Source organism: Sarcophilus harrisii, chromosome 2, assembly GCF_902635505.1.
Source record: "Sarcophilus harrisii chromosome 2, mSarHar1.11, whole genome shotgun sequence".
NCBI lineage: Eukaryota > Metazoa > Chordata > Mammalia > Dasyuromorphia > Dasyuridae > Sarcophilus > Sarcophilus harrisii.
Genome location: NC_045427.1, coordinates 110,075,227 through 110,147,315, shown reverse-complemented (window position 1 = coordinate 110,147,315; position 72,089 = coordinate 110,075,227).

Genomic DNA, 72,089 nt, shown 5'->3' with positions numbered 1-72,089 from the left:
ATTGAACATTCAAATCAAATGTTTATAAAAATGAAAAATAATGTAAATAATTGAACAAATATTTGTTGTATTCATTGGACTACCACTATAAGAAAATTTACAATTTTTCCTTAATTATATTACAGAGTTAATAACACACTACTCAAACTTCTGTAGGTTAATTTTTAGAACTTTAAAAAGAGAAATAAAATTCATCTAAAATAAAGCCTAGAAACTTAAAGGAAATAATGGGAAAGATAGGAAGGAAGAAGACTTGTGCTTTCATACTACAAACTATATTGTAAAGCAGTAATCATCAAATCTCTTTTGACATTTCTGTATTCTTTCATGATTCAACTCAAATGCTTTAAGAAGTCTTCCTGGTCCTCTGAGCCTTTTGAGTCTTTCCTGGCTATCTTACTTTTCTACTCTCTGATGTGTATTACATATGTACCTATTTATTTAAATCGTCTACTATCTGATATGTATTACATAGGTACCTATTTATTTAAATTGTCTTACTCATTAGTACCTAAATTCTTTGAGGTGCCCCAGAGACAATTTTTTTAATTGCTGTTTTATTTTGTATCTTGAGGACTTAGCCCTATATCTGTTGGCACATAGTATATGCTTAATAATTATTTGATGATTGATTTGGTACTGTTTTTAAAAATAAAAAAGCATATCAGAAGAATAGACAAACAAGAAATCAGAAAAAAAAAATTGACCTTGGCAGCCTTGCTTTTGATAAACCCCAAAACATAAATAACTTGGGGAAAATACTTTCTATTCAACAAGAAAATGTTAGAAAACTTGAAAAGCTGTTTGATAGAAAATAGGCTTATAGAATATTTCACATGATAATACAAGAGGTGATATCATAAAAATCAGAGAAAAATGGAAGACCAAAAGATGAATTCTTAAATAAAGGAGATAGAGAAAATCATGAAAAGGAAAATGGACAATTTTGACTACATAAAACGTATGTAAATAAAATGAGTTTAAGAAAATCATGTTTAAGAAGGGAAACAGTTGGGAAAAAATCTTATATCACATATATCTGAAAAAATCTAATACATTAGATATAGAAAATTGAAACAGACATGTAAAACTAAGAATGAATGCTTCCCCAAGAAATAGGTGGTCAAAGGAATAAACACAGACTTTTCCAAACAAGAATGGTTAATTTTCAACAACATAAAAGACTGTTCCAAGTCACTGATGGGACGGTGGAATGAGATCAGGAGATTTGTGATCAATTGAGTCTCTTCCCCTCCCCTAATCTATTTAATGAAATTATAATATAGTAATGTTCTGAGAATGGGCACAATTAAGGTACAATTTGCTCCCCTTAAGCTCTGAATGGTAGGATATCTTTTTTTTTTTTTTTTTTTTAATTTAATAGCCTTTTATTTACAGGATATATACATGGGTAACTTTACAGCATTAACAATTGCCAAACCTCTTGTTCCAATTTTTCACCTCTTACCCCCCCCACCCCCTCCCCTAAATGGCAGGATGACCAGTAGATGTTAAATATATTAAAATAATGGTAGGATATCTTAAGCACAGTCGTATTAATAGATTGAAAAGGGTTCAGAACTGAGAATGGCTATTCCCATATATCAGTTTCACATCTTGAAGAACTGGTATAAAGGCAGTATAAGGAAATATTGCCACATTTTAGCAAGGATAAAGAAGTTCATCAGTGAATCTAATCTCCAGATCTCTGGTAACTTTCAAAAGCAAGTTCTGAGATGTGGGTCATCTCTAACAGCTAGGAAGATAGATAGCCAAGGAGGAATAAGAACCCAGCTTTTGAGGGGTAAATGCTTTTCCCATGTCTTTTCCCATGGTGTGATTCTTCCAGAGTTTAGCAACAAAAAGGGATTTCTCTCCATTCCGACACCACCCCCATTCCCATCTCCCACCCCTACTGTGGGGGTAAAGAGATCTTGTAATAGAGCAACTCACCCAGTAGGGGGTGTTATGGCTAAAAGAAAGAGTCTACTCATAGGTCAAAGTTGAACTAATTAGATTAATAGGCTGAGGGAAATGCCCTATTTAGACTATAGGGTGTGATCACTTTTTCCAATAACATTGTGGGAGAGTATGAGTATTTGTGGGAAAGTTTGCCCAGGGTTAATGTAGGAGAAATTTCACAGCTATTGTTCATTTCATATATATTTCAGAAAAACCCTTTGCTTTGAAATAATTATGTGTTCTGGCTTATTGTTGAAGGTAATCACATGGTTGGGGGCTCATTTATGAGCTGCAGTTTTAAGAATGTAGGGAAAAAATTTGTAATCATGCAAGAAAATTCCTGAAACTAGTAACACATTTTGACCCACAGGATATATCCTTAAAGATGCACAAGACGAGCCTCAGAATAACAGAATAGATAGCAATACCTTCTATGATAACAAAAAACAAACACACAGATAACTGGAAATAAGAACCCATCTACAAAATAGGTACCCACAATGGCTCAACAGATTGTGGAATAGAATATCATTATATCAGAAGGAACATTAAATAAGAAATGAGGAATCTAGAGAGACATGGAAGTTTTATATGAAATGAAACATTGCAAAGTAAGTAGAATCAGAAAAAAAGAATCATATGCATATTTAAGCACATACACATATATTTACATGTGTATACTCTGTACACATGATGAATACAATACAATAAATGAAAATAACACTAAAATAAAGCTGAATATTGTATAATGAATATAGGTCCTAGAGAACATATGACATGCATTTTACTCATTTTTGGGGGAGAGATGGGGGAAAATAGGTTCAGAGTGTTACATATACTGTCACAGTTGACCTTAACAGTTTTTCTTCCTGCCTCTCTCTTCCTTTCTTTCCTTCCTTCCTGCCTCCCTCATTCTCTCTCTCTTTGTCTCTTTCCTTGTCTCTCTTTGTCTCTCTCTCTCTCTCCCTGCCTCTGTCTCTTCCCCCACCCCACCCCTCTCTCTCTGTCTCTTTCTCTTTCTCTCTTTCCCTCCCTCTGTATCTTTTTGTCCTCCCTTCCTCTCTCTTTCCTTCTCTTCCTTTCTCTCCCTCTCTCCCTCTCTCCCTTCTTCCCTTCCTCTGCCTCAAGACAAGAATATAACTAAACCAAACAGGACAAATTTCTTCTCTTGAATATCTTCCAGGGGTAAAAACTTAGTAAATATCTTTAGTCATCTATCTTCATTTTTTATCATTCTAGAGATGAACTTCTTCCCTCACATGCAACATTTTCTTTAACAAGTGCAATATTGATGTGTTTGCTAGACAAATGGTACCAAGAAATTTTTTGACTGTAATTTTAAATGGATTCATCTACATAGCAGCATAATCAGGAGGGCCCAAGAGTATCTATTATCCTGATTGTGTAACTGGATGAACTAAACTCTAAATTATAGTGAGATAAGAGACGATTCTCTTTGCTAACTGTGTGATTCAGCTTACATGGGACAGCTAAATGACGTACTGGATATAGCCCACTTAAAACCTCTGTCTCATTTTCATTTGTAAAATGGGGACAATAATTGTACTTACCTCTCAGGTTTATTGTGAGAATTAAATCATGTAATTCAAAGTATTTAGCATATAGCAGGTTCTTTACAAATATTTGTTATCCATCTGTCTATCTGTCTCTGTCAATCTGTCGAATGTTTCCCAAACTCAACATCTCATCTCTCATGTCTATATTTTCTCTTTGTCTCTGTGGTTCCATATCTCTCTCTCTCTCTCTCTCTCTCTCTCTCTCTCTCTCTCTCTCTCTCTCTCTCTCTCTCTCTCTCTATCTCTCTCTCTCTCTATCCCTCACTATTTTTCTTTCTCTCTCTGTCTCTTATTCTCTTTTTCTGATATTTCATTTAAAGTTTATGTGTCCCATTTACCAGAAGAAGCTCCTTTACCTTTCATTTTTGTCTTTTTAACTCTAGTGACTTAGTGCAGTGTTTTGTCCAAGATAGGTGTTAAAGTTTGTTAAATTTGAATTAAATTGAATTCTTTGAATTATTGGGTAATTGTATAGAGAAAAAATAACCTCTAAAAGGAAATGATTTATTCATTGGGTCCTGAAATGTTCTGATAGAAATTCCAGATAAATTCTGATAGAAATATTTACTGATGATATGATAGTTTAACCCAGAAAATCCTAGGGAATCAGCAAAGCTACCAATTTAGAAAATAGTTACAACAAACTATGGTATGTGAATATCATAGAAGAGTCTAAAATGATATGTGTGACAAATACAGAGAAATAAAAATGATTTATATGAACTGATGCAGAAGGAAGGGAAGGGAAGGGGATTTCATTTTTACCTGTTCATGAGTCTATGCTAGTTGTATTCCATTGATGAGTTATTTATAAAATGTAAGAAATACATTGACAATTTCTGCTACTCCACTTATTTAGAATTTTATTCATATTTTACTTCAGTGTTATAATTTTGGAAATATTATGCTACTGTAATGATAACAAAACTCATTTTTGTAATTATTTAAAATGTACAAAGGGTTTTGTTTCAACAATTCTGTGAGGAAAATAGTGAAAATCTTATTTCCACTTTCCAGGTGAGAAAAGGATCAGATATATTACATGACTTGGCTATAATGACACAATTAAAAACTGTCAGATCTAGCAATATTTGCATCTTCTTACTCAATACCAAATCCTTTCCCCCTTTATTGTGCTGCCCCTATACTAAATAAACAGAAAAACACAGAAAAATAAGTAGGAAACATCTCATTGAAATGTTTTATAACAAGGACTTGCATTTCAAATGAGAACACAGACTGTACAAGTCAGTATATTTACCTTCTTTTATCTTCCCCCAGAACAGACACAAGCACACTTTATTATTGGTCCAAAAATAATCTGTAAAGTGAAACAACAAATAAGGGATAGTTTGTTCTTTGTACATGGATTATTAGTTTAACAATGTTACAAAATTATATTGATTAGAGTAATTTTATGCAGGTATGTCCATACTCAAAAAGAAATGTAGTAAATCACTATGGAATTCAGATGCCATTGCTAGTTATAAGTAACCTGGAAACTCATTGTGCTAAATAAAATCTCCTCAACTTAAATCCCAAAATTGAACTCATTTTTTTCTACTGTCTGTTAACATGATTATGAAATCAGGAAGTACAAAATGAGAAAAATGACCTCAAGAAAATGAGATGTGAGTAATCAATGTCAACACAGTAAAAAAGAATTAAGCAAGAGAGGTCAGGTTTTGACAATCAGTCGCTGTTTCTGAAGATGCTTCATCTAAGTATTAGTTGTATATTATTCTGCCATACAATATGAGGCCCCTTTCAGTCCCCTTTTGTCTAAGTGGCATGCAATGGATTTTTCCTATATTTAAATGTGTCTTTTGATTAAGCATTTGTGAATATGATAAATGCTTCCTTAACGTCCAGATACTGTATTTCTCCTATAAGCAGCTTCCCCCCTGAAGAAACTGAGGCACATAGAGGAATTGTTTGGCTAAATTAAATAATTTCTTGATTCATAGTCCAATATTCTTGCTGCCATTGCAGTGTGTTTTGAAATCTGGGGAAAGAATGGGGAAGGAAAAGCCAGAGGAAAACAAGGAAGCATGGGAAAGAAAAAAAGGGAATAGATGGAAAAAGAAATGAAGGCTGTTAATTATTTCTTATAGCAGCTTCTCTTTGGGCACAAAATTATTGAGAGGTAGCCACTAATAAAATATGAAAAGAGGAAAAAAGGAGGAGGGATAAGGGGAAAGATCCATAGGCTATTTTGGGGGAATCTAATGCTCCTTAGCAAAAAGAGAATCAGAATATTTCTCTGTCTTACCTCCAATATGGCTTCTATAGTTATTGACAAATGAGGCTTTTTAATCACCAAACTAAGATCCTTGATTCTTTACTGACAACAAAAGAGAGTCCTTAACTGCATACACAAATCGTTTTGAATTGGTGATGTTTCTAATTGAATTGTTATAGATAACTGTTTGATCAAGATATGAAATGAACTGCTAAATGCACTAAATGAATCAGCAACATTTTCTTAAATTAAAGCTACTTTCAGAACTCTAGCCCAGCCATAAGAAAATTCCAAAGCCTCCTGGAGACATATGTAAACTTGTCTTTTCACATAGAATATGAATTCAGCATATGCATCAATCCAAATTTAGAGAGGTCAATGACAATCTATAGGATTGTCAAGGGGGGAAAAAGCTAAGCAGGACTTCCAAGTGGCTGCTCTCTCTAGGAAAAGCAATGAGGCGGATGGAAATGGTGGTAAAAGGGTTGGTTTTTTGCTGTCAGAGAAAAAAAATCCAGATCAAGGGATAGAATATCGTGACTGCTATGTACAGAGTTGTGCAAAATACCCTGAGCCCAGTGAACAGGAACTAATGACAGATGAATGTGCACGAGTAACCAAACACACAGAGAGAAAATACTATCCTGAGGAGAGGAATAGAAGCACTGCTCAGGATACATAAAAAATGAGGCTTTATTAGAAAACTTAAAAACAAAACAAAATAAAAGCAAAATGAACACGAATGTAAAAGCCAGGGGGCAAATTCTCTTTGCTTAACTGCTCAAGAGGAGTTCCTTTTCATGTTCATCTAAAGTATAAAAGCCTGGCAAACACAGTTTTGGATGTGTTCCATGGTACTCAAATCTCATTTTTTAGTGATTCTCAAGGTTGAGTGTTAGCTAGAATAAGGGTGAGATGCTGGCCAGTTTTGCAAAACTAGAAAACAAAGCTTATCCCTTGATGCTGAAGAGATCTTTAAATGGGGTTGGGGTGTGTGTGTATGTGTGTGTGTGTGTGTGTGTGTGTGTGTGTGTGTGTCTATGCAGATCTTTGTGTGTAGGGAGAGTGCTAATCTAGATTACATTATTTCCCAATGTGCCTTCCTTCTAAAACATTCCCAAACTTGATCTGTACCCCAAACATGATAGAAGAGAGGGGAGGGGTTAATTAGCAGCATAAATATTAGAGCTATGTCAGTGTTCTGAATGCAAATCACATAAACACCATAACCTAAGTACTAAGCAAGCCACACTGCATCAAGATGCACAGATGTGCAGAAGTATGTAAACTACTTCCTCTATTTCTGGAAGCTAAAGAAGTTCTTATTTGTAAAACACTCTTTCTTAACTGCCCTGCTTTTATCACAGTCTCTGTATTTCAATGGATGTTTGTCTTAGAACAGAAACAAAATTTTGGCTAATTGTTTGTTGCTATTAGTGTGAAATGCCAAATTGATCTTTCTATTTCAAAGGTCATGATAGAGAATTCACAAGGTCTAATTATTCAAAAGTAAAAATCTCAGGATAGCTATTAGACTATCTATCCCTATTCCCACTTAAAAGGGTGATCAAGCTAGAGATAGAGGCTTGAACTCTGATTTTAGTAGAAAAGGAAATTTCCAGGTGAGAAAATTTACTGTCAATGCAGTTTGGCACCTACTCTGCAACTGATTGTCTTAGAAAGTTTCTTAGGAGAATGAGGAGTTAAATGAAGTGTGCAGGATTACATGGTCAGTGTGTATTACAAAGTGTAACTTGAAACCATACCACATTGTCTCAATTGTCACTTTACTTTGGTAAGGATCTCTAGAAGTCTTTCTTTTTTTGCTTAACAAATTTTTATTTATTTCATTAAATATTTCCCAATTACATGTAATTTTTTTAAAAATATTTTTAAATTTTGTCTAAAGTGAGAATTTTTATTATAAATTTCTCTGATTACATGTAAAAACAATTTTTAATGTTTTGTTTTTGAGTTCCAAATTCTTTCCCTCTTCTCCTCCTCCTTAAGAAAGCAAGCAATTTTATATAGATTATACATGTGCAGTCATGCTAAACCTATTTCCATATTAGTCATATTGCAAAAGAAGACACAGACTAAAAATATAAAACAAAACAAAATAAGAAAAATAAATAAAAGAGAAAATTATGCTTCAAACTGTGTTCATACTCCTATATGCTCTCTGGAGATAGCATTTTTCATCATGGGATCCTTTGGAATTGTGTTGGATCATTGTCTTGAACAAAGTAATTCATTCTTTCATAATTAGTCATCCTTTCATTACTGTCTTTCTTTTATACAATGTTCTTCTGGTTCTGCTCACTTCACTTCGCATCATTTCATATGTTTTCCCAGATTTTTCTGAAACCATTCTGTTCATTATTTCTTATAGCATAATAGTATTCCATCACAATCATATACAACAACTTGTTCATCTACACCACAATTGATAAACATTCCTTCAATTTCTAATTCTTTGCCCCACAAAAAGAACTAATATTCATTTTTTAAAACAAGTTCAATTCCAGATTCCCTCCCTCCTGCCCCTTCCTTGTCCCTAGTGAAGGCAAGTAATATGATGTCAATTATACATGTGACATCATACAAAGCACATTTCTATACTAGCCTTTTTACACAAGAAAACATACAAAAACCCCAAGAAAAATAAAATTAGAAAAAGTATGCTTCAATATGCACTTGGAGTCTCTCTCTCTCTCTCTCTCTCTCTCTCTCTTTCTCTCTCTCTCTCTCTCGTATTTAAGTCCCCTAATAATGATTATAACTGATATGTATAACATTTTACCTGAAATATATTATTTTAGCCTCAAAACAGCCTTTTAGTATAGGTACTAAAGGTATTTTGACAACTATTCAACAGATGGTGAAACTAAAACTCAAAGAGATTTAGTAACTCAGTCATAGACATACAGTGTCTATGTAAAACTCAAGCTAATGTCCGATATTCTATCTCCTCCACCATACATCCTTTCTTTAATGTATTGTTCTCCCTCACTAGAACACATACTTCTTGAGGGCAGAGCTTATGTTACTCAATGGCTGTATTTGTCACATACAATGTCACACAAAACTACTGGAATTATAGTAGACACTTAATAAATCATTTATCTATTTGTCTAAATACTAATTTTAATTTCCTGGATCCCTTTACATTTAGGTCGGTAAACCAGTTTGTGGATTAGTCAGTCAATAAAGATTTATCAAGTGCCTCCTTTTGTTGGGCACAGTCCTAAAAGCTGGGGATACAAAGAAAGACAAAAGACAGTTCGTATACTAAATTAGAAATAGCTAAAAGAGGGGAAGCACTACAGTTTAGAGGGGTCAGAAAGATCTTTCATATACAATGTGGGATTTTAGTTAGGACTTGAAGGAAGCCAGGGGAACTTGGCTTTGTCTCATTTTTGATTGTCATGTCTGCTTTTAGATATTCCATTTTTTATCAGTATTCCTTCTTTCTCACAAAAGATGGCCAAAGAAGGAAAAATAATTCAATGAAATTCAAAGGAATTAACTAATAATAAAAGATTTGATAAGAGACTTTAATACATACCTGATATTAGGTTTTTTAAAACAACTGTAAAATTTATGTACCTTTTCTAGTCTTCTTCCCAACTAGCACTACTAATTCCATGTTCATCTAGATTTATTTAACAGGAAAAGTATAATATGAGTTTTATTTCTAGAGGTATATGCCAACTGTAAGTCAAATCATTTGAGGAAGTTATACAGCTTCTAGAAAATGGGGGACTGGAAAATGACAACCAATGATGTAATAGTAGCAGTAATATATCAGTAACAGTCCCTATAAGCAAAAAAAAGAGAAAAGAATAATTAATTGGTGCTTAACACATCTGGCACATAATAGGTACTTTAAAAATCCTTGTTGACAACATTCCCTATCCCCAAATCATTCCTAATTTCTGTCTCAGACTTACTAGTTATGTGACTCTGGGCAAGATACTTTACTTCCATTTGCCTCAGTTTCTTCTATAAAATGTGTTTTTTTTTCTGAGAATCAAGTGAGATAATAATTATCAAATGCTTAGTACACTGTCTGGCGCATAGTAAATGCTCTATAAATATTTATCATCATCATCATCTCCATCATCATTTCCATCGCCTAATCTTCTCTCCCCAAACTATTTTTGAATGGTGAATAAAATGACAAATTTTCTATCCAAATATAACAGTGAGAAGAATTATGATTCAGCAGCACAAAAGATCAGCAAAGTCTCTCACTTTTCCTTTCCTCTCTCTGTTTTTTAGTAACTAAGAGCATTTACATGAAAATAGAATCTCTGGTACTTGGAAGTTCATCTGTCTCTTCTGCTGAAATTACAGTTCTCCGTTTGTGACATCATACCTGTTTCCATGGCAATTAACTTTTAAACAGAGCACCAAGACCACAACTGAAGGATGAGCAGTAGGAGCAGATGAATTCCTAAGAAACAAAGGTCCTGTCTTCATGTAAATATCCCTAGTAATAAAACCAGTGAAACATAAATATAAAACATCAAGTAAAGAACATACATAATCACTTCACTAAGTGACTTTTTGCATTTTCAAGACTGTAAGTCTTCCAAAACAATGGGAGGGGACTTAGGAGATAAAATTAGAAAGAATATTTATATTTTCCTCTGCTATTACTGTACCCAAATCTAGTTTCCCTTTCCTTCATAGTTATCTGCTCTTGGAGTATGGAGCAATTTCACCAACTAAAAGGTGACTCTCTCATTAGAAGGAAGCAGGTAAACAGACAAAGGAAAAATTGTTTTCTTCTCTGACACTCTAGCACAGAGGTTTTCTCATACCAATAAATCTTTTCAATTTATAAATTAATAGATATAAATATAATATACTTATAGAGATACATAAATATATAAATCATCTATCATTCAACTTAACACTGTTGAGAAAGTAGTTTTACTCATTTTTTCTCTGTATTTGAAATCAGAGTAAAATCAATCCCTCTACATGTCTAAATCTTGAAAGTTTTCTCTTTCTCCAGTACCTAGTTCAACTGATGCTATCTCCATGAAATCTTCCCTCATCCCCTCATCTGAAAGTTATCTCTCTCCTCCAGTTCATTTAAAATTTTGTCTAGGTTTTTTTCTTTGCTCTTGTTACTGTCTCCTAACTTATATACTTTGATCTACACATTAGTTTATAAACCCTTTGATAGAAGAGATAGGATACTTTGCACCTAATAGACACTTACTACATGCTTATTGAATTTAATTATTCACATGGAATTCCTTTTACACAATTAATGTGGACCAATGACTTGAAATCAAATTCTAAGTTTTCAAGAGTATCCATCAAACCATTACTGTCTTCTCCTCACCATGCTTAGATCTAGTTTTACCACCCAGGTTACCCAACAGTTTTTTTTTTACCATCTTTACCCTAGTCTAGGCATCTGATAGTATCACATTTCTTTAAAATTATGGGGCATACGGGCAGAGTACCAGCCCTGAACTCAGGAGGACCTGAGTTCAAATTTGTCCTCAGGCACAACACTTCCTAGCTGTGTGACCCTGGGCAAATCACTTAACCCCAATTGCCTCAGCAAAAATAAATAAATAAAAATAAAAATTATGGAATATAGAGCTTTAGACCAACTACCCCCTACTGAAATTATTGGTGGTTGTTTATATAGTTACCATTATAGAAAATGTGGTCTACAATAATAAATGTAAAAAAAAATTAAAGCAAGTTTCTCTATTGGAATATTATTGTTTTCTGGGAAATGATGAGCAGGAGGTTCTCAGGAAAAAAAAAAAAAAACTCTGAAAATCTTCCATGAACAAAGTGAAATATACTGTATACAAAGTAATAGCAATGTTCTGTGTTGACCATCTGTAGATTACTTTGTTATTCTCAGTAGTACAATCATCCAATTCTATTCTGAAGAATTTATATTGAAAAATCTTATCTATACCCATAAAAAGGAACTGATCAAGTGTGAATACAGATTGAATCATTCTATATTTCTCTTGATCTCTCTCTTTATTTTTAACTTAGTTTTTCTTGAGGGTTTTATTTTCATTAGAGTGGGAGATCTATGCTTTCTTTCACAACTTGTCTTTTATGGAAATGTTTTACATAACTTCACATGTGGTTTTTTAATTGGATAAGGGAGAGTACCTAGAACTCAAAAATCTTAAAAACAAATGAAAAGAATTTGAATATAACTGGGGAAAATATTAAATAAATAAAATTAGAATTAAGAATGTGCTCTAGCTGGACCTCAGGGTTGCAATTGTCTCTAGGCCAAATAGGGGATCACTTGACTGCTTCCTTTGAGTCTTCTTTACATTTATAATTTACTACCTGCAAATGATAGAATCTAAAGTTGAACAGAATCCAACTTCCCACCCCATGTGGCAATCTTTTTTCCAGTTCTTGTAGATGTTCAACACCAAGTTCATTATTTCATAAGTTGTACTGTTCCACTATTATATGGCTCAAGTTTTAAAAAAATTATTCTTATGTTGACATGAAATCTGCCTCCCTGAATTTTCTGTTCACATAGTCCTGCTTCTGTCCTTTGAAACAATATAGAACCCGCTTATCTCCTCTTCTTCATGAAAAGATGTTCATAAGGGTAAGAATTGTATCTTATTTTAGTCCCACTTTGCACCTAACACAGATCTCTCACACATCAGGAACATGATGAAAGTTTGTAAAAATGCTTCAAATATTTAAAATTATCTTCATCAAACATCGTCCTCATCTTTTCTCTTTTAGGTTTAACATCTCTGCTTCTTTTAATTTTTTTCCTTGTATCATATTCTTTTTCTTCATTCTGGCCACCCTTCTCTGATATGTCTAATTTCTCAGTGTCATTGCTAAAAATTCTTCAAATGCAGCCTAACCATTGCAGAACAATTGGATTATTACTTAGATTAATGTTTCTTCCTTGTCTAATTAGTTATCCTTTAATCCACGTATATCTTTTGCCTCAAAGTAGAATATAAATTTCTATTGGCCAGGGACTGCCCTGTTCTTTGTTTTTTTCCAAAACTGCCCAGGAATATATATTTTATATAGTAGATACTCAACACATGCTCAGCAAACCTCCTCCATAAAGATTTCCTTCATGCCAGTAACAACTTATAACTTACAGGCATCATCTAGCACAAAATAATACAAGATAAGAACCTATTTGTAAACATCATATCATCTTATTAGCCTATGAATTCCATGAGATCAAAAGCTATGTTTGAGCTTAATTTCATTTCTCCCTTTATGTTTACCATAATGTTGCAGACACAAGAAGCACTTAATAAATGTTAATTGAATTGTTTCTTGCTGAATACAAAGTCAGTAGCTCCATCTCCGAAGGAATCATTATTATTTCATCCTTCTTCAGGCCCTTGCTTGTGACGTAATTAATAGATTCAACTTAAGGAGTCATGGCTAACAATCTGAGAGCTTCTTCCAATAGACCATCTACATCAAGGAGTGCACAGGTGGAAAGAAGAGATGGCAATGAATTATAGTCAGTAGGTACCATAGTGCTGGGATTTTGACATTATAAAGATTGGTGCATACCAATAATGTGCCTTACAAATATATGATGTTCCAAATAACAGGGTAATAGGATCATGGATTTAAACTTGAAGGTCCTTAGAAAACAACTAATACAAATCTCTCATTTGTCTGATCAAGGTCACACAACTTGTACATTTATGAGGCAGGAACTAAAGTTAGGACTGCCTAGCTTCGAGATTGATCTCTTGTGCTTAGTATCATAATTCCTAACCAATGATCTGAACCATATCCCTTCTTTATTCCTTTTAAATATTTCAAGACTAGTCCATGGTTTCAAATATCAATTGTGAAATAAGTTCTGTGTTCATTTTTATATTATTATCCTCTTGTAATGGCAACAAATCTCAATTTTCTCTCCTGGGTATTTCTGAGACAAAAATTTTACAGTGGTAAATGAGATTCTCAAGTCTTAGAGGAAAGCAGAGCAGTTTCTAAGTTTGCTCAAATAGGCTTTTTGGGATGAGGAAATATATGTTAAACTTTTCAATTTGCAGATACATTTTATTGTCATCTCTGGGGAGATGTACTTGACACCAAAATCGTAGCAGTGGGCCTCAAACTTTTGTTCTCAATATCTTTATCCTATTAAAAATGATTGAGGATTTATCCAAAGAGTTTTTGTTTATGTGGTTTATAGTTATAGATATTGATCACATTAAAAATAAAAATTAATTATGAATTTGTAGACTCTCTGAAAGGATTTCAGAGATTCCCAGGATGCTCTGGACCAGACTTTGAGAACTACTGTCGTAGGCAGTACTTGATGAATTCAAACACTGTTCACTTCTCCTTTCTCTAGGCACACTCCAAGGTGAGGATGGTCTATTGGAAGGAGCTGTCAGGTTTTCTATTCCTCCAACTTTTGACTCCTGGGTTCACTAAAAAATGTTTAACAAATTCATGATCCTGAATAACTGCAGAAGAACAGGAACTTATCTAATACAATGTCACTGAAGACTGAAACTGTTTTTTTTAGTCCTTGTACTTCCAGCACCCGGTTCAGTCCTTCCCTGGGCTGATTTGATTCACTGTAATCACTGCAAATCCACAAGACCCTTCCTATTTATATGTCATTAAATATTTGCTGATATATGACCACTACTTCATGCTAAAGTCTAATATATGCTATATCTTCCAATCTAGATTTTCTGAAATCTCACATGTCATACCATTCAAGCCAATAAGAGTGAACAGACTTGTTTTAATCACATATTTATATTTAAAATATTTGGCTTTGGGTTACTCATGATGAGGGAGTCAGGAGAGCAGAGAAAGACAATGCCTAAGAACATCTTTTTGAGAGTCCAACAAAACAGAATTATTTCCTTGCCCATGCAGGACCATTGCCTTTTGAAATACTGACATGTTTTCCTGAGTCGCCTGGGCATTGTGACACTTTTTTTTAAAAATATCAAACCCAGAGGTAATCATTTTCCATGAAAATGAGTCCAGTATTTTTTTATGTCTATCCTCATTAACTAAAATGTAACAAGTGCAGATTGTTTTTACTTGCATAAGAGTTCAACTTTCTTCTCTATGTAGAAATGTTTTTTTCCATTATGTCAAGATGTAGGACAAAGAATCAGGGATAGAGTATCAAGAGCTTTGAAAGAATATAATATGGAAACCACCCATTCCAACCAAAATAGTTTAAATACACTTTGGAACACATATAGTTATTATTCCTTTTTCTGTAAAGTGAAAAATGGGTGCATAGCTAGATTATTATGTTTGATCTGTGTGAAGCAGCAAAAGATATAAAAGGCACAGCAAAGTACAGTGGAACAAGTTGGTTCTAGAATCAGAAGACCTCAGTTCAAATCCCACCTTTGACCCTTACTATCTATATAACTTTAGGCAGCCTCCTTGAGTCTCAGGATTTCTTCATTTGTAAAAGTAAGGAAGAGGACTTGATTTCTCTGAGGTCTTTTCCAAATTGAGAGATATAATCCTGTATCCAAGGTTAGTGGTGTTAAATTCAAATAGAAATGGATCCCTGCTGGTCATATATTGACTTAGATAATCACAAATTAACACTATCCAATGTATTCAATTTTTATTCATTTTGTTAAAAATTTCCTAATTACATTCTAATTAAAGTGAAGCCAAGCTTGGAGTTTTTGAGGCCACCAAAGCCAGCAGGCTAGAAGTTTCTGCCCCAAATAGCCAACCAGAGACCAGAAACATGGGAATAGCCAGTCAGATGAGATAAGACAAAGGTAAAGGTGCATGTAGTTATTGAAGGTCAGAGAAGTTAGCAAATAGGGAATCTGTTCCAGGCAGGCAGGATAATTTAGTCTATGTAGTACAAGCAATCAGAGCAATGAAAGCTAAGTTTGACCTGGCTCAGCCAGAAACTTTCCGTATTCTCCCTCCTAATGACACATATGGCCGTACTTGAATGTGTGCATAAGAACTGGTAAGTGATTTCAGCTAGTTGGTAAATGGGATGAGATCTTGGTAGATGTAGACACATTGTAAGATAAGATAAAATGGTATTATGGGCTATCATGGGATGATTTAGAGATTGTTATTCAGCTCTAGTTTCTGACAAAACCAGCCTTTTCTCTCCACTATAGAACATAAATATAAAAACTGACAAATAGTCAATCAAAGTCACTCTGGTCTATTTTGGGACTCAATTTTTTTCTGAAGACTGAAAAGCTCCAAAAGTCACAAAGAATATAGATTTAGAGATGACGGGGACCCTAGAGGTCATCTTGTTCAGCCTTCTTAGTTTTCCACCTAAGAAAACTCAACTGATTCTCAAGCACTTCAGGTAACTTGTCCACTGCCATGCAGCTAGATAAGTTGCAGTTAGCATTTGAACCTACTCCTGAATCCAAATCCTATACTCCTTCTACTTCATGAAGCTTCTTTATTTACCTCTTTTATAAAAACTGTTACCTATATTTCCTAATTCCCATGTTTTAATTTTAAAATGACTGAATCATCTTGACAAAAAGAAAAAAAAAATGTCTTCATGTCTATGGAAATTTTATAAGAAACATGGAGTGCTGAGAATGCCATCACTGTGTTTTCACCAGAGACAATGTTTTCTACCTCCATCTGCTTGAAGATTCATATTCTCATCCTTCCTTTTTCAGCTTGAGAACTTTTGTGACTCAAGGATTCACCAGTTCAGGACAGATCATGCCTAGGATGTGGCCAAAGTGAAGACAAAGAATCCCTAAACAATAAGCTCTGGCAAAGAATCCATAATGTACAAAGGTTCTGTCCCAGGAAACTAATGATATGAAACGCAACCTTAGTTTATGTTCCAGATTTTCTTCCCTACATCAGCCCCTATACTGTAAAGGGGAGAAATTTCATGGGAGTTAGATGTGATGGCGGTTGCCAGTGCCAGCAATCCTGGGCATTCTCAGACCATACTGGAAGCTTATTTTATTATCATTCATTGGAAGAAGGGATTTCAGAAAGAAAGAGCTGTACAAAATACCAAAAGGTGCTTTCTATAAAGTTGCAAGCAGTAAGTCAAGTCATATCAAGTCAGGCATTAATAAGGGATTCCTTTAGCAAGAATACCATTAGGATAGTTTTTTACTCATTCTACTTGACTTTCCAGTCATTATTTGAAAATGCCCTGTCATTTACCTTTAACTTAATTTTAGAGTTCTTTTTCACATTTTATTTCATTAGATCCTATAAGCCCTATAAGGTACATTGGAATTTCCCTCAGGGCAGGAACTATGTTTTGCCTCTTTGTATATCTGCAGCATATAGCAAAATGTCTTACACCCAGTAGAAAATTAATAAATGGTTATTAACTGACAAGTAGGGGATAGTTTTATTTCAAACTCACAGAAGAGGGAACTGAGACCAAGAGAGACAAAATAGCTTTCTGAAGCTCACATGAGTAGTTAGAAGTAGGGCCAAGATGAGAAGCCATATTTCCTAATTTCAAATCAAATTCCCTTTCTATAATATTACGTGTCTCTGTATTAGATTCAATAACATTATACACATCATGAAATTATCTTTCTTGGTGCAGGTTGAATGATAGGTTATACTGATTAACTTAAGGAAGAATAACCCTAGCTAAGCTCTACTCTTATCATTTTCATCAGTGTCTTAATAAATTTCAACTGAACTGCTACCTGTTTTACTGGTCTTTAACATTCTTTAGCAAGACATATTTCTTAAAGTTTTGAGAATTTCTGAGTAAGGAATAAAGTTAAGTGCTGAGAATATGATATAAAAACAAAAATGATAAAAAAACTGATTTTGCTGTAAGGGCATTATATTCTCCTAGGTAATACAATAGAACAGTTAATACAATTATTATTGGGAATAAGAAATCAAAATAACCATAATAAAAATGGAGCAGGATAAAAGTGCATTGATAAGGATAGGCAAAGGGCTATGAAACTTCTTAGGAAGGAGAGGTCATTTTTGGCATGGAGAGATCAGATTGAGGTTTCATCAAAGAAATGACATTTGAGCTGATCATTGAAAGATATATGGATTGTAATAGGCAGAGATATGAAGGAAAATGACATTCTGAGCCTTAGGAACAGCATAGAAACAGCATATTGTGAAATGTGTTTGAAAGATATCTAGATGTCTAAGGAGGGACATCAAAAGTGTGAGATATTGGGCAAGATGAGTTGGAGATAGATTATAGAAGCTTTTGATTGCTAGACCAATAAATCCAAAGTCAAAAGGAAAACACAAAAAGTGATTGATCAGGGGAATGACATGATCAGAATTGTACATTAGGAGTAATACCTTAATAGTAGTGTGTAGTTTTAGGGGGACAGAATGCAGTCAACAAAACCAATTAGAAAGCTGCAAAATTTCAAGCAAAAATTAATGAGAGTTTTCAGCAAGATGGCATAGTGAGTGATTACAAAAGAGCTTAGCTCATAAATATTCATCTTCACCAGTATCCCCATTACACAGGAGGAGGCAGAAAAGAAAAAAGGAAGGAAAGAAGGGAGGAAAAAAGGAAGGAAGGAAGGAAGGAAGGCAGGCAAGAGGAAGATGGAAGGGAAGGAAGAGGGAGGGAGGAAAAAAGGAAGGAAGAAATAGGAAGGGAATAATTGGAGTTCCTCAAAAGTTAATTTCTTTGGTAAAGATAAGGAAATGATGAAGCAGAAAAAAAATAATTCCAAAAGGATGAACAAGATTCATGACCTTAATGATATTAAAGTCACAAGAAAGAAAAATCACCTTCAATAATGGTTCAGCAAATAACCTAAATCTTGCAAAATACATCCAACTGAATAATAAACCATCTAAAGGAAATTAGAGAGAATATAACAATGGTAACACAAGAGCTAACCTTACCAATGAGAGAGTTATCCTTGATAAAAGCAGGAAAAAACATGAAGAAAGCAGTTAAAATTTTGAATAAAGGATTAGAGCTAATGGTAAATAAAATTCTAAGGGTATAGTATAAGCTAACAGAAGTAGCAACAGTAAACAGCAAAAAGGAATAAAGCAAACAACTGGAGGGGGAGGCTTAAAAACTTTATAAAGAGAAATAACATGGAACATGGCACTTAGATAAGCCATTTAGGAATCATTAGGTTACCTGAAAATAATGCCACAAAAAAATTGCAATTTTTACTAAATTACTCAAGAAATTTCCCCATACACAGGATGATCAAAGAACAGATGGAGAGACTCCACAATCAGTGAGTAGAAATGTCAGATTCAACTCAGCCAGATGCCTTCTTCTTAAACTCTAGATCTTCATTAACCAAGGAAGGATTTTTAAGGTTTCGTGGAAGAAAAAAAAAAAAAATGCTTGTTACAGAACCAAAATTCCAATGACACAGGATTATTCACTATTATAAGGGAAAATCAAAAGATGGAAGTCAAGAGAAAAATAGGGAATTCACTGAAAAATATTCTACTTAGTTAAATTATAAATAATATTTAAACATAAAATATATTTTTAATGTTCACATTTCAAAGTATTTCTGTGGAAAACCAAAAATTTGGCTGAAGTTTTTTATATACAACTTAGTTTATGGAAAAAGTCTCTAGATAATCCCTAGAGAATCTATTCCAGGATGGGCCCTTGGATGAGTTCTACAATTTTGAGTAATTTCAAAGAGATTCCATGTAAATGCTATAGAAGGTTATGAACACAATGGTTTGTGGAGGGAGTGGGTGTTATGACTTACAATAATCTTGAGGGATGGGGAAACAGAGCTTGATGTATGATTTCTTATCAATTGTTACTAAAGGTAAGGACAAATCCAGAGTTATCATTATGTATAAAGACTTCAGGAATAAGATGACAAATTGGGCTTGCTGCTTTTTTGTTTTTTTCCTGGTTTTTTTTTTTTCAAAACAATTAGGGTTCAGTGAATTGTCCAGAATCACACAGCTACTAAGCATCAAGTGTCTGAAACCAAAGTTGAACTCAGGTCCTTCTGTCTCCAGAGCTCTATCTAAAGAGCCATCTAATTGTACCACCACCCCTCTCTTTTTTAAGCTTCCAGGGTAACTGTTTATTTTGAAGTGATGATACAAAACATAAAAACAGCAGGAAGCTAAAGAAACCAAATCACGAAAATTGAAAAACCCTTCATTTTCAATTCCCATGCAGTCTGTGATAGAGGTCTTTTAAAAAACTTTTTTAAAAATATAAATAAACAGCACGATAAATATGGAAACATGTATAGAAGAATTGTATGTTTTACATATATTGGATTACTTGCTGTCTAGCGGAGGGGTGATGAAGGGACAAATAAAAAGATATTATTTAAAAAATAAATTTTGCTCAAAAGAATTTACATGAAGAACATCCCAATCCAGTCTGAACAAAGGTGAGTCTGGCTGTTATTCTCTGAGGTGAAATTTTTTTTTTCAGTTTTTAACTATACAATTCTTAGGGAGGGAAGAAGAGTAGAGTAAGTAGAGGAGACACTGCTCAAGTAAAGGTTGATCATTCCATTGAATGGAAATACTAGTGGAAATTTTGCGTGTGTGTGTGTACAAAATTCTCTGAAACTTGATCAGTTTTTAGCTATTGCAGGTCTGATAGTCCCTTAAAGATTGTTTTCTGTCTGCTTTTTTTTTTTTTTAACCAAATTGGGATTGAGAAGTGAATCTCTCATATTATCAGAGTCAATTATCTGTTCTTGGCAGTGAGGATCATTTAAATATGAATAATGTAGGTCATAAACTGAAGGTCTAGATGATAGAGCACACCTGGATTTAGATAGTAGATTTCATTGTTTCAGACATATGGACAAGCTTCTAGTTCCTGTTGTTGAAGAGACTGAAACTGAGGATCCCTTGATTTTCAGAGTTCTGAACTATAACAACATGGTAAATTGCCCAAGAGGATTTAACCAACCCAAGATAGAAAAGGAGAGCAGGCCCAATTAATGTTTGGGCTTGGTGAGTGGCTACAGTACTTCCACTCTGAGGTAGGGAGAGAAGAAGAGGAAAAAGGATAGGAAGAAAAAGAAAGGACAAGAGAAAGTGAGAGAGACAGACAGACAGAGACAGACAAAGACAGACACAGAGACAGAAACAGAAAAGACAGACAGGAGAGAGAGACTGAGAGACAGAAACAGAAAGAGACAGAGAGAAAGATAAACAGAGACAGCAAAGAGGGGGAGGAAACAGATCTGAAAAGGTGATTAAACAAACGCTGCACAGGGCTAACAAAAGGTGCAGAAACCTGGGAAGATCTTCCAGGGTCTTGGATCAAGAATGAAATGACTTCAGAATTACAGCATTGTTTTATTGCTCTATCATTGAGGAACACAGAGGAACAGAGACTTTGACTTAGTTAACAAATGTACAGTAGCAAGGTTCTTTTGATCGACAAGATTTTTAAAAATTTGCTTCAGGAAGATGAGGGGAAAATCAATCAATCAATAAATATTTTTAAAAGAATTAATGAGAGTTTGAACCAGCATGATGGCACTGAGAATGAAGAGGAAGAGATGAGTATGAGAGATGTTGTAAAAATAGATTACACAACCATTGATGCTTAGCTAGATACGTGATGAGAACAAATCATACCAATCTCAAGGCAGCTGCTGGATGGCCAACTGAAGAAAGGCAGCTGGTTATGAGGAGAGGAAAAAAAATGCTGCCAAAGAGTGTTGATGCATGAGGCAACGAAACCAAATCATAAAACTAAATTGAGGGTTCTACTGCCTTAATGTGCAAAGTAGTATTCCTGAAGAAGGCAACTATCTATTGATTCAGGGCGCAACCTGTACATTTAGACTATTAGAACAGGCAAGTTAATTAGTCTTCTCTCATTCCATGTGGCCTGATAAGATAGAAATGATCCAACTGTTTGGTGGAGATTGTCCAATATTTTATGCACAGTTCTCAGAAATAGGGAGAGAAACAGGTTATATTTGAGCAATTATTGGATCAAGTTAAAGACTTTGAGAAATGGCCAGAATTATATCTCAGCCCTGTCTTCTGTGTGAAGGACAATGCCTAATCATATATTAGTTTTATAAGCCTGCCATGTGTTCTAGTCTTTGGGCAAAATAACACTATTCCATAACTAGCCCTCTAGCAAATGGGCCCCTGATGTTGGCCCAAGCTAAAAGGTAGGATGTAAAACTGTCAGACTATCTTTTTTGCAACCTCACTAAAAATGTTCTGTCTTTTTTTCCCCTGGATGTTGGTTTGAAGCAGGTTTGGGATCTGTTTCCTATTTTACTATGAAAGAAGAATAACTGTATGAAAAATATGAGTCTTTGGAAACAAAATCTCAGCCATCCCACTGACTGGGGTTTTCTTGCAATTGGAATGTTGCTTTTTAAAATTAAATTTGAGATTCTTTGGAGAGAACTTCCATTATGGTGATCCATCATTCTTAAAAGACATTCTGTAAGCAAAAGGAACCCTCCTTTGCAAGGATCTCTTTTCTGGAGATGGGGAAACGATTTTCACCTTACCAAATTTCAGTAGGAAAGCCAGAAAGAGTTTTCACCAAAGGTCAAGAAGAGTTTTAAGAGTCCAAATTTCCATTTCTTATCTGGGCAGAAGAACTATTTGGGACTTAGATGGTGCCTGTAATTTCAATTTCCTATCCCCATTCTTTAAGTCTCTATTAATTTCTTTTTTTTCAGACCCTACTGTGCATCTTTTTATGAATCTTTTTTGTTATAAATGTACATGTGCATTGATAAATTCATCCAATAACTATTTATTGAGAACTTATTAAGTGTAATGCAAGAAATAGTCTGATGTGGCCAAACTTTCTGACTTTGGCGTCAGGTAGAAATGAGTTCAAACCTAGCCTCTAACACACACAAACTACATAACAGATATATACAAGCTATATTTGTGAGCAAGTCACTTAACTTCTCAGTGACTCAGACAGACAGCCCTCTAAGACTCTATAAGTTACAGATGAGTGGCTGATCTGAATTAGTAGTGGGAGTCTTCACACCTTGAGGTCTCCTTTATTAACGAAATCATAGTTTCAGATTACTCCTGAAAGTGTCTTTGTGGCTATGGGATCCTGCTAGCATCAAACAGTGGAAATTTACCTGCAAGTACACCTAAGCTCCCATTCAAGAATGCCTAAGCCTTGATTTTAGGATGAGAGGGCAGAAAAAGCCCAGGAGTTTATTTCCAAAGCCAGCCAAAAGGCAAACCCTGCTACTCTCACTATATGTGTGAAATTTTTACACAGCTGCAGGCCTTGAGGAGTCTTGGTGTGAGGAGGGGGAGGGAGGAAAGCTGAAGGCCAGATCCTGAGTTCTACAGAGCCAATGTCATGAAACTTTGGAGACATGAATCACAATCCAGCTCCACGGGTGCTGAGTTGAGGAGTCTCCGTGACCGGCCCCTGCCGAGCCAGGCTTTTAGATGAATAGGAGTCTCTGAGCGGGCCTCGGGTGAATGATGTAACAGTCCCACAGATGGCATTGAAAAGTTATGCTCAGCTTCAATGAGACTCTGAATCATGTGTGCCCCGGGTGATAAAATTTACCCATGAAGTTGAGCAAAATACACATATTCCGATTTTAGATGCATGGGTAATCAAAGATAGCGGCAGCCCTCATGACAACGTGATCCGTTATCAGAAACCAAAAGCAGCTGGTTGGGTTTCTGAACTTTTTACACACAGAAACGCATCTGGTTGCAGTTTATTGCAAGGGAATAATTTTTTTTTCAAAAAACAGTTCTACTCAACTCAGCAAGGAGAATCCAGCTGGAAGAGCCGTACGGCAGTTCCCTGTTTAAAGTGCCATCTCTTCCTAGTCTTAAAGTTCCATTCATTCATAAAAGACATCTAAAAATAATATAATCTTTCATCGTTGACACCATTTCTGTTCAATCACAGGGTGAGTTCTTTTGAACCTCAGGAAGCCATGAAGAGGGAAACCCAACTAGCCAAAAAATGAGTAGGCTGGGAGTTTGCAATCCGCCAACTCCTGCTGCTGCCCTTTCCAGTGCTATGCCTGGACAGACCATATGTATTAAGGGGAGAAAAATCATTTTTAATGGATCGTCTCAGAACTGCTTTTTTTTAAGATGGCACGAAGTTGAAGTATCGACTATAACTTTACATTAATTTCAAAGGCAGGAATATGCCATAATTTATCCCTTTGGTTCCACTGACCATCAGCAATTGTATCCATTTTCTGCCTTAGTGTAGAGCACAGTTAAATGATGATATACTTCCTCCCCTTGACTTCTGCTTCCAGCCTGTTTCAGCAGTCTCAACCAGTCACTTCCTGTCTCCCCTGTTCCACTGTCTGGCACTTATTTCAGACAAGTCAATATGTTTAAATTATATCTGAACCTGGAGTAATTAATCATAAAGCTTTATGCTTTGTAATGTTTTTTTTCCACCTAACTTCTCATTGGCATTTTACTGAATCAAAATTAAAAAAGAAAAAGCAGCCCACAATGCATTGTGAATGTTAGTTAGGTTCTTAGGCCTTATAGGCTGAGGCTTACTTAGATCTGTGGCTGCCTGAAGATTACTTCAAAAGCCTTTCTTCTTTCAAGAGTTAAAATGGGTGATTGCATTTCATGAAATTTCAGGAAGACCAAAGGAAAAACCATGTTAATGGGAATGGGCTTTAGTGTTCAGAAACAACCTATTTGGAGACATAAAAGTCAGGTAATGAGCATATCTCATTTTGCAAACAAAGCAGGGGCTCTGAGGATTACAGCATAATGATGCCATAGACCTGTATTGGATACATGCTCCTTAAGATTGATAGAAGCTTCTTCCAAACTAATTGTGTTCTCCACTAGTTTTAATGGCTGCATTATATCACATGTCCTTTGTGCTCAGTTACATCATTCATATCCAGTCCAAGATTCATACCAATAACTAGTAATGGGGCCTAGACCCTCATGGGAATGGAACTGTGCTCAATCTCCCACCTCACAGTGAAATATTTGCCAGTTAGGAAGCATCTGAGGCTACCAATCAAAATATCTTAGAGTATAATAAAGAGAAACATCAGAGTTCAAAAAAATGGAGCAGTAATCTAATTTCAGGTATAATCTCTAGAAACTGTGAATTATCTGAATAGATTATAGAATTTTTTAAAAACCATGAATATTTGGCCCTATGCTGGGAACTAGCAAGGGACTTGGGGTCCAATTTAGGGGTCGACCAGAAATCTGGGTGATAGTTGAGATTTTGGCTCTGGCACCACTTTACAAAGGCAGAATAGTTTGAAGTTTCTTGTCTTACCCCTCCCTGCTCTCCAAGACCATCTTCTCTATTTAGGCAAGGGAATCTTTGGATATAGTCAGCAACCCGATAGATGAAGAGATTGATGAGAAAACTGAATTTATATTGTGCTTTCATCTCAGCAAATATGTGAAACTTATAGTACAGATATGTTCATCATCAGATGAAGAAACTGAGACACAGCAAAGTTATATGGATTGTTCAGATTGCAAAGTTTCAGTAGATATTCTAATTCAGGTCTGATGAATCTTTTTAGTACTCCAATTAATTTGTAAAGTAATTCAAAGTCAAATGTCTTAAGTATATTATGAAAGATACAAAGTTCCATTAACTGGGTAATTCTTGAAATACTTAAGTTTCGTAGCTAGCTAAATAACTAACTGTGAAACTCTAAGAATCACTTCTGCCTGAGGCAATCAAAGTAATCTTCAGATAGGAGAGGATACTAAAGCACTGAAGGTAGGCCTTGAAGCAAATATTTTCAAAAGACAGCTATGGGAAAAGGGCAATCCATAAATGGAATGGTCTATCTTAACAAAATATTGAGCACCCTGTCACTGGAAATGTTTGAAAAGATTTCCTGGGGAATAATCAATCAATAATCACTTATTATATATCTACTATGTCAAGCACTGTTATATATGCTGGAGATACACAAAGAGGTAAAAACCAATCCCTGCTCTCAGAGACCTTACAATCTAATAGGGGAGAAAGCAGAAAAATAATATATAAAAAGCAAGTTCTATTTAGGATATTAAATAGTGAGTAATTAATAGAAGAAAGACACTAAAATTAAAAGGGATTGAGGAAGATTTCCATTAAAAGAAGGCATTTTAGTTGGAAACTAAAAGAAGCTTGGGAGATAAATAGCAGAGCAGAAAAGGGCTTTCCAAGAATGGAAGGAAAGCCAAAGAAAATGATCGAGGCAGAGAGATGGAATGTCTTATTTATGAAGCAACTGGGAGACCAATGCCATTGTATCTAAGAGTATGTGGTCAGAATAAAGTGTGAGAAGACTGGAAAGCTAGGAAAAAGCTAAGTTATAAATGGCTTTGAATGCCAACCAGAGCATTTTTTATTTGATCATGGAGGCAAATGAATGAATGGAAGATGGATTGGAGTTGGGAAAAACTTGAAGCACACAGACCCACCAGCAGACTATTGCAAATGGTCCAGTTTGAGGTGATGATGCTCTGCAATTAAAGTGGCAGAAGTTTCGGAGGAGGAAAGGGGGCATATTCAAGAGATGTTACAAAGATGAAATTGATATGTCTTGGCAACAGATTGGGAGAGAAGAAGGAGATATGGTGATATTTCAGGATATGATACAGGATGACTTTAATGATCCCTACATCGCATTGGGAGCCTAAGGGATTTAGAGAGAAATATACTGAGTTCTGTTTTGGATATATTGAGTTTTAAGATATCTATTAGACAGTTTGAGATGTCCTAAGGCAGTTGGATATGAGAGGTTGGAAGATTCATTGACATAAAGATCATAATTAAATCCATGGGAATTTATAAGATCACTAAGTATTATAGAAGGGAAAAAAAAAAGAGAACCTGTGATAGAACACTAAGGGACATATAGAGTTAAATATATTATAGTATAGTATAATATAGTATAATATGCTATATTATATCATATATTATGTATCCCATCATATCATATTGTATCATATTATAATTTTATTATAAAAAATAAAGGTATAAGTAGCCACACAAGCCAATATTGTTGGGAAATGTTTGCTTTAGATATATATATTTCTTTTTTCCTTATTTTTTCCTTAAATTTACTTTTTTTTCTCTTCCTTTTAAAAATTCTTTAAAATTGCAATAAAAAGAGTCTTCTGAAGATCTTTTCATCATCTTAGATGAAATTCTCAATATATATCTATTTGTTTTTTATTTGTGAAAAAAGTTCAAACAACTCTAATTTATTAACCTTCAAATACAATAGAACAATGACTTTCCATTTTTTTCTTTGCTACATCCTCCACCAACATCTTATTTCAGTGTTTTTTTTTATTTTCTAACATGATTTGAGAAAAACACAAACATTAGTAGATCCTACTGAGATATCAAGTATGATCTTGGTGATAGGATGGACTATGGGTCTATTGTTTACAGACCAACTAAATTTGGAGAAGACCATCACTAGAATGATTGTAGGTCAGTTAATTTTTTCTACCACAATCACCTTTAAACTGTGATATAAAGGGTTACAATTTGTTTTGGGAAAGAATATCTACTCCAATAAAACCATGGATCCTTGAAATATTTGGAGTTAGTCATATGAAATATTTTAAATAAAAACATCAATAACTTGTCAGCAGATTTCTGGAGGAAGTTGAACTGGACCTGGGACTTGGAGGATGCTTGTAGATCAGAGGGAGATGGATGAACATTCTAGAGCAAGTTCACAACATAAACATGATCACAAAGATGGGAAAGACCCAGGCCTCTTGGTGGAACAATGAGGTGACTGATTTGAAGAGAGCAAAAATATATGTTGGAGAATTGCAGAGAATAAGGTGAGGTAAAACTATGGATGAAACTGTAAATCAAACCCCGAATGGTAAATTGACTGAAATGAAAAAAAAATCAAGTCAACAAAGGCTTCTCTAAGTATATAATACATGTATAAATATGAGAACAAAGTATCATAAGGAAAATATTTCTGACTAATATTCTAAGTGGCTAGTCAAAATGAAGATAAAAAGTTATCTTTTGTGAGACAAATTATCACAATTTATTCAATTAATTTTTAGTCAATGAATACCTTACTACATCTGTTCATGCCCTTTCAACAATTAGGTCTACAGATATCAATCATGTTCTTTTCTTCCAATGTATGACTTCTTTTTTTTTATTTGTTCTTTCCATAAACCTCTAAATATGCTATATATTAATTAATTTTACAAATAAATTATATTTGACATGATTTCCTGACACATTTATAGACCCCACTGGACTTCTTTATTTGATGCTTTTTCCAGTTGAACCCAAATTCAATATGATTAGGGCTTAGCCTAACACTTAAGCAAAGTAAGCAATCACTTTTATGGTATGACTTTAAGGACCCTGAGAAACTTCTTCATTGCCCCATCTCACTTCCTGAAAGAATCTTCCCCATCATGGCTGCAATCTAAAATTCTTAGAATTCTGTCTTATTAGCTACCTTACTAAACAATTGTAAAGTTACTCAACCAAAGGGAATATTACATAAGGTTCCAGTTTGTAATACAAACAGCATATAATGCAAAGATACAGAGACTCACCTCTACCTATCCTCATCCTGAATTTTCATCACTTACAGGTATCACAGTAATGGTATTTTCCGTGAGAGTAGCAGAGATTATTCAATGTTTATGGTATGAACTCTGAATTTAAGGTTTTCACTTTCACAACCAGGCGGCCTAATGATCAGAAGCAATGGTTGTGATTAATATTGTGTCAACCACCAATGTGATCATAGGGTGATACTCTGTTGGATACAGTGCAGAGCTAATCCTCAGGTACCAAGACCCATTATCCAAATGCTGTGGTTTATTGTCTCCTGAGGATTGAAGTCTAAGACAAACAGTGCATGATGCACAAGTGGAAGTAAAGTATTTTATCAAATGCCAAAGCATGCATGTGTTATGCATGTATTAGTAACTACCTCCTAAGGTTATTATGAGGATAAAATAAGATAATATCTGTAAAGCATTTTGCAAACCTTAAGTCTCACCCTTATTATTGTCATGTGTCCAGTGAAAAACATCTGAATGTCTTTTACACATTTGTAAATAGGTATTTTGTATCACATGTAAAACTGCATATGTTTCATTCATTTTGTTCTATAATTCAGAGGGTCATTAAAATTTTTGTATCTGGGTACCAATAATGACCTACTTCATTTCAGATGGAACTAATAGCTAAGTTTATACATGATCTCAGTCAACATGATGCTTCCCAGTTAATGGAATCTTGAGATTTGAGTCATGTTTACAATTGGCTGTTAATAGGACCACAGAGCAGCAAATATTCCCCACATGGCTCACCACTGCTAGTTCTCATAATCAATATAGATTGCCACAGATCAATTACTATAACACATTTAAAATGTTAAGAGTCACAACAAAGAGCCATAAGATTATGTTCACCATTGTGAGTTACATTTTAATTTGCCCATATATAGATCTCATGTGAAATAACAGAGCTTGAAGTAAGGAAGAATTGGATTCGAATCTCACCTCTGAAATTTAATACATATATGACCTTAGAGAAATCAGTTATTCTCTATGTGACTCAGGCAATTGGTTAGGACTTAATTACCAAAATGAAGATGGATTACATTTGTGGAAGGAATTCTCACACCAGAAGATCTTCACTGTGATAGAAGCATGGGTCTTTTGAGGTATTCTTAAATTCCAGGTCTTCCATGTCCCCATATATTACATACATTTGTGTGTTTGTGTGTGCACTCATAGGGATCTATGACTCTGTTCCTTGAAATCCCAAAACTTGACTAGAGACCTCCAAGCAAAACTGAGAATAAAACATTTTGTATAATGTCAAAGACATAAATATGTATGTATGTACATTTATAGTATAAGTTTATGCACAATAAAATACATTCATGTATCATACATACAGTTTTAGTTGTTTTGTTCAGCTGATTCTGGATTGACAGGAGACAGTGTTATATAATAACTATGGCACTGGACTTTGAATCAGAACGACCTAGGGATCAGATACATCTCTAACACTTGAGAACTGGGCAAATCTGGGCAGATAACAGCCTCAGCCTCTCTCAGTTCCAATTTCTTCATCCATAAAAAGAGGGTATTAATAGCATGTACACTATAGAGGGTTTATCAAAATCAAATAAGATAATAATATGTAATGTGATGAGTAAATTTCAAATTGCTAAATAAATATGAAGGCTCACAACTGCTGTTGTTATCTTCATGAGATTCTAGGATTGTAACTCCTATCTTCTTACAAATAAATGGGTGAATATGTATGCATACATTTATCAGATAACACACACATACATACATATAACAGACATGCAAAATACATACTTTCATACACATATAACAATATAATTCAATATGATAGGTGATAATATGATATGATTGATTATATGATATGATATAATATTAAGATATTTTGGCCAAGGGTTTTATTTTGTTTTCTTTTTTGTAGTAGGAAGGAGAAAAATAATTTTTGTTAATTAAAAACAAAATTTTAAAATAATAAAATAGGGTGTGAGATTATATAAACATTTATATAAAATAAAACTTTTAAGCACATTATTTCTAAATATGCTGATACGCTTATTTTTCTGCTTATCTGAGTATACTTTTTGTTAACTTTTTGTCTAAGTATTAGACTTAAAGAATTTGATAGAATCACTTCAACATTACTTCAACAAAGAATTTGTACTATTATTAAACTAAAAATCACTGCTGAAACTAAGCTACTTCTCATCCTTTATCTCATGCTAGATTTAAACAGCTTTTAAATTCAGGGAAACTTCACAAACATAAACTTCATGAATGAAAGAAAGGAAGATGAAGAAAGGTGACTGGGTGGCAAACTTTTCTTTGTCCCAGACTCATGTCTGTCAGAATGGATAGCAATGGAACCACATTTTCCCAGCTGGACATCTGGGCTTTGCAGCTGCCACCGTGGCCCCACATGGTTGTAAATGTCAGTTTCAATCCAGGATTAGGTAAGAAAGAGGAGAAGCAACAGGATTCTATATGGTACCTGTGCCCACCCAATGTGATTCCAAGTAATTTTTAGATTCTATTTGGATAGGTATCATAATCACGCCAATAAAATCCAAATGACCTTACTTTATAGTAAACAAATAAACTTTTCTATAGTTTTCTCCCATGACAGTGAGCTAGTCCCATGGGCACATGTTAATATAGTGGCATTTTTTTTCTATATTAAAATCCCAAAACAAGAAGTGATGAATGGCTTTGTATCTGAGTGAGTCTGACACCATCCTTCATTCCAGATGAAGAGGCAAACAAGTAGGGATGGAGAGGATATGGCAATGTTGAATAATTCAGTTCTTCAGCTTTTGGTTCACCATTCCAGTTATTTTTATAACCATGATTTTCAAACAGACTATTATTGGAACTGCATTCAAAATCTTTCTGGCTTGACAGAACCTGCCAGAACTTGTATTTTAGAAACTCAAGATCACCTCCATTTCATGGTGCAATATTAAAATGTCTCTTTCTACAGATTAATATCATAAAAGATTCATTTGTACAATAATACTATAGTTATCAATATCCAATAAAGAATAGAATAGAGAAATATATGTACCAGAAGAATTTGCTACTATTACAAGGTATCAATGGTACATGTCTTTTCTATCTGTGGTAAGGTTCTCCAGATGCTCCTGTTTGTAAATGACATTATATTGATTTCATTGACCCCTAGTATATACACAAGGTTCTCATTTCCACAATCCGTAACAAATAAAAAAATCAACAGGAAAAGCCAAGTAGATGAAGAAAGTATGTTAGGAACATTCAATTAGAGGGATAACCAGTTCAATTAACATATCTATCTTAGGCAGACATTATAAATGAACAATGGGCTGGACCCAGAGCTGAGAAGCAAAAAAAAAAAAAAAATGCTGAGCTGGATCTCATTTGAGAAACATCATAATAATTTCAGATATCCTAAGCTTCATCCAGCTGCTAAATTTGAGCTCTTTGACACCAATATATTTGCAGTAGTGTTATACAACTGTGAGTCATGGACCTCAGAAGATTCAAATCGCAAATAACTCCTAAAATAAGAAAACATTGAATACACCTTACAGCAAAAGTTGGTTTAAAGAGACTGTGTGATATTGCCAATGATAACTTAGAAGAAAGATGTACTATTAAAGACTTCATCAAAGATATGTATGACTGGGGGAAAAAAGAAAGATATGGGCCAGCCATGTGGTGAGAGTAAGGGATAACAGATGGGCAGCACTGGTTGCACTAGTATCCATGAAATATTTAAAGACCCAGAGGGAAGCCTTGAGCACGTTGGGTAGATCCTCTGTGGAGGATTTATGGAGGGACATAGACAAGAATCCCACAACTCAAGAAAGCATAAGTAGGTTAGGGTCTGCCCTTGAGATTGTCATTTTTATTATATATGACTCTTTATATTCTCATTTAGGATTATCTTGACAAAGACACTTGAATGGTTTGCCATTTCCTTCTCCAGATAATTTTACAGATGAGGAAACTGAGACAAACAGGGTTAAATGACTTGCCCAGGATCTGAGGCTTGATATGAAATTAAGTTGTCCTGACTTCGCGCCCAGTGTTCTATCCACTGCATTACCTAACTGCTCCAACGGTTAGGATAATCCATAAAATTAGAAGATTCTATGAAATACCAAGGGAAAACAACACAGAGGAAAATACACCCTTAATTTGCTGTTGGGTTCCCTTTTCTGCGGCATCATCTAGAAATACCCCTATCATTTGATCAAAAATTTATTATTGTTTAATATAATGTTAATCTTCCTAGAATGTTAAAAATCATTATCATTACAAATCAGCCAACATCAATTATTGAGACCCCCATCTAGGGATATATGTCTTGATTAAACTCTGAATTTAAAACATTATGATTCTTTTCATATGTTTGAAGATCAGACCTAGAGGTAAGGCTAGAAGATATCTTAGAATATCACAATTCAAGCTCATTGTTAGATAAGGAAACGGAGACACACAGAAGTTATATTACCTGCCCAGTCATACATCTGACATGAATCTGAGTTAAGATTTGAATCCAAGTATTAATGACCCCAAATCTAATATCCTATTCTTTGTCCTGCTTTTGTTTTCCTTTCAGTTTTAAGGTCAAAAGATGTCAAAGCTAGTCCTTTCAACATTTTTTTTCATTTTTGGTATAATGTTAACAAGACATCTACTTGATACACTGGAATTTTTTTTTTTAAACCGGAGCAGGATCTACACTCATATCTATAGAATAGTTTCAGAGCTCCACCAACTAACTTACTTCCAAACTGATCCGTCATGGTCCAATCAGGAAATGTAATTGGAGCTACTGATATTTCTGGCTTTCTTCCAGTTGTGCTACTGTATAGACATATCATAGCACATAGGTTGAACTGAAAATTAATATTGGAAGACTCCATGTTTGAATTGACTATTTGATCAATAAGGAGACAATATCTGAACCTGATAGCTTAAATGTACAGCAGATTTGGCTGTCCCGAGCTTCTAGCCAAGATAATCCCCACAAGAGGCCCAACTATAAAATAATACCCAGGGTTTACAATAAAGATCAAGAGGTAACATGATGCCAACCAGTAGCTAATGCCAAAACCAATTTCTTATACTTTGCATTAAAATGAACACAAAACTGGCTTCCTTCCCCCAACACAATTGAAAAGTGATATGTCTCAGACATCTTTAAGCTTTACAAAACATATAAGTCACACTCTGTTTGGTTCCCACCCTTTAAACAGAGCTCTAAGAATGACTAGCCTTAGAACTGCTGAAATGGAATTGAACTAACCACAAATGGCATTTCTTTGGGTTGTACCAGCCTTATACATGATCTTAAAAGATCATTTGCAGATATGACAGTTCCAGTGACTGTCCCAGACACCCCAGACTTTGATGCTAATATTTCTAGGGTAATTACAAAGTATTCAGCCTGGCTCTTAAATCTTTCCATAATTAGGCTATTTCTCCAGGAGATAACTAGTTGGCACAGTGTATAAAATGACAGGAATGGAGTCAGGAAGACCAGATTTCAAATCTGGCCTCAGACCCTTACTAACTATGAGAGCTTGGATAAGTCATTTAATTTTGCCTCAGTTTCATCATCTGTAAAATGAACTGGGAGAAGGAAATCACTCTAGTAGTTTTGCTAAGAAAACCTCAAGTGGGATCATGAAGAGTCAGACACTGAAAAACACCTGAACAATGATACAAAAGCAGCTGTCAGAAAAGAAATAAAAATTAGTCTAGAACTAAAAGGTAGAATAAAAGGCAGTCTCATGTCTGCATTTCTATTTCTTCTAGAAATAGTATATTCAGTTATCATGGAATACTTTGAATTTTCAGGAGAAAAAAATATCACAATTGTGGACTCTTTTAACATAATCAGTGGAAAGCTCTGTATTTCTGCTCTATTATGCTATGCTGCTAGAAAGGTCTGACTAAACTGACTAAACTTTTCCTAAAATTAACATTAACACCCTCATAAAGGTACAATTTTACATATTCTGTCTTTCCTTTCTTCATAATGATGCAAGCAACAGGATCGCAAACCAAAAGGACAAAACAGTTTAAACCTAATATTTCTTTTCTGTTTGTGTGGCCATATGTCCCTCAGATTTCATCATTCAGAATCTCTTTGCTGAAGAAAGTCCCCCTTAGCTGCTTTTAAGTTTCTGCAGTATCTGGGGGTAGGGTTGGTGAGGTCTCACTGAGGTCGATTGCCAAATTGTTGAGTCAGGTGGCAGAAAGAGTCCCAACCCAGTTTCTGTTTGCCTGGAATGTCCTAATTGAATCTAGTTAATTATCCCACTATCTTCAAACTCTAACCCAATTTAAGGGTTCCCACCCAGGCTTCTCCAAAGTCAGAATTCAAATAGTTTTTGTAATAGTACAGAAGAAACACATTTGTTAGGTTCTTCCATTTATAGTTTGGTCCTGTTGACTCACATATAAGATGAGTTTATGTTTATTTATATGCTTTCAGACACATGGAGGCATATATCTACATAGTGATGTAGGGCATTAGTAATGGGGCCATTTTGCCAGACTCATTTCTCAATTAATGATAGGTAGAGAACTTACAATAATAGGTTACATAAAAACTAAAAGAGCCAGAGAAAATGAGCTGTTGTATTAATTTTTCTCCTTCACCTACAGTACCAATTCAGCTAAATAGCTGAATTACAGATATTAAGGAAGAAGGGACATCAAGACAAGAATGCTACCTCTTTTCCTACACCAAACATATTGCTTCTCCTAGCAAGTAAACTGAATTGGGAAGTTGTTAGGGAAAGGATTGAATCAAACATGTGAATCTAGATAGGGAAATGAGGGTAAGCTGGGCTTTGGCCCCTTCACCTCAGGTGAAATCTTGGTTTGTTTTTCAAACAGAAATCAATCAGCCAGCTATAAGTATTCAATGGTAAGAGAAAATAATGTCCATTTCTAAAGGAGAGGAGAAGGAAAGAGAAAGTGAGGACAAAGATCTGCATTTCTCAATTCAATAATGTCTAGGGATACTCAGGTAGAAAGACATTGATAAGGCAGAACTATATTGAGAAGTTAAACCTTAAAATGGCCACCAATCTGTCAATTGCTTCCATCAGTCATTTTTTTAAATGACCAGAGTTCATACTTCAAGTAGCATTTGAATCCCTTTTCCATCCCACCCATATGAGGGGATGGAGGGTTGCAATTGGAAAATACCTTGTTGGAAAAGCCAGGATTGGAGAGGTCAGAAGTTTATGCCAGGGCTACATAACAATTCTATCTAATCAGATAGAATTATTAGATAGATTATACAGAATTTAGATCCAGGAGCAGGTGCCCCAGCTAGTACCAAGGGTTTATTTTCTTCTAGGAAAAACTAGGTGTGCCTCAGCCTCTCAGAGTGTAAACAATTACACTTATCTAGCAAATTGCGAAATATCCAAAACACCTGACTCACTGAAGCTATTTCAGCCCTATATTCCTCTAGCCTGAAGAAACCCCATTGGTTTTAATTGTGTGGCAATTGTTTGGAGCTACCCAGAACAGAGAGGGAAGTCAAGATTTTGCTATTTATTTATTATTTTATTCAAGTGAGGTACCAAAATTCTATGCAGATTCAAAAATGGCTCCAGAATCATCAGATTTGTTTAACTCAAATAATTGTGAAGCAATTAAACCACAAAATTTATTTTCCTTTTCACTTAGTCAACATAGGATCCTGAGAACACAATAATTCTGCTGAGGAAAGGAATATACTTATTCAGCTGCATCATGAGATTTTACATTAAGGAGATATTCTTGCATATGAGTACTATTTATTGGGAGACTAGATCAAAGGAAAATTTTCAGCCAAGAGTACGTGTCTAATCTCTCTGGGATGGTCTGAGTATAGTTCTGAACACAGAAGAATAAACAAAATGACTTTGCAAAGTCCCCACCCATCCTCCGATTTTCTGATATCCAACACGGATGTCTTAATCCTTTTGTTGCCTCAGCTTCAGCAGAGCTGAACAAAACTAATGTAAGAATTTATAGAATAGCTTATTTTTTTTTTTTACCAGAGAACTAACTCATTGTCCAAAAAAGAATCATGTGATAATGAGGCACTAGAGAAGAATGGGTGGAAGAGAGCTCCTTCTAATGTGCCAGTGACTTTGCAGCACAATGTGTAGCTATTGTATGGAAGCAATGAGGACCAAAAAAAAAAAAAAAAAAAATGCATTCAACATGTAACTGCCTTCAATTTTTTGGAAAAATTACCAATGATTGGAGCTTTAGAGAGTAATATACCTCCCTATACCACCCATCCATACAAAAATATTCTGAAAATGCAGAACTTAAAGGTTATAGAACTTATAGATACTGGGCTAAAAAAAATTAACAAACTACACTTTGATGGGGGTAGGAGATTGCAGTCTTGGAATCCTACTCTCTTATAACAGGATAATTAAAGATATGGCCCCATGTTTTGGCATTTATTAAATAAATTTATTTTTATTTTGATGTTAGAAAGGTATATGTTAACTTTAAGTCTACTTTCTATTGTTAGTTTTTATCATGGTCTTTTTCATATCACATTCATTTCCAAATATCTTCTTCTTCTTGGGCCTTCTTAGCAAGTCACACCTTAGAACAAAAATAAAATAAAAAAGAAGAAAAAGACTCTGGTAGCATAAGCAATATTCTAGACCCATAGTCCCCAACCTCTTCAATGATGGGGAAAAAGGTATAGTTCCTCATCTCCCCTTTAGGGGATGAAAGTGGTCATTATTATTAGGGGCATTGAGTTTTCTTTTTATTGTTGTATTGTTTTACATTTGCATGGTTGTAGTCACTGTGCATATTATTTTCCTTCTTTTGCTTATTTCTTTGTTCTTCAGTTCATTTGAAGTCTTCTCATTCTTCATCAATTCCTTGACATTCATCATTTCATGCCTCAGCAACATTCATATACAACAAATTGCATTCTTTGATGCTACAGAAAAAGTTACTATAAAAATTTTGGTAATTGTAGATCTATTTAAGATACATTTATAGTCAAGCAGTATAATCTCTGGATCAATGTATATCTCTTTATTTTAAGCCTATGTTTGGCTGAACCATTCATTCTCAGTTGTATTATTCAGTCAATTATATATTGTTCTGAAAGGCATATTTGTTGTTGGAGATGACTACAGCTGCTTCATTTTAGGCCTTTTCCCTCAACATTAAGAAATTATATTTTTTCCAATAGTGAGCCTTAAAAAATTTGAGTTTGGGTTCAAAACTTAGGACCTACAGTTTGTGGACTTGGAAAAAGTCCTTCTTGTATACATAGAGTGTACAAACCATTTGGAAGAAAAAAATATATATATATATATATGCACATGTGTATTTAAGTGTGTGTGTATTTATACATGTGTATTTGTGTTTAACATAATGTCATGTTATCTTCATGTCAAACTTTTTAAGTTAAATGTTCTAAAAGTTGTTACTGACTGGAAAACATGTGGAGCAAATACTCATGTGATATACAAATAGACCTAAAGATATACCCATTTTTAAGATGATTGAAAGAGCAAAAAAAAAAAATCCAAGAGTTTTTTTTACAGGAAAACAAAAATGAAAAAAAAATCTGCCTTGAAGGAGTTTGTATTTTACTAGAGTGAGGAAGATACAAGATTCTTAACCTAATATGTAGCTGTCAGGAAAAGCTTCATGTAAAAGATGGTACCTAGGGTTCAAATGGAATCAAAATTATATGACCTGAATTTTATCAACAGGATTTTTTGCACAAAGATTTTTTTTTTTTGTTAAATGCAAAAATGCTGAGATACTGTCTACCATCCATGGAGCACTTCATCACTTGTACTGATGCACAGCATTACAAATTTTATCTAATCAACTGACATTTTAAGTAGTGAAGAATTCAACAAGAATAACAATGTGGTGACAATTTAGTCTTTTTCCCCCCTTCATAAAAACCCTGTCTTCTATTTGGTCTCGATTCAGGTCAAGACATTTCACTAATTTGCTAGTCATTAAAAAGATATTTTTATACCCAGCCTGTAATATTATACTCTTCAGTGATTATGATAGCTCCCAACAGAATTCCAGACTTGAAAACGAAGGCTGGGTAGCTGAACTGCAATTATGATACTTTAAATAATTCCACAAAAGTAGAACCCCTGTTAAATAATTTATCGTCTTTGATCTTGTCACAGATCTACTGAGTTCTTCACATCACTCAAGCTAAATATTTTCAAACAGAAATGGGCTAGGTTAGTTCCCCTTCTGCCACCTCCTTGGTGCAGAAAATAAAAAAGATAAAGATACCAAATGGGTAGCTTTTTTAGAGGTTGGGTGCAGGAGTGGCATTCTGGGCAGGCTGTAAAAGGCAGGTTTTAACCACTCAGAGTATAGTATTTTGTTCAGCACTGGATACTATTCATTAGTTTTCTGTATTTCTAGAAGCAGAAAGAAGTTAATGCAGAAGAGAACAAATAAAATTGAGTGAAGATACAGATGGCTTTCAGACAAGATGTTCTACAATCTAAACTGCGCGTGTTTTATAAACTATAGCTTCTTTAGTTAGGCAACCAGAAATATTCATCATGCCACATGATAGACTTGAAATCACTATGCCTCTGTCATATGCATCATGGGAAATAAGTGGGAGAAAGAGGTATTTGGGTTTTACTGTTTAATTTTAGCTTATTCTCTAAAACTAAAGTCAAAGATGGGGCTGTGTGTGTGTGTGTGTGTGTGTGTGTGTGTGTGTGTGTATTTCTACCTAGAAGAATTTCTCCTGCAGGAGGGAGTCTGATTCCAAAGTGAGCCTTCAGCTTCCATTAATAGTAATGGGATTTAAATGCTCTTAAAGAGGCAAATTTGCTCTCTTGTAAAGGTATCCATGCCTTTTGCACATGGAAGCAAAGTTTCAAATATACTCCTACACTTAGCACAGAAACACCCTCTTCAAACTTGGAAGGGATAAGGAAAATATAAATAAATTAAAAATAACAGCTTAAGATGAATGGACATTTTCTTCTATCACTATATTCTTAAATTTTGAGCAACAACTCATATTTATATATTGCTTTCAGGTATACAGAGCATTTTACTTGTAACATTTCTGTGAAGATGGGGAGTGTAAGTATTATGATCCCTATCCATGGTCACACAGATAGAAGATATGAGTCATGTCTAGAGTCTCCAATGCTTTTTCTACTGGAGCTATGATGTTTTTTTCAATAGGAAGAGAGATAAAAGGTTGACAATTTCCAGAATCCTAGAACCAAGAGAGTCCTTGAGATCATTTTGGCCAGCCCCTTACTTTAAGGCAGATGAATGCCAAAGTCATATATGAAAGAATTTTCTAATCTCTTCTTAATGATAGTACAGGCTATTGAGTCTCCTATTTTATTTAACACATCAGCATATCAGCTCCATTTTTTTTAGACCTAAAGGCAACTTCTCGCGCTTTAATTGAAGTCTATTTCCTCTACTTGAAACCTTCATAGACATGGAGTACAATTGAAAATACTTTTTAGGAAAGTTTAATGACTTAATGTTGTTGGATCTTGTTTCATGTTCATGTTGTTAGATCTTAAGACCAAAGTGGAACTAGGGATTTTTAATTTGACATTAGCTAAATTTTGCAAAAAGACTAAAAGAAGGCAAAGAAGCATAGATTTAGAGACAAAGGTTCCCAATTCAGATCTCAACAGTCATTCCACATTTCTGAGCATCACTTTCCTCATCTGCAAAATATCAGAGGTTGGACTAGAAGAGTTCTGTGGTTGTTTGAAATTCTAAACCTATGATCCTGTTAAAAGAAATCTATGAGTTTCATTGTAAGCGTTGTACTGCATGAAATGAAAAAGAGAATTAGATAAACAATTCATTTATTCACTGGTAAGCAAGCCTGGCTAAGTATTTTTGTTTTTTACCTGATGTCTGGGATAATTCCAGGTAAAGTAAGTGTTCCTGTTTGCAGTTATGGAGATGATTGCAGATGGCTGATAATTGCTTGAAGTGAGAAAATGATAACAATGCAGACTATAGAATCCCACTTAAAAAGCTTAAAAGAACATGAAGATGGTTGCTCTCTATTGCTACAGTGGAAAAAGAGAAGGGAAAAACAGTATTGTTTATTGGGTTATTTTGTTTGTTTGAAGCAAATGTTTGCTTCATAGTAGTTGGAAACAAAAATAAATGGTGAGGAAAGGGAGATTATCTGCCTTGTTTTAGAGGCAGTCAGGATTAAGTGACTTGCTCAGAATCACATAGCTAAAAAGTGTCTGAGACCAGATTTGAATTAAGGTCTTCCTAACTTCAGGGCTAATTCTCTATTTGGCCACGTAGGTGACTTCATATACTGGTTTTTAAAAACAGAAAAGACAAGGAAGGTAAATGTTGCTGTGGCTATCTATATTTGAAAGTAACATAAGATGCTAATACCAATTGACATTTCAAAAATGATTCTGGTGTTATTTTAGACAATTATAAATTGTGAAAGAGAAATGTTGGGAGAGGACTAGAAAAGATAGAATGTAAAACAGAAACAAAATGTGAACAATGAATTTGTTGAAATATTGTTCTTTTTTCTAATTAAGTTACTTTTTTGGGTAATTAAGGAAGTTATTTTTCTATTTGATGTCAAAAAAACAATCAAAGAAATGATAGGCATAATATGATCAGGGTTCTCTATAAGGAATATTGGTTTAAAAGTGATAGGACAGGGGCAGTTAGATAGCACAGTGGATAGAGAACCAGCCAGAAGTTAGGAGGATCTGAGTTCAAATCTGACCTCAGACACTTAATACTTCCTAGCTGTGTGACCCTGGGCAAGTCACTTTGCCTCAGCAAAAAAAAAAAAAAAAAAAAAAAAAAAAAAAAAGTGATAGGACATCATTAGTCAATTAACAAACATTTATTAAACACTCACTGTTATTAAAATAAAAAAATAAAAATAAAAAATTTGACCTTGGCTCTTTTCAACAATGAAAAGATTCAAGGAAATTTCATAGACTTGGGATGGAAAATGCCATCTGCATCCAGAACAGACACATATTATTAGAGAGGTGTGTACCTGAAAGAATAGTGATAAGAAGTTCAATCTTTACAATTTTGAACTTGTAAAAAAATACTAAAGTCAATAAAATGGGCTTTTAGGAGTATTATCGCTTCAAGAACAAGAAGAGAAAGAGAAAATCAGCTACTTGGTGGAGATGGTATAATATTAGCAGATGACTGACAAAATCAAATGACATCACTCAGTAGTTTATTACTATTTCCAACTTTTCTGACAAAAAGGGTTCCAAAGGGGTGGGGAAAAACCTGATTGGTAGCATTAAGAAAAATCAAATTTATCCCTCCAAATACTTGCAGACAGTTATCATGTTTCCACTATTGGGTTCCTTCAACCATTTCTTAAATAACTTAGTTTTAAAACTCCTCACTATATCAAACATTATTCTGCAGATGTATTTCTTTATCAGTTTTTCTATTTAAATATGGCAGCCAGAACAAAGCATATCTAACAAACTTCATTTCACTTTGGGGATTATTTGGGGATCAGAGGAATTTTGTGACTATAATAGTCTGATTTTCCTAAAGTGATTTGATACAGTCTTGAATGATGTTCTCAGAAGTAATTTGAAGAAAAGTACACATGGAATTATAGGATTTCAATCTGGAAAGGACATTGGACCTCATATAATTCATCATCTTCCCTTTCCAGGAAAGGAAATTGAGATCGAGAGAAAAAATTACCTGCCCAAATTCATGCAGATAGAAAAGAGCTGAATGATAATAAAGTTAGGTGAATTTACAACTACAATATTTAATATAAAAATCCATATTCAAAGTTGAATAATGGATCAATATTATTCTGAAGGAAGTTTTAATGATAATTTTTTTAATTCAACATCATACATTTATTTAATGTATGTGACTATGTGACACTTGGAAAGTCACTTGACTCCTCCTTTTTTTATTATAGCTTTTTATTGACCCATATGCATGGGTAATTTTTCAACATTAACCCTTGAAAACATTTCGGTTCCAACTTTTCCCCTCCTTCCCTCCACCCCCCCACCCTAGATAGCAGGCAATCCCATACATGTTAAACATGTTAAAGTATATGTTAAATGCAATATAAGCGCACAAGAAAAATCAGATTTAGAAAGAAGGTAAAAATAACCTGGGGAGAAAAACAAAAAATGCAAGCAAACAACAACAGAAAGAGTGCAAATGCTATGTTGTGGTCCACATCCACTTCCCAGTGTTCTTTCAGAGGTGTAGCTGTTTCTATTCATTTCAGTGATAATATTGCAGGGCTCTGGCCTCAATGTTGCTCTACCCAACATTTTTATCCATAACTTAGATGAAGCTTTGGATGACATGTTTATAAAGGGGGAAATGACAAAGAATTGAGAGGTATGAGGACTGAATTGTAATTACATGATTGATTTGAAATGCATAAAATTTTCCAAAAGGCTGGAATTATATCCCACTCCAAAAAAAAAAAAAAAGTAAGATGGATTTAAAAGAGATAAATGTAAAATCCTACCCTTAGATTTAAAGTAGTGTTAGGTTTGTTGTTAATGATGATTTTTAAAATCAGCTACACTTGTAGAAAATAATCAAGTTATGGCTTCACAGCCTTTCAGGTGGGGAAAAAAAAGATCAGGGCTTTTGTCTTGACTGCAAACTTATCAGTCAATGGTATCCAAAGGTTAATGGATCTCCAGTTGAAATGTCCAGAATAAACTCTTTTTTAGTCTGCCCTGTTTAGGCTATATCTAGAATATTTTGCATATCTTAAATATTTTAGTATTTAATATTTTACACATTTTAATGAGAACACTGACAAACTGAACAAAACTAAAGGCTGACCAGAATGGGGAGAGGACTAATAATCATGCTATATGAGGAAAGTTAAAAGGAAAGGAAATTAGAAGAATTAAGGGTAGATAAGACAGATACCTATAAATATGTAAGAGTATCAACTTGGAGAGGAGCTGAGCTTTCTCTGTATATTTTCAGGGGCAAAAGTAGAAGAAGAGAAAGGTTTTCATTAAATATAAGAAGAAACTATCCAACAATTACAGATGTCAAAAAATGGAATGGGATTTCCACGTGAAGTAGAGATTTCCTGGTCACTAGAAACATTTGAGTAAAAGCTACATAACCTCTTATCAGGAATGATGATGTGGATATTTGTATATATTATAGAAAATTGGATCAGATAAATAGTTACTTCTAATTCTAATATTCTGTACTTTACTTTGATTTCAGGCAATTTGCTGCCTAGAAAGAATTAATATTTCCACAGACAAACCCACAATGTATTTTACCTTTACTCTGACATGACTTCTACCTTTTTCAGGCCTTACCAATAACCATAAGGATGCATATAATTCCTCAAACCCCAATGTATTTGATTTGACACTCTGGAGCACATCAAATTGTGTTAAATGTGACATATTATAAAAGCAATATGTCTAGCCCTTGCAAAAACATGGTATAGAAAAAGGAATGTGCTGGAGCCACCTCATACCAACTCCAAGGTGCCACTCTTAAAAATTTTAGTGTGAGTATTTACATATCAGAAATCAGCAAATTCTACAAATTGAGATTTGATTTGTAGTTTTATTGATTATTTAGTCTTAAGAAAATGATGGAGGGAATAACAATAATACAAAAATATAGTATATCTTCCCTCTGCCCCCAAAATCCAGTCACTAAATATTTACCAGCACAACTCTGGCTACAAACTAATGCTGCGCAAAAAGGACTCCAGATTTGTTAAGCACATTGACTGATAAATGAAAGAAATCATCTTCTCAGCAGAATCACATGCTAAGTGGGGTTTTCTCCATTCCCATTATTAGAGAAATGTTGTGAAAGAATATTTCATGTAGGAATAACTCTGTTATCTGTCATGAACACAAATTTATTTTATATATCTATAATATGCAAAACACTGTGGTAAATTCTGGGAATACAAAGAATTGCAAAAATAATCCCTGTTCTCAAAGATCTATTAGAGGAAACAACATGAAAACATCTATGTTCCAACAAGATATAGAGGATAAATTGGAAACAAGCAACAGAGAAAAGGCACTGCCATTGACATGGAGAAGGAACCAACTCTCATGTCTTAGCTGGGACTTGAAGGAATCCAGGAAAGAAGGAAGATAAAAACAAGAGGAGGAAATGAATTCCAGGCATGGGGGATAGACAATGAAAATAACCAAGGTCATGAGATGACTGTTTCATTTGAGTAACAAGGTGTCATTAGGAACAAGAAAGGAACAATGAAGGAACAAGGAAGTACTCTCACTAGAGTGAGAAGTTTCACATTGGAGACAAGAGGAGATAATAGCGTAAGGAAAGGTGGGGGGTGGGGGGGGCAGGTTATGAAGGAATTTATATTTGATACTGGAGAACAGAAAAAGTCACTGAAAAGCATTGAACAGAGGTGATATGGTCAGACCTGGTTCAGGAGAACCTTTTGACAAATGACTGAAAAATATACTTAGAGGAGGGAGAGATTTGAATCAGGGAGACTAATCAGGGGTCTCACAAGTGATCCAGGAAAGAGGTGATGAGAATTTGATAACACAGGAAAAAAAGGGTGGGTACAATGGGATTCTGCCTTTATCATGAAATGTGTGACTTTCCCTTTCATGTATTTTCAAGAAGGGTGGAGATCCTGCTACATGGGTGGGTTGTTGCAAATGTGACTAAGATGAGATGCAACAATATTAAAGCAGCCCAATGGTGCCAGTAGCTGGGGCCTCGCCTTAGCTGGGAGAATCATCAGAAGTGCATTTTGCTGAGCTGGGCAATGTTCCAACTAGGTGGGAAGGGCACTCCCCAATTAAACATGCCCCTAGAAATAGAGTGTGTCACCACAATATCAATAGACCAAGTTTTTTGAATTTTTTTTTGTATTTTAAAAATCATGTTGCTATCTATTTATAATGTTTAAATGCAAAGAATATTTGACTCTATCACTGTGCCCCTGATTTCATGGCATGAAATGAGAATTTGCCTGAAGTTGGCCTGGGGTGAGATACCACTTCTTCTGAAAATTCCATGTCTTATATTAGTTTTTCATTCTACTAAAAACTGAGTTTCAATGATCCCTTCTAAACAGGAAGAAAATTTGGGGAGAGTGGTGATTTAACTGTAATCTCTCAAGATTCTATTTCCTTTTATGTATAGGAATTGTATTCATAGTCTCAGTGGGAGGGGCTATTACAACTGGGTTTATCTACACGACCAGAAATTATCTCAAACTAACTAAGAGAAATTTAGAAACAATGTTCTGTTTGATTTTCTTCTAAGCAAAGCTTTTCCCTTGTGAAAAAAATAGTATTTTTCCCCTTTGTTAGTTCCTTTTTTTATCATTTACTTCCAAAATGTTAAACAATGAATTAATATAGCTAAAAAAAGAAATGAAGCATAAATTCAACTCATCCAAAAATAATTCTGACATTGAAATGTATTTACTCTATGAGGGAAAAGGATATCTCAGGTCATCCTAAGAATAGAATATGAAGCCATCCTTTTCTCAAGTTATACTTTGTATCTACATCACAGTGATAACGGTTCAAATCCTTGATCTTCATATACCATCTGTGTTGTCTTGGGCACGCCATTCATTTCTGAATCTCTTTTTTTTTTTTTTTTTTATTGTAAAATGAGGCACTTGAAGTACATTATCTCCAAGATCCCTTCTAGCATCAAGTCTATGATCTGTTATCTGTGATCTAATGAAAAGGGCAGTGAACCTTGAAGTCAGTAGCTGCAGGTAGAAGTCTTGGCCTGACCATTCTAGATGTAGTCTTGACTGATTTTTCCTCCTTGAGCCTCAGTTTCTTCTACAATGAAATGGAAATCCTCTACCAAAGCCCTACTCTAAAACCTCATCATAGTGTGGATCCTATATTTATATTTGACACTGGAGAAAAGAAAAAGTCACTGAAGCATATTGAACAGAGGATGATATGGTCAGATCTACATTTTTGGAAGAGCCTTTTGACAGATGACTGAAAAATATATTGGAATGGGGAGAGATTTGAGTCAGAGAGAATAATCAGGGGTCCACAAGTAATACAGGAATGAGTTGATGAGAGCTTGATAATATGGAAAAGAAAGGGTGGGCACAATGGGATTCTGCCTTTATTATGAAATGTGCGACCTTCCCTTTCGTGTATTTTCAAGAAGAGGGAAGTTCCTATGATTTTCAGGGGCTAAGCCAGCAGGGTCCAAATTTTGGGCAGGGCTGTGGTCATGGATTGTATATCTATTCTCTATGAACCAATCCAGAACATAACACCAATAACTCACATTTATAGGTTAAGTTAAAATTGTAAAATACTTTAAGGCTTACAAAATCATATTCCATGACACATTGCCCCTAATCTATTTCTACTCTATACCTTTTTTCTCCTGCACTGCTTATATTCGAGTCCCAAATGCCAGAGAACTTCTTAGTCCACTTCATTGATTTGAACCTTCCTCTATAAGATTAATTTCCTTCTACTTTGCATGTATTTTGTAGATTCTGTTTGCATATTGTCTTCCCCATTCATATATAAGTTCCTTTAAGGCTAGAATGAGCCTGTGATTTTTTTTGTGTGTGTCTCCAAAGCTTAGCATAATACCTAACAAATTTGAAGAGCTTATTAAATATTTGTTGATTGATTGATTAATTCCAAGAGATTCATTGCCAGAGGACTGACTTTTAAGGGATGAATTTTGCTTGCCACCGTCACTCAGAAAATACTCTGTGACTAAAGTATAAAAGGAGTAGGATCTGTTGTCTTAAAGGAGCAACATCTATGGGAGGGAGTGAAGGACAGAGAGAGAGACAGAGACAGACACACAGAGAGAGACAGAGAGAGAGAGATGGAGAGACAGACACAGAGACAGAGACACAGACAAAGAGAAAGAGAGAGAGACAAAGAGACAGAGACAGATAGATAGACAGACAGACACAGATACACACACACACACACACACACACACACACACACATATACACACACAAAGTTTTTGCCCAAACATCTTTAAATGAAATTATCGTCAAATGAAGCTTTCTAATTTGAAAGCAGAAACAAGAATTAAATTCTACGGGTCAGTAACTGCTCATTATCTCTCTGATCAGGTGACCTCAACTAAAGTTCTTGTTTTTTCTTGTATAGAATGTATAGATAGATGAAAATTCTCCATCTCCTTGGCAGATTTTGAGCAAGAAAGAAAAATATATTAAGTCTTTGAGTGGAGAAGTCTTTCGTCCATCTAAATGCAATATGATAATGAATGTAGTTTGTCATTTCTTTTTTCTCTTTCTGCTTCTTTTTCCTGATCTTAGGTGAATGGAGGTCAGAGATGGAACAAACCAAGTCATGACCATGTGAATTTTAAAAGATTGGGGAAAAAACATCAGAGGTCCAGTAAATGGAGTCTATATCAGAGTCTGTTCATCATTCTTGAAACTGGGCCATTCCTGAGCAGCAACCCATATATCCAGCCAAATGGTGAACCAACTCACCTTGCACTACTGTCAAGGAAGTGACTCATCCATCAACTATAACACACCCTAAAGGAAACTTGGTGAGGTCAATATTGGCAGTTTTTACTTTGAATCTACTGTTCTAGGAATCAAGATGGTAAAAAGAAAAATCCTTAATAAATATCACTTTTTAAAAGCTAATTAGTGGTAGGACCAAATAGTGAATGCAGTGATGTAGTCACATTATTTGAATCTGCCCTGCTTATCTTTACTGAATGTGAACCAATGACCATATTTTATCTAATTGTATCTTTGAATGGTGCCATTTTTTGTACTTTATTAATACTATATATTTTAATTTATTTCATTATTTGCCAATTACATGTAAAATTTTAGCTATCATTTTAATAGTTGGACTTCCAAATTGTATCTTTCCCTCCTGCCCATTTTCTCCCTCAAGCAATTTGATATCTTTTATAAATGTAAAGTCATGCAAAATAAATTTCCATATTAGTCAGATGTCTTCTACAAAGTGATAATTTTGTTTCCTCATTGCCTATCTTTATTCCTTCCATTTCTTTTTTTCTCTATTATTGCTATAGCTGTTGTTTTTAGATGGCATGGGGCAGCTTGATAGTGCAGAGGATAGAGCAACAAGCCTTCTTGTCAGGAAAATTTATCTTTCTTTGTTCAATTCCAGCTTTAGAAACTTACTTCTTAGATTAACCCTATTTCCCTCAGTTTCCTCACATGTAAAATGAGTTAGAGAAGGAAATGCCAAATCCCTATAATATCTTCCAAGAAAACATCAAAATTTAAACACAACTGAAACAATTGAACAACCACAAAAGCGCTTCTATATTCAATAATGATGGTGATAGCAGACCTCCTTATTTCATACCTGATCTTATTGGGAAGACTTCAAGTTTATTAACATTACCCATAATATTTGCTGTTGGTTTTAAATAGATACTAATTAAGTCACTGTTAAATTACAGATATTATTATAGATGCTTTATATTATTGTTAAGAAAGGGTCTGCTGATTCCTATATTTTCTAGTATTCTTAATAGGAATGAGTGTTATATTTTGCCAAAAATTTTTCTGCATCTATTGATATAATTTTATGGATTTTGTTGTTTTTGTTATTCATGTGGTTAATTCTGCTGATAGTTTTCCTAATACTGAATCAGCCTTGAATTCCCAGCATAAATCTATCTGGTATTATGGATTTTTTTTGAGGGAACTCATTGACAACTTTTGCAATTTCTTTTCCTAAATTAGGTTTTTTCATTATTCTGCTTCTTCTGTTAATCTTGGTAGTTTATTTTTTTAAATATTCATTCATTTCATTTAGATTTTTAATTTTACTAGCATATAATTGGGAAAAATACTCTTAATAATTGCTTTAATTTTACTTTCATTGATGTTCACTTATTATTCATGTTTGATTAGTTACTGATAATTTAGTTTTATCTTTTTTTAAAAAATCAAACTAACTGATAGCTTGTTATTAGCTTTTTATAAAATCAGCTCCTAGTTTTACTTATTAGTTTTTTTTTTTTGTCTGTAATTGTATTCATTTGATTTTGGTATTTAATTGGGGGGATTTAATTTGTTCTTTTTTCTAGTTTTTGTTAGTTGCATGACCAGTTCATTGATCTGCTCTCTCATTTATTGACTTATGTCTTCAGAGATCTAAAATTTCCCCCAACTACTGCTTTTTCTGCATCTTACAAATTTTGAAATGTTGTCACCATATTTAATGTAATTATTATTTCTATGAATTTTTTCTTTTTACCTACTCAGTCTTTAGGTTTAGATTATTCAATTTCCAATTTTTGGTTCCATGGTCATTTAATCAATGTAATTTTTATTGCATTATGCTCTGAAAAGTGTGCATTAAATAGTTCTGCTTTTCTGCATTTGGCTTATGTCCCTATATATGGCAAGTTTTTGTTAAGCTGCCAATTAAATTCCAGAAAAAAGGATCATCTTCGGTTCTCTTGAGAAGTCTGTTGTATCAAACTTTTCTAAGATTCCTTTCATCCCCTTTACTTATTTTCTTATTCATTTTATAGTTATCTAGTTCTGAGAGGGGAAAATTGACATCCCCCATCAATATGTTTTTATTATCTATTTGCTCCCATAATTCATTTAAATTTTCCTTGAAGATTTTCGATATATATATATATATATATATATATATATATATATAGGTTTAGTATTAATATTACTTCATTGTCCATGGTTCCTATTAGCAAGATGAAGTTTTTCTGCTTTTTTAATTAGGTCTATTTTTGATCTTGCTTTATCTGAGATCATGATAGTTAACTCTGATTTTTTTTTTTACTTCAGCTGAAGCACAATATATTTTATTTCAACTCTTTCTTCTAAATATCTGTTTACCTCTCTGTTTAAAGCATGTTTCTTGTTTTAAAAAATGTATTGTTGAATTCTTGTTTCTAATTCATTCTACTAATTGCTTATGAGTGAGTTCATCCTATTCATATTCACAGTTATGATTACATAATTGTGGAGGGCCATCTCCAGGCATCTTGATCTCTATTTTGTCACTGGACCTAGTTAGCTCTGGAGGGGAAAGGGAGACAGGTAACCTTGCACAGTTCTCCCTCACTTAAATTTAATTCACTTGCATGTCGTGCATCATCTCCCCAATGTCATGATCCTCTTTGAGGACAAAGGACATATAACAACAATATAATTATGAATTATATATTTTCCCTCCATTCTATTTTGCTCTGTTTATTATTTTCTCTCTCTTTTAATCCATTCCCGCTATAAAATCTGTTTTGCTTCTGATTACTGTTTTCTTTTATCTGCCTTCCCTTTTATAATCTTCTTTTTCCTCTGTGCCTTCTCCCTCCTATAACCCTCTTGGGTAAGTTAAATTTATATTAACATTTTAATATGTATGTGTGTGTATGTTTGTGCATGTGTATATTCCTTCTCTCTTTGAACCTGTTTTAATGGGAATGTGATTCAAGCAATACCTGCCCCCTTCCCCATTTTCAAATCCAGTATAAAAGCTCTTCCTTACATGGTTCTTTTAAGTGAGATCATTTTATGCAATCTTCCTCTCTCTTCCCCCTTCTCCAAGGACATCCCTCTTTCTCATCTATTCATTTTTTTTATATAACCCCAACATTATTGACTTATTCCTACTTCCTCTTTTTATGTAGACTCCTTCTAACTAACCTAATATCAATAAAGTTCTTAGAAGTTACATGTATCATGTTCCCATGTGGAAATATAGACAGTTTATATTTATTAAGTCCCTTATAAATTTTTCCTCTACTGATTTTGAAAATGATTTTTTAGCTCTTCCAGGAATACTTGCTGGGCTTGTGTCCAATTCACTTTTTCAATGGAGATTTGCTGATATCTGTCTTCATCATTCCTGTCACCACAATAATGATTTTGTGGACAGGTTCTTTTTTTCTTATTTGCTCCTTTTTCTATTCTACTTTTGGATTTGGAATTTTGTGTTGAAGTTGGGCTCTGTCTTTAGCAAAGGGGAGGAGACATTGTCTCAAACCTTAGGCTTTTTTGCCCTGCTATTTTCAGAGTAGTTCTGGAGTTTGGGAAATTTTCTGGTGCTTTCAAGGTGTGACCTAGGGAAAGTATGGTCATTGCTCTCCTAGTCTGCTTTGGTCCTTATCCAGGATAGGCCCTGATTTCTTGGAACTATGATCAGTAATAACTCTTGGGTTCCTTATCTTTTTGACCAGAAATAATCCTGCCTCTCAGGAATTATCATCCCATTTGGTCAAAAGTTTTCCTCTCTAAACTTGAACTATGATCTGGAAAGGGATAAAGGCAATGGAGTTTCCAAACAGCATCCAGTCCTGATCCTGCATTCAATGTTGATCTAGGACTCCCTGCAATTTCTTTATGAGCAGTTCCCAGTTCCTTTTACCATCTATGCTTGAAGATCTTTAAATTGCTCCTAGTTCTATCACCTCCATCTAGTCCCATCATTGGTGTTTCATTCATGTGTGTTCTAGCCCAGCTGCCACCTCGTTGTCACAGATTTCCATTTCCAACATCATCTATTGTTTTAGGCTGGAAGAATGTCTCAATCTGATCTTTTGTTGGCCCTGCCCCACCCTGGAATTTGATTTAAGATATCATTTTAAAGTTATTTGGAGGGGAATATTGGAAGAGGCCAGCTGAGTGTTTTCTCTACCCTGCTATACTGGCACCAGAAGTTCCTGAAAATTCAAAACATGCAAATTCCTCAAGGAATTCATCAATCACACTAATCTGAACCTAGATATAATTGATTGATTGATAGTGAATAACTGGTGAATGATGTTGTGACAGTAATAACTGGTTAAATGAAATTGAGGAAATATAATGATATGGGGAAGGAGAGTGGAAAGAGTTACATTAATATTAGAAAAAAATCCTTAACCTTTCAAGACTACTTCTAAGTAGTAATAAGAGAAATAATATCTGAGTTCTGGGGATCCAACCCACAGGGTAATGAGGTTTGGGAGAATTGCTTAAGAGCCTATATGTACTACAGAAGCAACTATTAGTCTCAGAGCTAATCCTCTAGAGCCACTTCTAAAAAAATAAAGTACATTCTGTTATCTTTTTCAACAATAATGAATTCTGTTTTTACCATTTCATCCTGATTTCTTAATATTAAACCCAAATACTTCCTTACTTGTTTATCCTAGAATTTTTACTTAAAATCTAAGTATACTCAGGCTACCATTTTTTTCAGCAATCTTTATAATGGCAATAGATTTTTAAAAAATTCTCAGTAATCATTTCAAGATTAATAAATAACAAAATGGTTTCTAGTTCACAAAATTGTTGCTTCCTTTCACAGAATCATAGATTTAGAACTAACAGACTGCTAGATCTAATTCACCCTTCTTCTTTTACAAATGAGAAAAATGAGGCATAGAAAGTGAGTGACTTGCCTAAGTTCACACAGGTAGTAAGTGGGATAGCTGAGATTTGAATCTATTTCATTTAACATCAAATCCAGCATCTTTAAAATTTGCACCATACTTATTTATGTTCCTTCCTGTGTTGTATAAAAAGGGAAATGTTACATAACGTAGTGATTGTGCTAGAGGTTAAAAGGCTGGTTCATGTCAGTTTTTTTCTAATTAGAATAAAGTAATTTTTTGCTTCATTTTTTTTTTTTTGTTTCCTCCTTCCCCTCAGATATCCCCGATGAGAGTTATTTGGTATTACTTGTTTAAACCATTTTGCCACATAATACTTAATTAGTAATGTAATAGACCCTCATCTCAGTTATCCTAGCAGTACTTACTAGCTTTCAACATTTACAAACTGCCTCAATGAGAGAACACAAAAATCATTTTCTGAAAGAGCTTGTATCACTTACACAGTGCAGACATTTTGAATAAAAGTTCAATAAAAATGTTTAGCAGAGATTTGAACTGGTTTCATAAGAATGAGTTTTTCCATATTCCTTTGAGAGTATATTTTACAGGCTATTGGGTCTCAAAACAACCGTAACATCTATCAACATTGGCTTCAGAAATTAGTGAACACTATAGAACACAAAATAGTTTCAATAGATGACTGAGCTAGTAGGTTTAACATTCTCCCCAAATAGCCCACTTAATCTGCTTTAACTCTTCTCATGTTGTCCCTCCCTCTCCTCATTCCTCCCTCCTCCCTTTACATTTAAATTATTGTAAACTCTTCTAGCTTATCTATACTTCTGCTGACTGGACTCATTGCCCATTCTTCTTCCAGTCATATTCCCATGAGTCTTGAGCAGCTCAAAGATTCAGCATCTCTTAATAATATCCTTTACCCACTCTGAGCTGTTCCAACCAGCTACATTGACAGATTCTTTTCCATGAAAAGAAACCAGCTGAGACACATACCAGGCAGTCCGCATTTTATTTCTGTGTAAGTTCAGTGGTTCTAGTAATCCAACAATGTTTTAACTCCTCTCTCTGCCTCTTTGTCTCCTTGCATTATCAATCAATCCCCTTATAGTAAAATAAAGCAGAGTTAGTAAATGCATTTTTGTAACTAGAAGAGACTTTAATGGCTATTTAGTTCATTTTTCCTGTTACCAATGTTACCGTTAACTAGAAAAATATCCAAGTTATCCACTGCAGACCTTTGTCTTTCACAGTAGTAGGCTCAAGGATCAAAGACTAAGAGGAAGAGATATAAGAATTTGGAGTTAGAAGTTGCAAGAACACAAGGAAGAAGAAGAAGCAATCAGCATTTTCATATCTACTCTTAGACTATCAGTTGAAAAACATGATTATATTTCATTACTTTATTTTATAGGCTCAGCAATGTCAATTGATATAAAAAGTCATATACTTTGCCAAAGATTATGCTAAATAAATTAATTTCTTTTGTTGAGTACTTATTGAGTAATTACTATGTGCGTGTACCACATTATACCAAAACTGTGAAACATATACAGAAATATAATTATCTTTGTTATCTATGAGTTTCTTTCTATCTCAGGTGGGAAAATATGTATATATATATAAGACACACAAATGACACAGTCTTTGAGTTGGAAAGTACTTCAGTGTCTATCTTAGTCCAATTAGTGCCTTACCAGTGATCTTTTCCTCTACATATCCAACAAGTGTCCATGAAGCTTCTACCTGAAGAATTCCTGTGATTGGGGAATTCTATTCCTTCCTGAAGCAACCCATTTCTAATTCTGCTTATCTGCCATTTCTATTTATTCATTTTAGTCTTGCCTTTTAGAACCCTATAGAACCAAGCAGAAAAAAAAATTATTATCACATACATTTGACAATATGCCAACATGGTTGATATATAATAATAATTAAGAACAATTGCTATGTCTTCACCAGCCTTCTCCATGATAAATATTCATTGTGTCCTTTGAATAATACTTTTATGTTATACTTGCATTTTTTTCTTTATTCTAGTGGCCTCTCTATGAACATAATCCAGCTTTTCAATGTCCTTCCTAAAATGTGGTTTCCAAACCTAACAAATTCTTCTCCATAAAGGGATCACTATTCCAGATGTGGTCTGACAAGAACATAATACAATGGAACTATGACCTTCCTCACTCCGAACACTATACTTAATACAGATGGATTGCATTAGCTCCTAGGGCTGCTATGTTACAACGTTGACTCATATCAAGTTTGCATTCCATCAAACCCCACAAAAATTGTTGTCTAACTATGTTTCTCCCTTCCCATATTTATGCATTTTGTTTTATTTGAACTCAAGTTAAGGATTTAATATTTTACAGAATCACAGAATCTCAGATTTTTAAAGGACCTTAAAAGCAACACAATGCTACAAGTGAACATAAATAAATATGTTCTTCATCATACTTGATAAGGGATCATCCAACTTTAGTTTGAAGACCTTTAATGAGGGTGAATCTAACACTTCCTGGGGTAATCCATTGCACTTTGGTACAGCTCTGATGACATGGAAGGTCTCCAAGCCTTATTATCTATCCTGACATGGCATTCTAAATTCTTCATTCCATAGCACCCACCTTGGACAGTGTCATTTGACATACACAACCTGAAGATTTCTGGTTCTTTCCATGTATCTGACAGATTTATCTTTTTATATGCACTGTTTCTCTGAAATAGACTATAAGCTTCTGATTTTTTTCATATTTTATCAGTATTTAGGATGCTGAAAATCCTTAGTAAATGTGTTCAATTAATTAATTCAAGAAGTATCTCCCCTCCAATAGTGAACCTCAATTTGTCTCTTTACAACTTACCCTCATTGCTTCCCTGTATTCCTGTTGGTCCAAATAGAATAAATCTAATCTCCCTTTCCTGTGACTTGCTTTCAAATACTAGAAGCTAAGTGATCTTGACTCTTATCTTCTTTTCTTCAGAATAAATAATCTCATTCCTTTACCAAGTCTTAAGATGACATAAACTTGAGGCCATGTACCATCTTAGTTATTCAATTTGAGAATGTCATTCCTCAGATTTGATACCCAGAGTATACTATTCCAAATGCCATAGAGTTAGATATGAATACTACAGGACTATCCTTTTTCGGGACATGTATATTTATCTTTTAAATTATTTTTTATTTTATTTTTAATTTTTATTGAAGCTTTTTATTTTTAAAACACATGCAAGGATAATTTTGCAACATTGTCTCTTGCAAAATCTTGTATTGCAATTTTCCCCATCCTTTCCCCCATCCCCTCCCCTAGATGACAAGTAATACAATGTATATTAAACATGGTGAAGATATATGTAAATCAAACATAAGTATATATATGTATACAATTATCTTGCTGCATAAGAAAAATCTGATCAAAAAGGAAGAAAAATGAGAAAGAAAATAAAATTCAAGCAAACAACAAAAAAAGTGAAAATGCTTATGTTGTGATCCACACTCAGTTCCCACAGTCTTCTCTCTGGATATAGATGGCTCTCATCATCCCTAAATCATTGGAACTAGCATGAATCATTTCATTGTTGAGAAGAGCCATTTCCATCAAAATTGATCATAATATATTCTTGCTGTTGCCATGTACAATGATCTCCTGGTTCTGCTCATTTCACTTAGCATCAGTTCCTGTAACTCCTTCCAGACCTTTCTAAAATCATCCTGCTTATTGTTTCTTATAGAGAAATAATATTCCATAACATTTATATACCATAACTTATTCATCCATTCTCCAATTAGTGGGCATCTACTCAATTTCCAGTTTCTTGCCACTACAAAAAGAACTGCAGCAAACATTTTTGCACATGCAGATCCCTTTCCCTCCTTTAAGATCTCTTTGGGATATAATCTCAGTAAAAAGCACTGTTGGATCAAAGGGTATGCACAGTTTGATAACTTTTTGAGCATAGTTCCAAATTGCTCTCCAGAATGGTTGGGTTCTTCCACACTTCCACCAACAATGTATCAGTGTCCCAGTTTTCCCACATCCTCTCCAAAATTCAGCATTATCTTTTCCTGTCATCTTAGCCAATCTCAGAGGTATGTAATGGTATCTCAGAGTTGTCTTAATTTGCATTTCACTGAACAATAGTGATCTAGAGATCTTTTCATACGATTAGAAATGGTTTTAATTTCATCTGAAAATTATCTGTTGATATTCTTTGACCTTTTATCAGTTGGAGAATGGCTTGAATTTTTATAAATTTGAATCAACTCTCTATATATTTTAGAAATGAGGCCTTTATCAGAAGCCTTGAATGTAAAAATGGTTTCCCAAAGTATTGCTTCCCTTTTAATATTTTCTGTATTAGTTTGGTTTGTACAAAAAACTTTTTAACTTAATATAATCAAAATTATCTATTTTGTGTTCAGTAAGGAGTCCATTTCTTCTTTGGTCACAAATTGCAGCCTTCTCTACAAATCTGAGAGGTAAATTATTCTATGTTATTCTAAGTTGCTTATAATATCATTCTTTATATCTAAATTATGAACCCATTTTGAACTAATCTTGGTATATGGTGTTAGGTGTGGATCAATGCCTAGTTTTTGCCATACTACTTTCCAATTGCCCGAGCAGTTTCTGTCAAATAGTGAGTTCTTATCTCAAAAGCTGGGGTGTTTGGTTTTGCCAAACACTAGATTTCTATAGTCATTGCCTATTTGGACATCTATATTTCTCAAGATAGCCTCCCACTGCATTAAGGCTTTTCTTGTCTGCTATATCACTATTGGCTTACGCCAAGATTGATATCCACTAAAACCCCTAAATGTTTTTCATGAGCTGCTACTTAGCCATGCATGATTTATCATTATTAAATTTCCTACTGTTAGATTCAGCCCATTCTAAATTATCAAGATTTTTTTGGATCCTTCTTTTATTTAGTTTGCTAGCTATTCCCTCTCTGTTGTGTCACCTATAAATTTAATAAGCAGGTCATTTAATTGTTTGATAAAAATTTTAAGCAGCAAAAGGTTAAGGACCAGTCCTTTATATCTACTAATAGAGACTTTCCTACAGATTGTTATTTACTCATGAATGACTAATCTCTATACAGTAATTCCATCAATTTCAAGTCACTAAATTTGAGTTACGAGGGACCTTGAGAGTTACAAAGGACAAGCCATCAACTCCAATTCAAATATAAAAGTACTTCTCCTTCTAACATATCTGATGAATGGTCTTTTAGTTTCTGCTTGAAAATCTTCAGAAACATAGGAACCTACCACTTCTCAAAGAAGCCCATTCTACTTTTGGAAATTAGGGATTTCTCTGAGTACATGCTCTCATGAGTACATTTGGGGAATGGATGACTAAGTTATAGTATATGAATGTAATGGAATATTATTGTTCTATAAGAAATGATCAACAGAATGATTTCAGAAAGACCTGGAGAGACTTGCATGAACTGATGCTAAGTGAAGTGATTAGAACAATTGTCAAGAACATTGTACCTACCAACAAGATGATGTGATGATCAACTGTAATAGACATGGCTCTTTTCAACAATGAGGTGTTTCAGGCCAGTTCCAATAGACTTGTGATGGAGAGAAGCATCTGCATTCAGAAAAAGGACTATGGGTCCTGAATGAATATTTTAACATAGGATTTTCACTTTTGTTTTTCATTTGCATGCTTATTTTTTCTTTTTCTTTTTTTTCCTTTTTTATCTAATTTTTCTTGTGCAACATGATAAATGTGAAATATATTTAGAAGAACTGCACATGTTTAACCTATATTGATTATTGCTCTCTAGGGGAGGAGGAGGAAAGAAGGGAGGGAGAAAAATTTGGAACATAAGGTTTTGCAAGGGTGAATGTTGAAAACTATCTTTGTATGTATTTTGAAAATAAAAAAGTATCATTAAAAATTTTTTTTAAGAAAATAGGAATTTCTACTTGGGAAATTTTTCTTGTCCTAAAGCCCTAATATTCCTCTTTTCATATTTTCTCCTAGTACTGCTTCTAACTCTCTGATTTCTTCTACATGTGTATCAATATTCTTACCCTGAAAGTACCTCCATCCTAGTAGGAATTCCTGATTGGTGAGATTCTGCTGGCATTATTTTTAAATGAAGAGTACAGGTTATTTATGTTCAAATCTTTTCTAGTTCTGTTCTTAATTTTTCATTGTCTTCTACTCTGCCTCTATTACATATAAATATATATGTATACATATATATATATATATATCTGTGTGTGTATATGTGTGTGTGTGTGTGTGTGTGTGTGTAATTTCCTTTCACACCCTGTCCTCCCTGACTTGCTTTCTAATTCCCTTCTTTGAGTGGTGTTCCTGACCACTTAAAAGGTAAATTCATTAATAAGCAAGTATTCTTTTCTTTGTATTTGTATTTGTATCTTCAGTATTTAGCACAATGCCTGACTCATGATAATTGCATCCTAATTGCTTTTTTGCTTCCATTGCTTTTGGCTTTGCCTTCTGGAGACTTTTTTTTAAAGCCTAAAAGCAGTTAAACTTAACTCTTGGTTTTCTCTTTTATGACATGAATTCAAGATTCCTTCCCACACTAATTCCTCTTTTCTGGACATTTTTAATTTGTTGAAACTTTTCTTGAACTATTACAGCCAGAATTGAGTATGATACTCCTGATGAAATCTGATAAGGGTAGAGAACAATGAAACTATTACTTTATTCCTAGCAGGTACGCTCCTACTAATGGATCAGAAGATTACACTAACTTTTTAAGCTATGACATTGCATTGATGACTCATATTAAGTCTACTAAAACTATATTTTTTCTAGAAAAACTGTTATCTAATTTTATCTTACCTTTATCTATTTTTGTACCCATTTAGAACTTAGCATTTATACCTTTGGAATTATATTTTATTAGACTTAGCTCAGTTGTCTAACCTGTTGAGATTTTTTTCAGATTTGACTTCTGCCATGCAGTGACAGACAGATAACCAACAATTATTGAGGAGCTACTATAAGTCTGGCACTCTACTAAGTGGGAATACAAAGAAAGATTCCCTCCCAGCTTGGTTTTATTTGGAAAGTTTATGAGCTTGTCATCTGCATCTTTATGCAATTCATTGATAAAGATGTCACATGACACACAACCAAAAGCAAATTCCTGGAGGACTCCAATTGAGATTATCAGCTAAATTGACATCAGATCATTGACAATTACATTTTTAGTTTAGCATCAAATAACATCACAAAAATGAAATTGCTTCCATTTTAATGGATATGAAATGCCTAGTACTCAATGTGAAAGTTGTTTCAGAATTATCTTTATTCATGTACTAGGACACTTATTTGTGACAGTGGAGAACAAAATCAATGACAAATCAGAAGAAACAATGAGGAGTCCACATTTGCCACAGTTGGATTTCCCAATACTGAGAATCCCCCAAATTCTTATGGGCTACATTCCTATTTAAGTGACCAGAAAATTACTTGAAAGATTTGACCTTTAATCCCTTGGACTACCCTAAGGATGATTTCATTGCCTTTTAAAGGGAAAAAAAAAAAAAAAAAACTCTGCTGTATGGAATAGAAATTATTCTTGCCACAGAATTTTATCTGTCTATTAAAGATCTCTTAGATTTTTATTCATCAAACAAAAATCAAGAGGCCTATTCTGAAAATTTTGCTTAACATGTCAGAGAATACATCCAAGCCACTGTCAATTAACAAAACAAAATTGTCCTTTCAACTCAGTTTTTTCACTATTGTTATCATTTCTCTACCAGCATCCACCCACAATCCTTATGTTAGATAATCTAAAGACACATGGTAATTCTGTTCTAAGAATTTCCAAAACAAAATGTACTAATTCACTCTAAGAAAACAGATTAATAATTAGACCATATTTTAAGTAAATTATTAAAATAGTTCAAGCCATCACATGATTTATTTTTACCTCAGTAACTCAGAAGAGATTGATGAATCAAATCTGTAATGTGTGTTTCAGAAATTTGTGAAAATCTCATCTTGGAACAGCATGAATGAATACAAATCTGGGCTGCCAGATGCCTGGTGCTGATTGATCTCTCAGCTATGATTGGGCTGTCTTTGTGTGACCTCTTCTAATGATAGGAGATGATTGCCACCTACGAATTTACTAGGTTCTCACCACTGCAGTTTTTGATTAATTACTTTGGGAGATTTATTTTATATCGCACAATCTAGGACATTCCTAAATTCTATTGGAAACTGATAAAATCAAGTGCTAACTTTAGGCTAAACTGTCTTAGGCTCTGCTTACTAATTGATGTGCTGCCAATCCCTAGTCTGAGTTCCACCATATCTTTCCTTCTTCCTTACTCTCTCTCTATATATACTAAATTATTTCAGTGAGTGGAGGATGAGATGAAACATGGGAAGAATAGAAAGGGATTAGTGGAAAAGAATGGAAATAGTCTATGATTGGCACATTTTTCCTAATTCTAGTTATGTCTTTCATCTTTTTCATTTATTATGCATGACTCCATTGCTAAGGGTATCCTTAGCATCAAATTCAGGATGCTATAGTATTTTCATCATTTTGTTTTTTTCTTTCTTGTGGTTTTTACCTTTTGGTCTGATTTTTGTCGCACAACAGGACAAATATGGAAATATGTTTAAAATGATTGTACAAGTATAACCTATATCAGATTGCTTGCTGTCTTGGGGAGTGGAGAGGTAAGGGACAGAGGAAGAAAAAATCTGGAACGCAAAGTCTTACAAAAATGAATGCTGAAAATCATCTCTCATGGATCTGGAAAAATACTATTGGAAAAATTTCAGAGTGCTAAGTGAAAGAATTGCCTTAAAAAGCAAAACAGAGATTGTGGCCATATTTCTTCATTCTTATAGAGGTATATTTCATCAAAATTTAATATTTTATTTCATTTTTAATTTAATATTTTGAAAACAAATTTGAGGTAAAGTCTCTCTCCACCCAAATCTGAAATATAATACTTATTATATGGGCTTCAAAAAGAAACAATATATAGTAATAAAGGTAGTTAGCATTTCATAAGTAAGTACTTCATATTTTCTCTTTTTGATTTTCTTTTTTTCCTCTCTCTCATTTTCTTTGTTTCTCTCTCGTTTTTTCTCTCTCCTTCTCTCTCTGTTTCTCTCTGTGTGCCCCTGTTTGTCTCTCTCTGTGTGTCTCTATGTTTCTGTCTCTCTGTTCCTGTCTCTGTCTCCCTCTCTGTGTCTGTCTCTCTGTCTCTGTCTTTCCCTCCTTTCCTCCCTCTGTCTCTCCCTCCTCTCTGTTTGCCTGTATCTCTCTGTGTCTCTGTGTGTCTCTGTGTGTCTCTGTGTGTCTCTCTGTGTGTCTCTCCCTCTCTCAGTGTCTGTGTGTGTGTCTCTCTCTCTGTGTCTCTCTCTCCCTCTCTCAGTCTCTGTGTCTCTCTGTGTGTGTCTCTCTGTCTCTGTCCTCCCATCTCTAGATATAGTTCTCTTTTTCTCTCTCTTTTCTTTTTAATAAATAATTGCTTTTTATTTCCAAAATACATGCAAAGATGGTTTTCAACATTTGCCCTTGCAAAACTTTGTATTCCAAATTTTTTCTTTCCCTTCCCTTACCCCCTCCTCTAGATAGCAAGTAATCTAATAAATGTTAAATTGTCCAATTCTTCTATACATTTTCTACAGATATCATGCTGCACAAGAAAAATCATATCAAAATGGGGGAAATGAGAAAGAAAACAAAAAGCAAGCAACAAAAGCAAAAAAGGTGTAAAATCTATGTTGAGAATTTATATTCTGGACCAACAATCCTCTTTCTGGATGCAGATGACTCTCTCCATCACAAATCTATTAAAATTGGTCTGAATCATCTCATTGTAATAAAGAGTGATGATAAAAGTTTAGTAATTCATTTATATTCCTGAACTTTTGTCTCTATCAATCAGCTATATCAAATAAAACTTCTCAGTTAGACTATGATCCCCCTAGTAATGCTTCTGCAAGACCAGTTCTTTTTTATGTAAATAGTTGTTAGAATCAATACAAAGTGATAAGTCAGTTGCCTTGTTTAGCATGGTACTTAGCAAATTCTCTAGTCCTCAATGTATTTAAGTACTCAATGGAGTTCACACTTTGGGGAGATTCACAAATCAGTATTCAGTATGAGATTCACAAGTCAGAAACCCACAATCTTAATCTCTCAGAGAAGAAATAAACCTTTAAGTTCACACCTCTAAAAGAGCATTAAAACACCTGACCTCAGTCAGGAGAGTTCAGTTGAAAAGATTGAGAGGGGAGCGTGGGTCATTTCAGAAGAAGCCTACTCTCAGAGGCGGAACCAGATTCATTCATCCCATCTCACACCACCGTGGTGACAGGCTCTCCTCCTTTGCTTCTCCACTGAAAGACAGGCCTCTAAGAAAGCTACCTGGGCCCAAGGAAAGAGACAAGACTTGGAAGGAGAAAATAAACATTTGGATTTTATTAGCTGGCTGCCTTTGAAGTGATTATTACTTTGAACTGAAACTAAGGCTACCTCCAGAAAACCTCCCCAAGAATCCTGCTCTCAGAGAGAACCATTATATTATACAAAAGAAGAGAACACCACAAATAGTATCTTATTTTTTTCCAATTATATGTAAAGATAGTTTTTTTTCCTTAACATTCAACATTTTGAGTTTCAAATCTTTCTTCCCCCACCCCCCACCGCCTCTCTCCACTCCTTAAGATGGTAAACAAGCCAATATAGGTTATACATGTGCAATTGTGTTAAACATATTTCCACATTAGTCATGGGATGAAAGAAGGAAAAAAAAAAAAAAAAAGGAAAAAACTACGAAAAGGAAAACAATCAAACACACCAAAAGAGAAAATAGTACACTTTGATTTTTATTCAGACTATCATTTCTTTCTTTGGATATGGATAGCATCTTTCACCATAAATCTTTTGGAATTGTCTTAAATTATTGTATTGCTGAAAAGAGCTAAGTCTATCATAGTTGATCATAGCATAATGTTGCTATTACTGTATACAATGTTCTTCTGATCCTGTTCACTTCACTCAGCATCAGTTCATGTAAGTCTTTTCAGGTTTTTCTGAAATTCATTTACTAATCATTTTTTATATCACAATAGTATCCCATAACATTCATATACCACAATTTATTTACCCTTTCCTCAGTTGATGGAAATTCCTTCAATTTACACCTCTTTACCACTAACTATGCTCAAAGGGCTGTAAAGGTCCATATACTTCTTTGATCCTGCAGTCTCTCTATTGGCTCTGTATCCCAAAGAAATCATAAAAAGGGGGAAAGGACCCATATGTGCAAAAATGTTTGTAGCACCCCTTTTTGTAGTGGCAAAAAAAACTGGATATTGAGGGATGTCCCTCACCTGGGGAATGGCTGAATAAGTTATGGTATATGAGTGTGATGGAATATTATTGTTCTATAAGAAATGATGATGAACAGGTTGATTTCAGAAAAATCTTGAAAGACTTGCATGTACTGATGCTGAGTGAAGTGAGCAGAACCAAGAAAATATTGTATATAGTAACAAGAAGATTATATGGTGATTAATTGTGATGAACTTGACTTTTTTCATCAATGAGGTGATTCAAGGAATTCCAATGCACTTGTGATGGAAAATGTCATCCATATCATGAGAGAGACTGAATGTGGATCAAAGGATAATATTTTCATCTTTTATTATAGTTTTCTTGTTTTGTTCCTTTCTCGTGATTTTTCCTTTTCATCTGATTTTTCTTGCACAGCATGATGAATTATGGACATATGTTGAGAATAATTGCACATGTTTAAGCTATATTGATTGCTTGCTGTTTTGGGGAAGGAAGAGAGAGGAAGAAAATTTGGAACAAAAGGTTTTATAAAGGTGAATTTGCAAAGATGAATTTGAAAACTGTCCTTGCTGTATTTGTACAAATAAAATGCTATTTAAAAAACAGTTCTTTACCACCAGAGAAAGAGTTGCTATAAACATTTTTATGTATAGTCCCTTTTCCCCTTTTTTCTGATCTCTTTGGGACACAGATCTAATAGTGGTATTGCTGGGTCAAAGACTATACAAAATTTGATTGCCTTTTGGCCATAGTTCCAAATTGCTCTTCTTGCTTCCCCGATAGAATGTAAGATTCTTGAAGGCAGGTTCTTTCTCTTTTGTCTATGTGTCCACCAAGGGATCAGTTCACAATTTCCACAACAGTGCATCACTGTCCCAATTTAATTTTCCCATATCTTCTCCAACATTTATCATTTTCATTTTCTGTCATATTAGCCAATCTGATATAATATAAGTCAGTAGCTTGGAATTAATTTAATTTTCATTTTCTAGTCAATGGTAATTTGGAGCATTTTATATGACTATAGATAACTTTATTTTCTTCATCTGAAACTATTCATATCTTTTGATAGTTTATCAATTGGGAATAAATTGTCTTCTTATGAATTTGGTTCAGTTCTCTAGATATCTTAGAAATAAGGCCTTTATCAGAAATACTTGCAGTAAAATTTTTTTTTCAGTTTTCTGCTTTCCTTTTAATCTTGGTAGCATTGGTTTTGTACACAAAACATTGATCAGGAATTCAAATTTCTGAGGTGGAAGAGTATTAAACAATTTATCATCCTAGTCTTTAGGATAGGTTTCTTGAAGCTACTAAAAACTTTATGTCAGAATGGAGAGCTTCTCAGGACATTCTTTTTTTTTTTTTTTTTGCAAATTAGCAGCCAGACATCCAAAGCTAAAGAAATGTGCCTAAAATTGTATCCCTTTGAGAAAAAGGTAGAGATGGGAGAATATTGTCTAATATATATATATATATATATATATATATATATATATACATATATATGTATAACTATATATGACATATATATGATTAGAAGATAATGCAAATAGTGAACACAATATAGAAAGTTGAAGAGCAATTGAGAGAGAACAGTATAGAAAAGATAAAATTCATAATGATTTAATATGACATTCATAATTCTTTTGAGTTATAAATGTCATGCTCTGATAGAATCAGTTGAAACAACTGTGTATATTGTTCCTAAAGAAGGAAAGAATTTTGGATGAGGTAGAGAGGAAACAATTATCTTCAAGTATATGAAGAGCTATCTGACCCCAGAGGTCATAACTGAAAGCAATGGATAGAAGTTGAAGAAACAAGTTTACATTTAATGTGAAGGAAAAAACTCTTTACTAACAATAAGAGTTACACAAAAGTGGAATGAATCTCCTTCAGTAATAGGGAGTTCCATCTCACTAAAGTAGGTAAAGGCTGGATGACCACTTGCCAGACTTAGACATTATCTTTTAAATATGCATTAAAGCAATTGACCCAGTCTGAGGTCTCTTCCAATATTGGAATTCTGTGATTTTCTGAGATTAAACAATTTAAATGAATTAATTTTACATTGAAAGGTAACATAGTCTGTAAGTAATATATCAGGAAGTATACTGAGAAATAAACTATTATTTATTTTTTCTGTACTTTTTGGAATTCCCAGCCCCATTCAAGACTTTAGCTCAAATTGCTGCCTCCTACAGAAAGCCTACCCATCCAAATCCTAATTATTAGTGCTCCCTCTACCATTTAATTATTTTCTAAGTTTTATGTATTGCATTGATTCATATTTATACTCATATTTCCCCAATAGAATGTAAGCTTCTTGAGGGCAGGTCCTTTCTCTTTTGTCTCTGTATCCACAGCTTCTAGTGCAGTGCAGTAGGCACTTGATAAATATCCGTTGAAATAAGTTGAATTGAATTGCTACTTAATTGTCTTGTATCTTTATGTTTTCTCTTTCATCTGAACTATAAGTTCCTGGAGATTAGGAAACCTATTTTATATTTCTCTTGTAGCTTTCTCAGCATAGAGCATAGTACGATAGATATGGGATCACAGGATCGTCATATTTATGTTACAACTAACTTAGCTAAAGGAATATTTAATACGTACTTCTGATAAATAGTGTTACAACTATCATTCTGGTGAAGGATATGCTTCAATCCAATGAGATTAAAGGAGCCTTGGTGGCTATGTTCACTTTCCTTTAAACTTTGGGATATAAAGAGAAGATCCTTTAAATTAATTAGGGGTAAAAATGACAACTCATATATTTACAGAGTTGTATTTGAGAAGCTGAGACTATGTTTTAGGTAAAGGTGTGGTTGTCATATGACTAAAAACTATCAGCCAAAGAGTGTTTTTATGTTCTAAATATACAAGGGGCTTAAGTTAAATAAGATATGAAGTAGATGTTGGAAATTTGTGAATCCTAGAAAAATCATTAATTATTCTTTATTGTATTATGAGAGGCAATCATCTATTACCTACATTGTAGAAAAACTTTTTCATGAAAATGAGGTGATTGTTCAGCTACTAATATATATATATATGGAGAAAAGAGAAAAATTAGAGAAGAACAACATTGTGGTTTTGAAAAAAATTTATTCTACAAACTATTAGGTCAGTGACATTGACTTTGCTGGGAAATTCTAAATATGATCATTAAAGACACTATTGCTGAATATCTAGAAAGTGAAACAATGATTGCAAAAAGTCAACATGGAATCATCAAGAAGCAGTCATGCTAGATTAACTTCATTTATTTTTCTGACAGGATTACTAAATTTATAAATGAAAGGAATGCTGTTGATTTAGTTTACTAAGATTTTGGCAAGATTTTTAATAATAACTAGAATTCATATTGGACTTTACTGAAAAAATTCCAAATGTTATATCCTTTTATCTTAACAACACCCCTGGGAGGGAGAAGCTATTATTATCCTAATTTTACAGATGAAGAAACAAAGTTTAAGTGATTTACTCTGGGTCACACAGCTCATAAATGTCTAAACCCACATTTGAAGGCAGCTCTTCCTGTCTCCAGATTCTGTTTTATAATGCCTAGGCTAAGGTTTGCATTCTGAATGCATCAGTTTAAGAAGGATATTAGTAATTCTGGGAGTGTCCAGAGAGGGATAACTAAAAATGGGTTCTGAGTCAATCTCATATTTAAGGAAGATCTCTAGAACATTCCCTTTTTAGAACTAATGGGGACTTAGAAATTAGTACTTAATAAATTATGACACAAATGCTCAGTAAGGGATTGACTGTACCTTTTTTTCCTTTTCACTCTCCCCTAAAGTCAATAGATGCCTCCTACCAGTTGCCAACACCCTCATTCTGTTCCCTTGCTACTCAAAGTCCTACTTTAGGGTCCCCTAGTAGTCAATCACCAATTCCTGCTTTAGAGCTTCTCTTATCTCATTTCTTCTTCAAAAAAATTCCTGGCCCTATTCCCCCTTTTTTGCTAGGGCCCACCTTTTTGCCGGGTTACAGCAAGCATAATACTTTATCTTGATTCTGAAGTTAATGTATATGTATCACCTCTCCCAGATAACATCAATACATCAAAGATCTGTCATTTCTTTGTTGTGGGAACTCTCTCTGGCATGAATCACAGCTTGTCTATAACTTGAGTAGATAAGATTTAGGAGATGCCTGAGGCTCAGGGACTTTAAGTGAATTGCCCCTAGTCCCAAACCCAGTATCAGAGGTGAATTTTAAATCTAAATCTTCTTAAAGCTAAATCCAGTACTCTACTATGCCATGTGACATTCGTATTAGTGAAGATGTCAATATTATTTTATATACCAACTATTACAAAATCTTATTTCCATTTCTTTTATTCTTTTTATCATTTCCCCTCTACATACTCTATGATTAAGTGACATTGACCTCCTTGCTGTTCCTCACATATGATTCTCCATTTTCTGAATCAGGACATTTTTACTTTCTATTCTTCATGCCTAGAATTCTTCTATAATTCCCCCTCTTCTCCATATCCTGATTTCTTTTGCTTACTTCAAGCCTTAACTTATATCCATCTGGTCCAGAGTATATCAGGTTTACACAATTATTTGCATGTTGTCTTTCCCAAAAGACTTTGAGCTTCTTGAGAGATCATTTTTTTGAAAGGTCATTTTTAAAAACTTTCTTCACATCTCCAGAATTTAGAACAACATGGGCACTTGGTTGTTGATTTTTAAATGTATTTAAACAAGCATTTACAATTCATTTTTCAGAAATAAATACTGACACTAACCATGCCTTGCTTTTTTTTTTCAAATCCTGTTTATTAGCTGCATCTTATTTTCAATCAACACTGAGGACTAGGTAAGGCTTGGATTTTATTATTGGCAGATAGAGAATTCTGGGTATGGGGGACAGTAGTATGCTTGCTTGAGGATGACATGGTATTAAAAATGTAGAACAAAAAAAGTGATTTGGTAGAAGTTTCTTTAATGTATTATGTCAATTGTTGGAGAAATAAATGTATTGGAACCCAGATCTGGGGTATACACATAACTAGCTTTTTCTGGAGTACATTATTTAGTATCAACTTCTTTCATATGCCTTAAGGAATAAAGCATTCACATATATAAGATACTACTTTAGGAAATCACACTTCAAGCAGTCCAAATGCTTTTCAAAGTCTATCTGTTACATTTTGAATGTATTTGGTCATTACTCAGGTTCCATTTTTCCCCCCTCAGGGGCAGAGAGTTTTACAGGAACATTGCTAATTAAGGATACTTTCCCACTCATATTAAATTTGGGGTTCAAAGGTTTTATCTAAGTTGTTATATAAATGTTATCTTCTTCCTCTACTATCAAAACATCTAAATTTAAGTAGCAGAACTAATTCTTAATGAAATGATCTATAACTGACTAAAAGGAGAAAATACTGTTTTGAAAAGTTTCTGAGGGATATGACCTGAGCCCAGCTGCATATATGGACACTTGATGGATGGCACTATCAGAACCCATATGGCCAAGGATCTTCTCATTTACAAACCCAGCCCTTTGCTACTTTCCATTTTCTTTGGTTTCATCTTCAGAAGCTGTAGAAAGACTAGCCTAAACTAATTAGTAGCCACATTTAAGTGAAATGGTAAAGAGAATTCTGGGAAAGATTAGGCTAGTGATTCACAATCCATATAAAGAAATAAGATCATTATAGAGAGATGAAGTTTTGGTATCTCACTCTTTTTTTTCAACAGAACAAAACTGTGAAGAGTCAGTCACCTACCTATGTGACTAAGCAGTTCACTAAAATTTGTCACAGTCTGATTTTCTACCAAAAAAAACTGCCTCCCAACTTTTCTTGTACCATTACTCAACTATTTAGGCTTTCCTTAATATTTCTTAGCACGATTCCTCAATTTGGCATGGAAAAGATAGAGGAATTTCTATGACTTTGTCATTGAAAAGCAAGCTCAGGCAATCCAAGCAAGCCAGGCTTCAAAGGTGGAGAGGTTCAGAGAATGGGCACTGATTGGCATCATACACCCATTTTTGATACTTACTACCCCTATATCTGGGCCAACTAGTCACTTTATTTCTCTATCTTCACAGGGCTTACAATCTAATATTAAATTCTAATGTATATAAATAAGTGCTAGTGACATCCCTATAGAACACACAGATGATTTCAGAGAGGAAATCCAGCAGCAGAAGAAGAGGGAGGATGTGGTTGTAAAAAAGTCTCCTACAGAAGGTAGTATTAGATTTGGGTCTTGTAAATGGCCAGATAGTCTAAAAGGCAGAGAAAAGGAGGGAAAATATTTTGCATAGGGCAGTTGGTGCAAAAGCCGAGATGGGAAATAGAACACTGTGTAGAAAGCAGTAAGCAGACCAGAATGGTTGAACCACAGAGTATATGGAGGAGAGTTAGTAAAAGAAGAAAACTGGAAAGGTGGGAAGAGACCAGAAGACAAACAGGTTCAAATATTAAACCTCTATTTTATTAGAAGTCTCTGCCATGCTAATTTCTTCTCTCCTAGCTTACCTTCCAATCTGTTCCAACTACTCACCAATTGATTTTAACCCATTAAACTCAATTGTTATGGGCCAGAACTCTGAACTTAAAACAAAGGATTCTTACAAGGTACTAAGTCAATGGAATTGACAGAGACAATAGTTATCTAATTTAGCATGGTTTAGAATGAATGATTTAATCCTACAAGGAGATGTTATGGGCCAGAACTTGAAACAAGGTACTAAGTGGAATTGAGGAGACAATGATTAAATCTAGTTTAGCATTGAGTTAATCCTACAACAAATACTGGTTTCCTGGTAATATAATGATTGGTTTGTACTCAGTGTAGAGCATATAAACAAGAAGCTCTCAGGGCCATAAGGACAAGCACACTAGAAACTCTCCGAGGCTGATTCATTCCATCTTCTACCTTTGTTGTGGCTGGAGGCTGAAGCACAAACCTTTGGATTTGGAGAGATTCAGAGGGCAGAGAAGGAGGCAGGAGCTCAAGCTCTGGGAACTAAGAAGAGAGATAGGCCTCTAAGAAAGTCAGCTGGACCCTAGGGAAGAAGATAAGACTTGGAAGGAGACAATAAAGGATTTGGACTTTTAACACTTGGCTGTACTTGTGGTGATTACTGAACTGAAATGAAGGCTGCTTCCAGAGACCCCAAGAAAACCTCAACAGAGAACATTACATTTTGGCATCTGAACATGGGGCTGACACAATCCTGATTTCATTGGGAAAGCCTCTGATCCTGATTTCAGTGGAAAAGTCTCTTCGACCCAGAAATTAGAGTGAGTACAAAAATAGATAAGCAAACTTTGTTAAAGGGCTAAAGTAATACTTCAGCTAAAATGGGACAGTTGTTTAGAAAACAGCCTTCTTTTCCAATTCAAGGAAAATGTGTAGAGAGCATTGTCAGATTTATGAAAAGTCAAAGTTTGATTGTAACTTGGGAGCAGATCATTGAACTTTTAGATACTGTACAGTACATATCTCCTTGGTTCTCTAAGGAAAATACATTGAATCCAGATGAGTGGAAATTAGTAGGAGAGCAACTATGTCAGTTTCTACAGTCATAATGGACCTGACTCAATTTCCAAAGAAACACTTTATAGATATTTAATACAACTGGCTTTAGGAAATTATATAAGTTATAGAATAAGGAAAAAGAAGAAAGTGCAGGAGGGGGAGGATCCAGATAAACTAGGTGAAAAGGATGAAAAATTAGACAAAAAAGGAGTTAAGTACAATTCTGAGTGTGGCGCTTCACAGCAGAAGCCATTAGGGCATTCCCCATCCCCTGACCTACTTCCCTCAATTAACCCTTCATGGGTGGAGGGAGAAGAAGGAGGGGGAGAGGCAGTAACACAATCAGCACCACCTGTGAAGCAGCCTATGACAAGATTACAAAAGGCATTAGTTAAAGCAAAAAAAAGGACAGGATATATCTGATTTAAAAATAAATGCATATCCTGTGGTTGAAGAGCTTGACTCTTCAGTTCAACAATGGAGAAGATACACTCCTTT